The 71,747-nt window shown below is 44.1% G+C and overlaps 3 protein-coding genes and 1 non-coding gene across 5 annotated transcripts; 1 reads left to right on the top strand and 3 right to left on the bottom strand.

The window, feature by feature from the left end:
• Positions 1-20,194: 20,194 nt before the first annotated feature.
• Positions 20,195-22,597, bottom strand: LOC123416989 (cytochrome c oxidase subunit 3). The gene has a single exon (XM_045106846.1). It carries the CDS (start codon positions 22,107-22,109, stop codon positions 21,267-21,269), a length of 843 nt encoding a protein of 280 aa, XP_044962781.1. The 5' UTR covers positions 22,110-22,597; the 3' UTR covers positions 20,195-21,266.
• Positions 22,598-32,222: 9,625 nt separating this feature from the next.
• On the bottom strand, positions 32,223-34,518 carry LOC123416986 (ribosomal protein S4, mitochondrial-like). 2 transcript variants are annotated; one of them, XM_045106843.1, is made up of 2 exons: positions 32,939-34,517; positions 32,223-32,899 (listed from the first exon to the last, which is right to left on the bottom strand). In XM_045106843.1, exons 1-2 carry the CDS (start codon positions 33,513-33,515, stop codon positions 32,364-32,366), a joined length of 1,113 nt encoding a protein of 370 aa, XP_044962778.1. In that variant the 5' UTR covers positions 33,516-34,517; the 3' UTR covers positions 32,223-32,363. The 2 variants fall into 2 exon arrangements, with proteins under 2 accessions (XP_044962778.1, XP_044962777.1); XM_045106842.1 differs by having other exon boundaries at positions 32,223-34,518.
• A 1,909-nt stretch (positions 34,519-36,427) lies between these two features.
• Positions 36,428-40,364, bottom strand: LOC123416985 (ribosomal protein S3, mitochondrial). Its single transcript, XM_045106841.1, has one exon. It carries the CDS (start codon positions 38,350-38,352, stop codon positions 36,622-36,624), a length of 1,731 nt encoding a protein of 576 aa, XP_044962776.1. The 5' UTR covers positions 38,353-40,364; the 3' UTR covers positions 36,428-36,621.
• Positions 40,365-43,474: 3,110 nt separating this feature from the next.
• TRNAC-GCA lies at positions 43,475-43,545 on the top strand. The gene has a single exon. It is a non-coding gene; the product is annotated as a tRNA-Cys (tRNA).
• Positions 43,546-71,747: the final 28,202 nt, after the last annotated feature.

Genomic DNA, 71,747 nt, shown 5'->3' with positions numbered 1-71,747 from the left:
CTCTGTGAAGTTCAGTCAACCATTTGAGTCAATTTTGAGTAAATAGTAAGACTTCGGATCGCACCATTCATAATGTTGCATCTCAATACTTGGCATCTTTTTCCCACTGCTGGCTCATAAATTCGCCTTGGTTTCACCGGAATTCGTTTATTTCGTTCATTAATTCGTTCTGATAGCTACGCAGAGGTCTTTCCTTACGACTCCCGTGCTTAATACGAAAAGCGGTTCTTGTGTGAAAAGTGCCAACTGACTATCTCCTTATTTTCTGATTGTTCTTCCGATAGGAATATTCCCTTGATCAGCTAACCTGGCCCAAGCATAACAATAGTGCATTTCCCCTTGATGGTACGATTTACATATCTTCTACCTCTGCTACTTCTGTTCAGGAAGGTTAGTTTAGGCACTCCATCCCTGAGGGCTGCATCAGCTTATCTTTCTAGAAATCCCAGCTATAAGCTAGATCGGTATAAATAGGGCATTAAGCAGCAATAACAGAGATAGCATCCATGAGTTTTTTAATCCATCCTTTAGCATCGCCTGACTCGGACAAGGTGTTTCCTTCCTTCGCAATACCCGGCCAGGGCAATGTAGCTATCCCAATAAGATATGAAAGCTGGGCCACACCTGAGCAAGGAACTTATACATAGAAGTAACAGTAAATGTGCAAGATTTGGACCACTGCCATTTCCTTAAACCATCAATCAACAAATTGAAATAGAGATATCGGTATCTTCCAATCTGCCACAAGGATCTAGTCGCCAGTATCTTTGCCTTCTTCCCAACTTATCCCAGCATTCCTTGTAAGCGTTGCTATCACTATTTCTCCCTCCGGTGGCCTTGAGGCGTCTCGATCAATCGGTGTATCCGCCACAGGACACACCTCCTTCTCTCAACCATCCGAACAAGAAGATTTTAGCACTAACCCTCCTCCAGCTTTCTTTCCGACCGAAGTACCGCTTTTCTTTGCACTACTTTCGAACCGTATCAGGAACAAGAGCTTATGCGTTGCTTTCTTTTCGCAGTACCCGCCCCCAGGGGTCATTACTTGATGAAGAGTGCTTCCCCTTTGAGCACCTTATCTTGGCCATCAATATAATTAATCCATCCTGCCTGTCTAGATATTGCTGTTAATACACAGGTTGATTGTATGACTATGGCATAGTGAGTTCTGGCTCCTAGCTGACATACTGAATACAGCATCGAAGCGGGTCTATCTTATTCCGATGTAACGATTCCATTGAATATTGTGATAGCATCCTTGATTTCAGCTAGCTATTCTCAGTGATATGCTTGCTCCTCTTGGATTTCATTCCATGATAAGTATGTATTGGAAGTTGGAATGCCTAAAGTATTGGTGCATTAGGGTCCTCTTAAGCCTTGTTTCCTTCTTGATCTTACCTTTCCGTTGCTATCACTCGCTCTAGCCTCTCCTGGCCAGAGCTCCCTCTATCAACAACACCCTCACGCGATTGATTCCCTGGATAAGTATGGCTCATATAAGGTATCCTGATCATAGTAATTGTATCATATCTCCTTCTCCTATTGATCTTACCATCCCTCGAGTCCAAGTCTCGGGATGGCGCTTATTAAGGTCCTGTTTCCCCTTGACAGGATCTTCCAGTTCTGGTATCCCTGAAGAGCATTTCCTAGTATGTATTTACTAACCTTAAACGATAGGAGCCGTATTTAGATAGATATCCTATAAATCTATTTATTTTCATTAGCTTGTAAATTCCTTGTGTGAAATAACTCAGAAATTCATTGTGCTAAACTTGTATCTATGCAGTACTGTTTAATGTGGAAGAAGTGTTTTTGTTACTAACAACATAGAAACCATGATACCAGTGCATAAGCATGAAAAACTCACTTTGTGATCAGATTGATCAAGGTTGTAGTCATTCGAATTTACTACTTCGTTAAATGATGGCTGTTTAAAGGTGTCTACCATAGTTTGTTTGGACAATGTCCTTAGTAATCAGGTATGTGACCTTCTTATAACCCATGACATCGGCATGATAGGTGTTAAATACATCCAGTGATGGTGGAGCTAAATCAGCAGGTTTTATATATGGATCCCAAGGTATATACTTATACCAGACAGTACAAAATAACCCTGCATATACTAGAAAAGCAAAATAACCGTACACATACGACTTAGAATTCTCATCAGAAAATGGTATTACTACTTCAACCAACTTGTTTATGATTTCACGTTTCAAAAGGGATTTCAAACCAAGACCGCTATGTGAGAATCGCTGAATAACGTCAAAAGTATCCCTTAAGTAAATATTATCGATAAAAAACAAACCTAGCGAATCATTTATTTCTTTAAACTTATCAAATATATACATACATTTATATTGTCGCCAGCCTACCTGAGCGTGGAACAAATATTTTATATATACATATTCCATAACTAGAGTTCCATAATTGTGAAACGTGGTATATGGTCGTACGCTAACTCCTATTTGAAAGTCGTGTGGCTCTCTAACAAACATGGAAAACAAACCTATCCTCGGCATCCAACTGTTATAAAAGAATGGAAGCACAATTGTTGTTGGACCTATAAACCCTATTATTTTTGCAATAAAACCATTTAGACCTCTTTGATCTAAATTGGTAAATGTTTTTCGATTTTTCACAAATCTATCAATAGGTGAATTAAAGTAGGAAGTCCAACCACTGTTGGAACTATCTCCGCCGTTTGAACTACCACCACCCCATATAAAATGGTGGATTATACCATGATCGTCGTGCTTAGGTGCACTAGTTTTCACATTTGGATTTGTTCCATCATTAGTGGAACTAGAACCATCATTAGGGTTAGGGGAAGTAGAAGTAGATGCATCATTACTGCCACTAGATGCATCATTGTTGATAGGTTCTTTAGCTCCTTCCTCATCCGTTATATCTTTTTTCTTGGATTTCTTATTATTGTGGAGTTTTTTATCATCATCTTTTTCCCCGTCTCTATTGTATAACGAATTAAGAAGATACTTAATGGATTGAAAGAATTTATTCATGATAACAGTATTTTCTATTACTCTCTTATTGGTGGATTTCCTCCGCTTAATTTCGAAATTTACCCAGCCTTTTGAGTACTAGGATCTCCCCCTTATCCTAGCAGATCGGTACCCAGACCATATCCTTGGGCAGCTCGGATGTATCTATCTTTTCGTTCAGATCACATCATCTCGAGCGCGGAATCTTATTAGTGGATCAGAAGACTATGGTGACCCGTAGATCTTCAGATGTTGATTTGCAGAGCAGGGCCGGAATGCGGGGATTGCATTCTTCGAAAAGTATCATATCTTCTTTCCCTAGGGAGAAAGCAGAAACCAGAAACGAGTGGAGGTTCGATCTCTCACCCAAAGCAATTGGGGCTGGTGGAATCTTCCCCTATAGACTCCGAAAAATCATCGTGTACCTTTCCCCTATAGACTCCGAAAAAGCAGCGTGTACCTTTCCCTAAATCCTTCTCCCGTGCATGCTATTCTCGTGTTCCGTGATTAGAAAAGACCTGTTTCTTGTTTTCTTTGAGGTAATAAACGAGCTGTATCCCGCTTTGCCTATCTTGATGTGGAATCTATCGTTGAGCACCCATGAATGCAGGTAGAAGGTGTTTTTTCTTAACTCTTTCCAGGCCTCAGCTTGATTGGACTTCGTCAGCTCTTGTCGTTCAGCTTCCTCTCTCCTCTCTCATCTTGTCTCTCCGTAGACGGCGTTAAAAAGTAAACAGACTTAAAGCAAAGTAGGTTCGATCCTTGTGTTCTATTATATGAAGTAGAAGAAGAAAGAGCCGGGGGGATGGTCTTGGCACCCATGGGTTAATGGTGAAAGCGCTCAAGGAAATAGGGAATGGAATATTCAAATCGATCAGAAGTGCTATGCTTTATGTAATCAGGCTGAAGGCTAACATCTCGCGAGTAGGCCGAGCTAGGATAAGAATTCCAATCAAAAAAGAAGTATGAATTGGGCCCAAAATCACTACTTTACTACCTATGTCGCGTGTCGCGCCACCTAGTACGATAGACTTTTTTCGGGAAAAGAGCAGGTTTTGCCCCAACTTGGACCCAGGGAAACCAAAGAAGAGCTAGTTTCGCCCTGTTTAGTTAGCGGTGGATGAGCTGATTTCTTTTCACTCCTGTTTCAGAGATACAAAACAAAAGTAAAGTGTAGAACGCAATGTTTGAGCTCCAGGCTTTTACGATTCTTCCGATTGACTTCTCTTCTCTGCTCCTAGCTCCGAATGCCAGTATGTAGAGAAGTGATGGAAAGGGTTGTGCTCTTTCATTTGAGAAACTTCCAACCAAAATAGGAATGTTAGAACAGAATATTTAGATACAGGTCCCTTATGAATACTGTACTGAGTAAGATTCATTGAAGAAATGCTTCTCCGAAGCAATAAGTTTGTGGCACAAGCATAGTCTTCTGCTAACCTAGCCTTTCCCATCTTTCTATTAAAACGAATGTAGCTAACGTGAACTAAAAGCAAGCTCTTGTTCGAGGAAGTAGAAATTGTTAGTTGTTGCTAGCTTGAACTGAGTTGTTCCTGTTGGTGCTAGGGTTGCCAAGGGAGTTGTAGCGAGATGCTGCTAATGCAGCTATTTCTGATGTCCGGACGATGCAGCGGAAGTGAAAAGAAAAAGATATGATGCTTAGACCGTTCAGACAGGGATGATGGATTTCTAGATATAGGGTTTATTTGAATGTCTGGCCAAATGCTTACTTTCGTTATGCTTGTCCTGCAAAGCTGGATCTATGGTTCGGTTGCTTTGAATGTCTGTTCCGCCTCTGACCCGGCCCTTACCTCTTTCTTGACTCGGTTTTTCGCAGGGGCATCGAATTATTTTACAAAAGAAACGCCAGTTTCAAAAGGAATGGCACCGAAAGGTGTCAGATGATGATTGAACTGAACTATCTGAATCTGAAACCGCCGACCCGACTCGTGCTTTTTTGGACTCCGCTTTTGCAGGATCCTGTGAGGCATCGAATTCTTTGGCAAGTCTCTTCTTGCTAGTGTTGTACACGTTTTATTCCTTCGCCCGACATGCTTTCGTGATAAAAGAATCATAGCAACATAGCGTGAGGTTCCATAGGTTGATGAGCCTGATCAGTCGTGTAAGCTATTTACTACAGCCGTCTTAGATGGCCCCAGGTATCCTCTTCGGCTTGATCTTTCCTTTGCTTCGATCGCCAACTTGCACTTCCTTATTCCACTATTGCGATATCTTTGTCCTGGACAAAGACCAAGAGCTGGTGCAGGTGAAAGAATAGCTTATGGGGCTGGAGTCAAAGGAGCTTTCATAGACATAGAAATCATAATAGAAAGAGCAGGCCTGCGAGCAGCGAGTGCCCTTTGTAAGTTGCGAGCCTGCCTTACCGCCCCCCCCTTTCTTTTTTGAATTAGAAAGAAGGGGATGAATTAGAAAGAAAGAGATCAGGTTATTTATGATCGGAGAAAAGGAAGGGGCGTGGTTGATGTGTCACTGGGGAACCCGTAGGAAGGGGAGACGACCGGCCTCATTCACATCTGAAATCGCCAACATGAACACAAACGAAATCGTCTGAATTTCGTATAGAAAGAAAAGGAACCACTTCTATTCTCTTAAGTATATGAAAAATAGCTTTTTGGTCCCTTTCGTCCAGAGGTTAGGACATCGTCTTTTCATGTCGAAGACACGGGTTCGATTCCCGTAAGGGATAGGTACTTATTCCCGGCCGGCGGTATCAAGAACCCGGATAGTCAGTAGGAAACTCCAATCTGCAAGCGGAACAACGAGTTTAGAAGGCACGTTCTTGAAAGAGCAGGCTGACTATGAAACTCATATAAGGCTCGCGATCGGGTGCATTGTTGACTCGGGGGCGGTTCCATAGGCGGCTACTCTAAGACGGATCAAGTTGGGCTATATATTATGGCAAGTTGACCCTACTTTCCAATTTCGTAGATAGAACAGTTCTAGTAGAAGGTTAACCCGGCCTTCCTAAGAGTACTAGGTTAAAGGGGAGACCTCTAAAGCCCAGAAAGAACTATCCTATCCCTTTAGGAATCCAAAAGCGCCGTATCTGTGGATCACTGACGGCTATACCCAATGAGCAAAGTAGAAAGAGCCTAGGAAAATTCATCTTCTCCCTATTCAGTCAGCAGTTGTCCATCGACTAGTCTTACTTACCGCACCGCCCGGCGAAAAGGGATTTCTCAGTGATAGACCCACGAGAGCGTGTGTGCCAGTGACAAAAGAAGTGCGAGACGATCTGGGAAGTGAGGGATGCCCTTCCTGGGTATCACGAGCGGCGAGGCAGGTACGGTTGGAGGAAAAGCAAGGCAACAGGGTGCTAGGTTTAAGCAAGTATTGTCCGTCCGATCATTGGAATCGGCTTAGCTGAAAAAGGCAGATCTGGTTGAACTAGTAGGAAGAACACCCTTCTAAGGTGAAGGTATTCCATTTCTAAGAAGGAAGTTCTATATATTCGAACTAGAGAGAAGCTCTAAAATGGAAATCGAAAAGGAACCCCTTGTCCGTCCAGGTACTCACCCCGCCGGAACTCGCAATCAAACATAGGGTTGGCAAACTAGGAAGGCACAGAAAAGAAGGCAGTTGCGAAGGCGAGCAAGGTATTTTTGAATTTCCTCAAATTGATGAATCAATGAAGTAGTTGAATTGAAGTAAATGTGCCTACGAAAGAAGAGAAGGCTGATACGGATATGCGAACAGGAAGAAAGCAAGCATATATTACTATTGCATTGGCAACGAACACCGTCAAACAAAGATAGCTGTTGAGGAGGAAGACCTGGATAGGGAGCCGGTTACGAATAAACCTGGGACTAGGAAACCCCGAACTACGAATGGAAACACTTTTTCAAGCAGGGGTAAACGGATCTGGTTAGGAAGCCGGAGATGGAAGAGAGGGTGTCGTGTCGGATCTTCAATCGGGGCAAACAACGGATGCTCGGGATAAAGCTGGACTTCGATTGGTTTTTGATGGATATGAGCTTTCCCTGAATAAGGATCAAAATATGCTTCCTAAAACAGCATGCGCAATGGTGGGCCGAGTACATAGCATAGCGTATATCAAGTATCCAACGCCTTCCGAATAAGGAATGGAAGCCGACTTAATAAAACTACATCTTGCTGATGTAGGTGTAGACAGGTATTCTAAAAGGAGTGACAATATTGGGTGTAAGGATTCTTCTATGCAAACATTGACCACTCGTATGGTAGCCTCACAACCATCTACAAGGGAGACTTCCACCTCAACCTGAAGTTCACCCACGTGGAGCCTTTACTAGTCGGAGTGGTAAGACTACAACCGATCCTCTTCCCCAATGCCAGCGTTGTATGTACCACCTGCCTTCTACCCTAGCCGGCCCAATACCTTCTCCGCAGGGACCTCAACAGTCCACTACTTCTGCTGCACAGCCTAGTTCTTCTACACCAGCAGCTATTGCTCCTAATGATCCATCATCAATCTGCTCCACCTGTCAACCCGAAGCTGCCATTTCCAGAACGGTTTGTGAAGTCAACTGAAGACAAGCAGATTGCAAAGTTTCTGGATATGATGACAGATATGCAGATTACCACCCCCATCCTTGATGGTGTCTTACAGGTGCCGATGTAGACACAGTTCTTTAAGGACCAGCTCGCAAAGAAGCGAAACATTAACGAGCCAGAACTGGTTACTCTTACTAAGGAATGTAGTGCACTCGTTCAAATAAGCTACCTCTCAACTTAGATGAGCCTGCCAGTTTCAGTATTCCATGCTTGATAGGAAGTCAAACTTTCCATGCTTTATGTGGTCTTGGGTCTACTGTGATTCCCTTCACTGTCTACGAGCCACTACCATTGGGTGATGTACGGCCGACTAGCATCACTCTCCACCTTGCTGATCAGGATCCGGCAGACATTTTGGGTGATATCCCTGCGATAGTTGGTAACTTCGCATTTCCAGTTGATTTTGTTGTCTTGGAGATGTAGGATAAGAGCTTTCCTATTATTTTATTTTGGGGAGACCTTTTCTAGCTACTGCAGGGGCTGTCATCGATGTGAAAGATGCTAAGCTCACGCTTCAATTTGGTGAGGAGAAAGTCTCATTTGACATGACAATTGGAACTCCTATTGAAATAGCTTTTTATGGTGAAATAGCAATTCAAGTAGGATTGGTAAAAATTCATAAATAGCGTAATACCTTTTTCCTTCCTGAACCTTTTCGTTTTAGTAAGTTCATGAAATATTTCATACTATTGATTGATAGTTTTTTAAAGGGATTTTACCAAGAACTTCCTGCGAAAGGGAGAGTGAGCTGGAAATAGGATTTCTGATCTGGGAATTGCTGGTTTCTGAGGCAAAGGAAACTTTAGGTTAAGAAATCAAACCCAAGCAGGTACAAACATTTCCCATAGTGGTTGTGGTTGCTAATGGTCAGAACATAATCAGTAAAGCTGTGTATCGGAGGGGGTACCCGGAAGGTGCAAGGAGTGGAATTTGAAGCTAAACTGCAAAATTGCCACTGGTTGCCTATGACATGGTGCTAGGAATGGATTGGTTGAATACTCCGCTGGGGAACACGAAGGTGAATTGGAAAGAGAAATACATACATGTCTTTAGGGAAGGTTCATTGGTAGAAATCAAAGGGGTAGCAAGCTCAGTGGCAGGAGAGCAGCATGGCTTGATTCAGTTTCTTCTTTCTATTGATTTTCAGATAATATGAACTCTATCTGAAGTATTGATACTTTTTAGTATGCTTTCATTTTGCTGGGAGGGGAACAGACGGGGGTCAGAGGGCATTTTCTCAAGCTTGTGACCTGATCTTGACCCGAAACTACTGCTCTTTCCTTTCCCATCTATAAACCATAGTTAGCACTTAGCTATTTTAATGAAACCACACAAATTGGTTAGTATTTTCTGTTTTGACCAGGGAACCAACCCAATCCATTCGCCGCAGAAAAAGAGAGGCAAAATAGGGCAAATAAACTGAAGCAGATGAACGGACGACCAATCGACTACAAGAAGAAATGAGAACTGTTTTTCTATTTGGAACTCCAAAGTCAAAGAATGGTTTTTCACCGCCGCCTCTTTGAATCAAAAGGGTCTTCTTCAACACAAGCAATAGCCTCAATAGCAAGCTTTCTTCCCACCCTCTCTCTAAATGCAACAGAGTCCTACCACGTTAAGGTCAAGCGCCCTACTTGCTTGTTGACACGTGAGAGGAAATAGGAGTAAGAAGTGCCAGGATTTACCACTTTCGAAGAAGTACCGATCTCAAAGAACTGTCCGGCCCACTTTCAGGTTATGAAGGTCGTTGAGAACAAAAGATGTAGTTTCTTTCCTCTCGAGAGGAGGCGCGGCAGAGATAGACAGATCATTACATCGAACTAGCAGTCAAGATATATAACTCATCTTTCTACTACGAGAATAGTATAGTGGATCAAGAGCCGCGCCGCCAACCTCAAACTCTTCATTCCAGGCCAATAGTTTCGCTATAGTGACTACGTACCTTTAACACATTCTTATTGAGGCTAAGCTTCAGGCCAACTACGAATTGAGATTCGAGAGCGGGGTGAACTTCATCACTTCGAGGGAAGCTTTCTTCTCCGGGACAACTCCAGAAAGGAAAGATAGACTGCAGGCTTAAAATATAGACAGAGTTTGCTACTAAAGGCTCGGCTGAAAAGGCTAACTATCTTTTGATTTCGCGTTCTTGAGTATGGAGAAGAAGAAAAACGAGTCTAGCCCGGGGACTTTCAGTAACTTGATGGAAGAAGCTTTCAAAAAGAGGCTCAAAGGCTTTTTACGTCAGTCATCTCTTCAAACCTTCCTGCAACTTCTTACTTCCCTTTTGAATTGACCTTCAAAGCTGGCTTTACCTATTTATCTTGACCAGAAAGGAATTGATAAAGGGGATGTTATATCCAGACCATAGACAGCGTTTCAACTTTCACTTAGGAAGGGGGAAAGCTCTACTTAGCCTTACGTAGCCTGTCTTAGCCCACCGGCTTACCGAGCTCTACGGCACTTTGATTTCAATGTTAGGCTAGGCTTCTTCTTTCCCGAAGGACCTCTCACTCTCTGGAATGTCCGATTAACCGCTGCTTAGTGGTATCGAATGATACAAAGTTGTTCAAGGAGCTAAACGCGAACACAAGAAATTGCGTACCTTAGATGCCATAAGTGTTCCTTACCGAGGGAAAAAGCATTGGGACTACTTTACCCACCCTTATTAGCAACCTCATCATAAAGAGGACCCATAAGGACAATATGCGGATCTTCTCCTTGCCTTCCTTACAGCTACGAGAGACGAAAGGTGCTTCTGAAAGCTGAGAGAAAGACACCAGGATCTACTGCCACAGTATGATACCAATGAACATACTTGAGCCACTGCTGTTCCCTTTTACTCACAATGGAAAGAAAAGAGATGCAGAAAGATTTTTCTAAAAAAAAGAATCGAATATATAACGATTATAGCCGTGTATGTAGTAGGAAGAGGAAAGAAAGAATTTTTTCAACTATGTTGTCAACTATTTATGCTCATTGCTAGAGTGAAATAAGTTTCTTCATGCGCTTACGAATAAGCAAAAAGAATAGATTCTTACTCAAGTAGTTTGGTTTGTAGTTTAGTTTTTTTTATTGACTCTAGTAGTGTAGTTAGCATGCCTTCCGTTCCTTGCTTGCTTATGCACTTTTTAATTAAAGACGACCTTTCAATTCATTATTGACTGGATAAAGTAGTATTAGTTAATATACGCTGATTCAGACAAATCAAAAATAAGAGACAGTCTTTTTCGATACTGTATGCTGGGACAGACCTGTAGGTGAGCACAAGCACAGCCAGCCTTCCACCTCTTTATACTTATGTTTAGCAGTGTACCTGGTCTTACTTCTTTTTCAGTTTACGCTTGTGTCCCAAGCTTGCAAGTTCGAAGAAGAGTATTGTATTGACCTGAATCAAGTTGTTTGCCTACCCGCCGTTATGTCTTAGCTAGGAATGAGCTGTGAACAAAATCGAAATAGTTGTTACTTGAGTCGATAATGACTTTGTGTCGGTTTGCTATTTTCTATAAATTGGACTGGTACCATGTATTGTAACATAAGCTTTTGTATAAGAGCTGAGATGTAGTTAAGATTACACTTGATCCTCTCTCTGTTTTGTTGCTTCCTTCCATTATCTCCAACAACTGGTATCAACACTAGGAACCTTCACGGTCAGGGTTTATTTTATTAGACCACTATGAACACTTGTAATTGGTTCTTTCTACTTCAGGCATGGTTCTCTCTAGTTAGTGGAAGAGTGTACAACATAGGGATTGGTATCAGTCACACATTTAGGAAAGAAAGTGAAAGGGGAGGGCAAGAGCGGACAAGAAGGGAGAAGTGAACTACTGACTAAACCAGAACTCATACTAGCCCATTCCTTCCCAGAACTGCACCGACTACAAGATGTATGAACCTATCGATCCACTTGTAGGGCGGAGATTGTATTTCTCTTTCGAGCGTTCAAAGCTCCAAGTGCTAGAATCAATGGATGCATGCCCAGCTCCAAATACAGATGCAAAGCCTCCAGACGGTGCTGATTCGGGAAGTAGTTGCGGTCACGTTTTCTTCTGGTGGATGGTATCGATCAGCGTTTGAAGGAAGCTCTGTTTTCCTATCAGCATTAGTCAGCTTTCGAGTCCTTCAAGCGAGTGCCGCAGGGAAAGGAAGAGTATTTCATCATGGCTATTTATTAGGACTACTTGGATAAGTTAGGACAGTTTCTCTAAGGCCAGCTGTTGAGTTAGTCGGTTCATAGGTTGTCGTAAAATATGGCTTTTGGAAGCCTGGACTCTGATTACCGATTATGAAAGCGAGGACTCTTTTTCTCTCTCCCCATTAACGGAAAACTATCTTAACCTCCTTCAGCAAGTTCGTTATCTACAAGTAAGTTAGAGAATTCCTGTTGTCAAGCTAGTTATCTTATACAAGACTTTTCTATAAGGCCTGCAAGCAGGTTCAGGTGGAAGCAGGAAAGTAACACCACCTGGTTTTCTCACGGGGATGCCCCTTCCTTTCTATTCTATATTTGGCTGGGAGCCTTCTTTTACGAATAAGCCATTCTCTACCTTTCATCTCCCTGAGTCACAATTGGTGGTAAATCTACGGTTTATGGTTCACATATTTGCCATCTGGAAGACTATTTCCTTTTGATCAGCTTCTCTACATGTCGAGAGACAGAAGTCAACCATAGCCATAGCACAGAAAGAGAAATGAAAATGCCCATTGTACAGAATGCAATTCCACTCCTGAATAGTAACCCTTGTTTGTGGCTTTTGAGTCACAATGAAAAGGAAGAAAGAAGACTTTTCTAAGCGGCATCGTCCTGATTCAAGCTATTGATCAACCTTCACTTTCACTTCCCGAAGGGCGTTCGAAGCACCCAATCAAGGGTACTTCTCTCTAGCTTACAGAAACAATCACTTAGGCTGACGATGAGAAGTTTCGCCCCATGGCGAGTAAGATGTTTTCCAATCCATGGGAATGAAAGACATAGATAGCGAGCGGGCTACCCACTCTAAACCCACGCCAATCCTTACCATTGGTAACTCTAATTACAAGCCTAATTTGGAACAGAATACCGGTATTTTCTTTTGATTCAAGCACACGAGTCCGATCTCCGGTTAGTCAGATCCATGCATCGAAGATGGGAGCTAGCCAGGAACTAGATATGGTATTCTCTTTACTGCGCGCGATAGCTTAGTAAACTCTTTCCTGATCTGTTCTATTGGGCTCACTTCTGCTTATTCGCGTAGAGAGGCATATTTCATTCGATTTGGCTTTAGTTAGTACTTTTTTAGGGCAAGAGTAGGATTCAGGGAAGGAAGTGCTTGCCTTTCACCTGCTGATTGATTCTTATCTAAAACGATTATGCTTGGTCCTATGTAAATAAATGTCACATGCTATGTTTTTCTATGGCCTAGAAACGGCTTTATCCACCTGTTGTAGGGAATGCCTCAACGCATGTGTCTACCCACTCTTTTGTGTAATATGCTGGAACTCTCTCTCACCTCGAAATGCCATTTATAGATAGTTAGAATGTGCTTGCTGATATCGAAACACTCCTGGGGACGCCTGACCAACTTGAGATGCTCTTGTAGAAAGAACTCTATTTTGATCTAATCACCGGAACAGCAGCTTTAGGGCAGTATCCCACAGCTGGCTAATAAATATGCCTTTGCAGTCGTTATGAGCGATATCTTGGCGTACCATTAAAGGGAGTCAGTGGGCACCGTAAGTAGTAATCGAGAACTTGATGAACATACCAACCAGTATGTGAATCCGTAAGTGGAGGTTTTTTAGGCTATATCTAGCTTTCCCTGCCTGGTGAGCCTAGTCTTTCCATGATTTCAGTTCAGAAGGACTATCTGAATGCCATATACCAATCTCAATCCTCCAGCTAATAACCTATCACACACAGTGTGATATCTCCCTTTTCTCCATCTGCAGAAACTCCCTTCCCTATGTGACTTCAGCTTTCACCGGATGCGGAATTCTCGTTTTGTCCTTGGCTTATTCTTTCTCATGTCTCTATATAGGTATTCTTGTCTCTCTGCTCTGTTGAGCCTTGTTGCCATTTCTTATCTCCGGCTATGTGCCCAGCCCACCCGATCCTATTGACCAGTGCTGTCTGACCGAAAGGGAAAGATTGGGGAGAATACCTTGAGCTTGCCTTTTCCTTGGATACTCAATGGATTTCCCACGGCATTAAGGATTTCCTGTTTCCCCGAGTCAATCTTCCAGTTCCGGTTTCCTTTCAACCAATTCCAATCAGAGGAAGGAAGTCGGCTTTAGTTGCTCGCCCGCGCCTCCTGGGCTAATTCAAATCCTATGCTCCATGCTCTTGCGGGTTTGCTCCATTTGAACTTGTCCACACTGGCATAACCAGTATCTCCCCGGAACTAAGAGGCATGGATACCCATCTTTATCGATTCAAAGAAATGAATAAGTATCAGCGAGGCGGGGAATACGGGCCCGGTAGAGATAGGGATGATCGGCAAGCGCTACGAGCGGGGCCGATGTTTCGTGTTGTGGGTGGCCATCGGATTGTTCAGCGTGCCCATGCGGATCCCTACCAATGTCCTAGACTACAAGTTCGACAAACTTCCGGCTTGGGTCAGGATACAAAGTTACCCGGGATGGGCTTGCCCTCTGGATCACGCTGGGTCCTTGCTTGTTCCAACGTCATGCTAGGAATGTATCACGTGCCCATGCAAACCAAAGGAAAGCAGATACAACTATTACAGATCCTAGTCCTATTTCCCATCAGAACATAAGGGAGTGGGCTTCCTTTGTAACAGCTCTGTTCTGGTCGTGGCTCACCTCACTGGACCAACGCTTCTGGTCGGAAGCTGGTCGATCGCCTGGTCGGCAACCGGCACAACACCTTTGCCAGTGGGATTTCTGTTGGTTTTCGTACTATGCGCAATGAAAGTTTCCAAAAAAGGAGAGCTCTAAAAACAGCGTTCTACGGGGAGAATGTGATTTTTGTATACTTTGACCCCATACTGGCATGAAACTGATCGGAAAAAGGACCTCAAAAACACCCATTTATTAGGGGAATGTGAAAATTGATGGTTTTCGCCCATACTGGCATGAAACTTTCTCTTTTATTGAGCTCAAAAACAGGCAGAGGCAGAGCCGCGTCGGGCAACGAACAAGTAGAGAGTCGGAAGATAGTTGCAGCTAAAGCTAGCAGTAGTTGGAGCTAAAGCAAGCAATAGGTGTTCGGATAGTTGTGTTGATAGAGGTTGCTATAAGCCCTTGATTGGGGAGACCGAGGGATAGCAACGCTGAACCACACTATTCTTTTCTATTTAGATTTTGCCAGTGCCTCCCTTTGTGGCAGAGCGAGCGCCTTGACTAAGATAGATTGACTCTTTCATTCTTTTTTTTATTTTATTCTGGTTCCAATCGTTTGAGGAAAACCCCCTTTGGCATCAATGAAACTCTGTTATATAGGAGTTCAAAAACCTCATTTCGTTTGAGAGATAGTGGAATTTCTTCTTTCAACACGTACATCGACGAGGGTGTCGATGACTTGAGTGAGGAATGGTCATGTGCTAGAGGCCGTACCTTTGGAGTAAGACCTCAACAAGGGGGTGTGCAGTTTAAATGTAAATGACGAGCATGGAGAGGCCAAGGTCATTTGTAATTAGGTGTGGCTGATGCAAGAAGACTGGCGAGCTGTCCATGGTGAGAAAAGTTGTGATGCTACTGCAGGGGGCATCCTGGTGTAGTTGAGGGCGCAGAACTTCTGTGCGGGTACAACTGGCACTTAAAAGACCTTCCGTGTAGATGAGTTCTCTTGAGTGAGACTAATCGAGTTACGAAGAAACCTTTGCGATGGTGCTGTGCAGTTGGGTTCTCTATGGAGGAACTTCGTTGTGGGGACCAAGGGGTCTTCTTAAGAAGAGTTGCTTTGATGAAAAGAGTGTAGCCATGATGGCAAGTCAAGGTGGGGCCCTGTGAAGGCAAGCCTTGTGTATGTTGGCGTGATGACGAGAGAAAGGAAATGCCCTGGAACAATAGCTGTCCGTAGCACACCCTGCAATGACTTCGACCAGCGGACCAGCCTATCCAATACCCTACGCCATGACCTTAGAAGTTCGTACCCCATGATATTCAATGACACCCGTAGACATTTGATCATTCATACCTCACAGTACGCTTTCTTTCTTTTTTTTGGACTTTGAATTCCAAGCGAAGGAAGCTCAGTGAAAGATAGACTGGGATTTGACAGCAAGAAGAAAGCAATCATAGTACGCGGCACACACCGCTGACGAATGAGATTGACGTCCCAAACCAACACAGGTTCAAGACTAAGTGCAGAACCAAGAATGCCGTGGATAGAAAAGTGAGTGCTTCCTCAAGCTTCATGAAGGAAGGGTCCAAGGACCTAAGCGACAACCTCTACGAAAAAGAAAAACCTATATATAGATAGTGGTATGTGTTCGCTGACACTAAATAGACTTGGCTCGGGGCAGAACTGAGTGGCTAGGCTAAGTTCCCTAGTCTTCTATTGGCCTACCCACCCCTACGACATGGAGGCGCTTACCCTTCTCCAACAAGCGTTCCACCACGCGGCGATTGATTACCGCTTTCCGTCTCAATCCGTTCCAGACCAAGCCCCTTCTCTGATCGGGGGAAGGTCATTCTAAAACATCAGATCTCCCATTGATGCTGATCAAAAATAAGTTTATCCACCTAGAATATATTCTAGGTACCGAAAGATTGGATGTCATTTCTCAACACCAGGCGGGACGAGCAGCCCTATACCACGTGTAGCCACACTCTAGTGTCCTTTTCTACTTAGTTGGACAGATCACTTCAGAAAATCGTATAAAAATCAAGCAAGAAAACGGATGCGCTAACGCGCAACGGCTTTCGCGCTAGTTGCTCAAAAAATCGTATAAAAATCAAGCAAGAAAAAGGTTCTGGCAGGCTGCGTGGGACTGTAAATCCTCTTTCGCTGGCTGGGCCCTTTGGACTCGAAATCCAAACGGAGTGAGTGGTTCGATTCCACTCTCAGAACGAGACTGAACGAAAGAAAATGCAAGTGAAACGAGACGAGAATCAAATTGTAGGCTTCTTTCCTAAAAGCGGTGGTTCTCGCCTCCCCGTGCCCAAAGCGGGGTGGGCGACAGCGCTGCGGTTCTTTTCTTTATCGATCGGTCGTGACGCCTTTTCCTTTTGTATGAGAAAGCGCTACAAAACATCCTTCTCGCGGGTTATCTTCTACTCAAGCAAGCTCTCTCCTATTCTTCATCCACCAACTAGCAGGAACGTAGGAGCACAAGAGGGTCATCATCTTCTGAAACGATTGGCTTTCGATCTGCTTTCCAAGAGGTGGTTTCTGACATGACCAGAAAGAGTGGAATTCTTGTTAGGATTGGCATGTCAAGTTGCTTTCTCGGACCCTAACATAAACCACCTTATCCTCACTCAGATTGTTCTTTTGGACTGAGCAGAAGCACGACCTCTATCTGACGTTTTCTCTATCCCTTCTAATCTCTCAATGGCATTTCCATCTCTCGATTCAATCAATCAAGTAAGTCCGGATGACACTTGTCTTTATTTAGTGTTTCCCCGGCTATTCAGCCATTACTTGCATCTCAGGTTCTTTGTACCCTTTTTTAGTGCCATGCACACTGAGGTTTCTGGCATGACCGAATCTTTTGAGAATATCGCTTATTACGTTAATTTCTTCATCTTGATGTACTCAATCCATTCAAATTCCATAATTCCAATGCTATAGTGCCGTTTTTGAGTTCCTGTTTAACGACGATGCAAGTGTATTTCAGCAGTGGATGTTCCCTTCTTTTGTTTTTTGATTTACATGTTTTGGCTCGCTTTCGTCTTTTTCTGCGGCTAACTAGTATAGAAAATCCAAGTGGACGTTGTTCTTAAACTCCATAAGGATTAGAAGGTGGTTCTACCTCGTTGGATGGCATTCGTAAGCAGCTATGATATTTCTTATCTTTGATTAAGCGAAGCGACCTGGGATCTTTCAAGGAATGAGATCCGGGTATATAGTCATGATCTAGTGTTTAAGGATTTTATGACTGACCTCCTTATGAGTCATTTTCTTTACAATGAAATTCCGTTAGCTCTGTTTCCTCGCTTCCTCCGGCAAAAAGAGGATAATCGGTACCCCGCTGCTTGATCATTAAACCTGAAAGGGGATTTTTTCTAAGAAAAAGGTATCCATCTATAAAAGGCCAGAAGGAATATTTCCCTGGATTGACTAGTAGTGAAGATTATACATCATAGGTGCGCCCCTTGACCCGAGGAATTGATCGACAAATCATAGGCACCAACTGGACCAGGGCATCTAAATTCTTGTTAATATCTTCTTCGGCGATTGGCACCTGGTTATATCCTGAGTGGGCATCCAAGAGGCTCAATACAAGCTGCCGAATCTACCAGTAGGTCAGCTATCGGCATTGGATACTCGTCCTTTGGAGTGGCAAGATTCCTGTTTCTGAAGTCAACACATAACCGCTGACTTGCCATTCTTTTGAATCACTGGTTCAATATTTAGATATCCCCGGATGTTCAACTTCAAGGCTAGGGCTGAGATGCTCCATTAGTGAAAGACCAACAATCCAATCCAATAATCTTCTCGTTTCATCAATCCAAGTCAGAAGTGGCTTCGAATCAAGTCATTTTAGTTCATCCTTTTTCGATCGATGAGAAAGAAAAGAAATAAGGGATTCTGCGGCTCAAGTCTCTGAGCTTGATTGCACATAGGGTGAGAGAAATCTACCTTCTACTAAGGTGTACTGTGTGTAGGGCCCTGCTAAGTCTTAAAGACCAACTTGAGGACTCAAGCCAACCGCTGACTGACTTCTCGATGGCCCGATAAAAGCAATTAGAAAACAAATATAAGTAGTTCCACACACAGGGCTTTGTTTGAAAGACAGAGGTATGTTCGTAAAGGTAGGCTAGGCGCAGCGCAATCCTTAGAAAGCATACCTAGATTCAAAGCCCACTCTTTCCTTCAGCTTCCACCGCTGTCTTATGCGGCAAATAACCACCTAGGGAGTAGAAGTTTCTTATTGTTTTCGGTCTTTTTTTCGCCTAGTTGTCTCTATTTCGATTGCATTCTATGTCAACAGGTTTTTTTTAGCTTTATCGATGTCAACAGGTTTTTTTTAGCTTTATCGATAACTATAACTATCTCCTCTTGATGGAAGAACAGAAATCTCATTTGATTCGCTAGGAATAGGAAAAATTGGAATAAGCAGATGGGAGATTGGATTGGGACGACCAGTCGGTATTCGAAGATCCTTTGGGCTTAAATGAAATAGACTAATAAAGACATTCGCACAGAGCACACGATTCGCTAACTAGTCAGGATTCAGATTTGGTAGTTTGGATCAGTGATATCATGACCTGAGCAGGCATCCTTCACCTCGGAATTTCCCATATTATGAACAGTCAAAGTTCACGTGGATGCTGCTTTCTGTCTCGGATACTGGAATTGGCGCAACTGGAGCAATTATCCGAGATGCGGCGGGCATGTTCATTGCGGCCTGCAGTGTTATGCTCCCTCGGGCAATTGACGCGACATCAGCGGAAGCAAAGACAATATCTGTTGAGGGCGAGCCCCGGTCCCGAAGATACCTGATTCTAAGTATGTTATCGAAGCGTTAAAGCGAGAATTCACATCTGTAAAAGATTCCCACATTCCGTGAGATTCGTTGCCTACCAAAGAAAGGTGCAAATAAGCCATTTTATTCGATTTTGCCTCTGCTGATCCTGCTCATGCTTTTTTTTATCAATTGGTAAAGTCTCTCAGCCTTGCAAAGTGGAAAAAGAGATGGGCATCGGATCCATGTTTCGCTAATCCCGAGCTTGAAGAGAAGTGAATGCCCGTGGGGAAACGAAGAAGGCCTAGGGTTATCTATTGAAAACCATGCATGCCCAGATCTATTACGAAAGTTGGAAAAACACAATGGCCAAATGCACTTATTTTCGAAGAAGAATGAGGCAATCGATCATCCGGACGAAAGGGATATGGAAAGTGGGCTTGTTCTTCACTCTATAAGTAAATATAACAGGCATCCATGGTTAACAAGTAGAGACTTCGCCTTTCTCTAAAGAGCCCAAGATGTCCTGCTAAATAAGATGTATTGTGAGCACAAGATGGACCTGAGCTCCTCTCTTAAACCAAGGCATACTCTACTGGCTTTCCCTTTGCCAGGATTGGAAAAAGATATAGAGCATCCTTCTTGTCCTCGAAAGTAATAGTTGTATTAGATAGTTCCTCAGTCAATTTTTTTAGTTATTGTTTTGTTTTCACTTCAAACTTAAATGTTCTTTGAATCCCCTCTTTAAGGCATATAAAATTAGTACTCTTCCTGAGCTAGCTTAAGCATATCTCGAGCGAGTGAGTTTCCTTCCATCAAGTTCTAAGCGATCAAATAAGGTCCTTGCTCTCGAGCCAATGCCAATACCAATTGAGAGGGTCTAAACGATGGATTCAAAGGAGGTTAAGGGCAAATGCAATCTCTGAGCCAGTTGGAGAAAAAAGGGCATCAAAGAAAGTGTCAGTTGGACTTTCCCTGCCAACCCTACCCAAATTTCATACCCAGCAGTTTTCGTGCCTCTATTGATATTTCGTTCCTCTCCTTACGTCGAGCGACTGTCGTTCCCGGGTCTTCACTATTTGATAGAAGCCCACATACCCTCTCTTCTATCCCCCCTCTACCCTACAGGTATAGGAGGCCTCGGTATCTCGATTTGCAAAGATGGATACCTACTCCGCATCTTATCTACATCTGCGGGACAGGTTTGTGCGTCCCCTTCGTAAATGATCTCAACAGGATCCGGAGAAACCCCAGATCCCCCCGAATCATCATCTTCGGACCCCGAATCATCATCCCACCTTTTACGCTTCCGCGAAGAAGACGGGCCTGCCTCCTTAACCCCATCATTTGCTTCTGTGCCTTCAAGGGATTTCATGGAATGAGCCTCAGGCTCGACCACGGGATCCTCGGGATCTGGCGTCTCAGGCTCTCCTAGCTCCGCGTGACGATATTTTCTCGCCAGATTCGCGGCGGTTCTAACGAACTCGCTTTCCTCTCCCTCTTCCAGGTAGGCTCGAAAGATATCCTGAAGAGTATCTTCACCCTCGCCCTCTCCATCCCATAAGACCTGAGTTTGTGTGAAATCGCGCAAAGACTGCCCTTCCTCTAAAGGAACCTGGGTTCCTACTTCCTCGAAAATTGTCTCGACGCGGGAGCTTAGCTCCGACAGAATTGCTTCATGAGGGGCAGACCTGGCTATTTCCTCGCGGAGGTCAGGCAAGCCGCCAACGGGAGGTTGGTCTAGGGGAAAGTCACCCTCGTTAGGCGCTTTGGCCATGACGAGAACGTCGAGATCCGCCCTTTGCGGGATTGGATTAGTTTGCTCGTTGAAATGCCATAAAGCGCGAACCAACATCCGTGATACGAAAACCAAAATAAGAATGAGGAAGAAAAAGATATCGTGATGTAAGTCAATGATCATGGGGCATCTGTTTTTTAGGACTCACAATTTCCTGCACTGTGCCTGTAGTGATTTCAGAATTCGGCAACTTCGCCTACTAAAAGATCAGTTACAAGAGCACAATGCTTTTTGTGGCTTCCTGCTCGGCAGAGAAGCCACGCTGCCGGGGTGGTCCTGTCACCCGGAGAAGTTCTCTTTGTCTTCGAGCTTTTATTCCTCAATCCACTTATTCGTTCCCTTCTTTCATATACCTCCCCACCAATAGATAGAGACAAATGGAAATAACCGAACCACGTCTACAAAATGCCAGTACCATGCAGCTGCTTCAAAGCCAACGTGATGCTTCTTGGTCAGATGACCAAGATATTGGCGAATACCACATACGATCAAGAAAAGAGTACCTATAATCACATGAAAACCATGAAAGCCAGTTGCTAAGAAAAAGGTAGAACCATAAATACTATCCGAAATAGTGGAGGGTGCTTGGTAATATTCCATTCCTTGAAAGCCAGTGGATACTAGAGCCAGTGAAACGGTTGCTACTAAAGCGTAAACTGCTCGTTTTTCCTTCCCCGCGAGTATAGCATGATGAGCCCAAGTTACGGCAGCTCCGGATGAAGGGAGAATAGGGGTATTAAGAAGAGGGATTTCCCAAGGATCTAAAACCCCAATCCCTTTTGGGGGCCAAATACCTCCGATCTCTACCGTAGGTGCCAAAGAAGAATGAGAAGAAGCCCAAAAAAAAGCAAAAAGGAGCATAACCTCCGAGACTATGAAGAGAATAGAACCATATCGAGGTCCTAATTGTACAGCTTTTGTATGATGCCCTTCCAACGTGGATTCACGTAGAACATCCCGCCACCATACGAACATGGTATAAAGGAGAAATATTAGGCCCAAACTGAGAAGTGTTGCACCCCCTTGAAATGAGTGCATGTACATCACACCTCCTACGGTGGTTGCCAAAGCTCCGAGTGAACCCGAAATAGGCCATGGACTTGGATCTACCAAATGATAAGAATGCCTCTGAGATTCAATCATAAACCACTTTGCCCCGGTTGTATGTAAACCCCCCTTCACCCCCATCCCCTAAAGTGGTAAAGAAGGAGGCTCTTTTTTGTCTCATTAGGACAAACAAATAGGAAGGGATAGTTCTTTCATTGCATTGATAGAAGTCAAACTTCTATCAAAAGATCTCTCTATTATTTAGAGAAAAGAGTTGGCGTGGGTTCTACCAACGAAACGAATCAGTTTTGGATTGAAAAACATAACATTGCACAATGATCCGATTCCAGCCTATCAAAAGCCAATTTCTTTATTTAGAACTTCAATCCTCACTAGAGCACTGAACATTTGTTTAATCTCCTAAAGTGGTGTTGCTACCTCGATCTGTCCATGCGTGGATTCGCTGGCTCTGTTTGAAGCTTCGAACCTGTATTGAGCTTTCTTCCTTCGTATCGTATTTCAGCGGATCGGGTAGTTCCGGTTGCAGTCCCAGGGCTTTCAATTACTACTACTTACGAGGTTTTTCGTTCTATTGAAATCCTGCGTCGAGCCGATGTTTCATTGATCGATACCGGGCACATCCATCACATCAACTATTTCACTTTTAATATGCATTTTAAGAATTCCATGCCAAAAAAGAAAGAGTCCAGGTCGGTTTCGAATCAATCATTTCTAAGTCCCACGGGCGATGAGTCACTTGACAATGATAGACTGATGGATGGCTTCTATACCAAAGGCTGGCTTCTCTCTAATTGTATCGGAACTTGGCTTGCCTGCTTGTGCGATGGCTGACGACTCTAGGTCGGTATGGATAGTCTTTTCCAATGCGATCAAAACACTTTACGTTGTACCCTGTAGATCCTCTCTTCTTGGCCGGAAAGGAGTAATTTGGAATCGTGTATCCGCTTGACCCCTTTCTTTCCACGTGCAGATCTACTTCGTCGTGCAATCCCTCTTGCTCTCCTCATCCGATAGGACGGATTTAGATCCTCGGCATGATGGTTGATAGCAAGCCTCGTGGGTAGAGTTTCGGCTCGTCCTTTGCTTCTGCTGAGCTAAGCTAGAAGAACTCGTTTTAAGCCATCGATTCCAACGGACGGACGGGGCTAAGGGTGGTATTCCAAGTATCCTCTGCATGGACGTTCACCTCATGTGAACAAGGAAAACGGGCACTTGAATATCGTATGTAGTAGGAAGAAAGAAAAGCTTTTCTGCCAGGCGGTGACAATTGAGAAATGACATTTGCTTTTCTTCCTCGAGAATTCCTGTGTCCGAGCCAGTAAATAAGAAGAAAAAGGCATACCTTCTAAATCCCACTGAACCATTCTATCCTTCCCTCCAGCAGCCTTTCCTTTTCAGATTACTCACAAACTAGAATACGAGGGTGCTACTCAACTTCTCCAAAAGAGCCCTACTGAGTACAACTTCTCATAATCCTGACGGACCCAGAGCCGTTTTCAAAGCATAATCGTTATGCGGTCCCGTTGACCAAGACAAACCTAAGGGTCAATTTTCGTACTAGTTCAGTCCCGCCTGTCAAAATAGATAGTCATTTTCATTAGCTTGTGTGAGGTTTAGGTCATAAGGCATCTTTCATGGTGAATTTTACGATCTGTACGATCTAGCTCCAGTTTCCGTATACGATCATGCTTTTCTTCCTGGCGCATGTGTCCTCGGTGGCCGAAAAAGACCTACGCTTCTTGCTTCTACTATTGGTACACACTTCGACTTGAGCTTCTCCCTTTCATGGATAGAATATCGTAGATAGAAGAATACAGGCTTAATTAAGGCTTCAATGGCCTACTTACCTCTCGGCTATCAAAAAGGGCACAGATCCTTCTCCAGAGTACGAGTAAGCCAATATTAATGTTAGTTTTGAGCCACGGTCATGCAACCATGTCCTCTTGTCGATGAAGGCTTTCAGCCCTCGTATTATCCAGGAATTCTTGAGGTCGAACAGCGACTGTCTCTCTTCCAAAGTGTGATCATCTTCTACAGTGGGCTAAACGAAAGATCATGCCGAGGGGCATACTCGGTATAATCAATGTGTCAATGGTATCTATTTCATGGAAATCACCCACACACACTATGAGCTAAGAACCATGCAAAAATGTTGTTTTCAGCAGCAGCAGCAGCTCATACTTCAAACACAACTTCTGTATCCGCGGGATCGCTTCATTAATTTGACTAAAGTCATCCTTCTTCTTTCCCAGCTGCCCGAATAAGTTTATCATTCAAAAGTAACAAGTCCATCTTTTTCATGAAGACTTTCCTCCACTATTGCCCTATTAGAGCTATCTGTTATTGGGAGAGAGCACCGTAATGAATCACACTATAGAAGCACAAGTTTTAGGTAGGCCAAAGCATAACCTCAAACCGAAGGGGCGGAAAGGATTCGGGATAACCAGGCCTAGCAGAAGCTCCATCTCTTGCTTGCTGTCTACCGATTTTGGATAGTGAGTGCCCCTGCCTGCTGAGTGGCAAGTTTCTCTTTTCGATAGACTGTTTTTGGTCATTTGACGCAACTCGTGCTCTTGTTCTTTATGTAAGATATTGTTCATTCTTGCACTTGAGAAGGGCGAAGCCTTCATGGCCGGTACCGGTATCTGTTGGGGGCGGGCCCAGAGATGAAATGTGCCTTAGATGCAAGGGAGGGTTGGGTCCGCTGATATAGAATACCGATCGGCGCTACCCGCCTCACCAACCACTAGAATAAATTGATTCGATTTATTGAGTGTGGAAATCCTAGGGATCCTTGGTAGGATGGTAAGTCACTTGTGCTACATAGAAATACAGCTTTTTATAATACGAGCTAGAGGGACAAGCGGATCGGCACAGCCCTGGGTGTCGAGTCCAGGCTGACAATAATACTTCGCCTCTGCGATTGCATATATAGAACATGTCGATTGAGTTGCCATGGCTATGCATGGGTGACTTCAACGAAACAAACCCTCCATGCAAGTGAACATTTCAGTGTCACAGAGCGTGCGGAATGGCGGATGGCGGCATTTAGGGAAGCCGTTGATGATTGCTCGTTACAGGATTTGAGCTGGCATAGCCTTAGCAATTGCGGTTCGAATCTATCCGATCTTTGACTACTCTCGCTGCAAAGCTTCGCTTGGGCCTGATAGGCTCTGACTTCTTCCTCATGCCACCCGCACGCGGGCCTATTTCAGCGGATCAAGAAACGCAATAGATCCGTCTCTAAACAAAAACTAGCCGCTAGTAAACTAGCGTTAGGTACACAATACCATCAAATGAGAGGACTTACACCGAGTATGAAGCTGAACAAGCTGCCAAAGCAGAGGCGGCAGATACCGAGTCTTTACAAAAGGCAATAGTGGAGTAATTTTGTATGATATTTTATTTTATAGATTGCCTGCCTTATTTGCTTGCAGCTAGAAACTACTTATCAGTTGGCGGTAAAGCGTATTCTGAGCAAGTTGTTTTGTCAGGATCCGCTTCCCTAGAGTCCATGTAACCACAACCTTCTTTGCCTCCTTCCTTGCATTGGTGACCCGGCCAAAACACCTATTCCAGCAACTGGTTCTAATTGCGCCTGAATTTAAGGAGCCTGATCCAGTGGCGCACACCGATTGAAGGAAACACTTGTCCTTGTGAATAAAGATGCTCGCTGAAGGAATGATGGAATGTGGATTCTTTCATTTCTATGCGCTCAAGGTAAACCAAACCTACGGGACAAGGGGTCACAGGAACGAATAATGCTATATTGAAGAATTCCTATAGCCTCTCCATCCCCAACTGCAGTATCAAAGGATCTAAGCAAAGGGATACATAGCCATACCGCTTTCAGCTTATAATGGATGAATGAGGAGCAATTAACAGAGTTAATAAGCCCTGCCCTATAGGGGATGGTGCCAGCTGTGGGTTGCCTAGAGGATGGCGGATGTTGTTATCTTAATTAGGGTGAACTTGCAAGATACTATACTCACTTAAGTAAAGGTCGAGTTCGAAAGGGTTCATATTTCAGTAGTGGGGGAAGTGGGCATTCTTCTCTGAAGGCTCCTGGGTTTTCTTTTCTCATGCTTCTAGGGCTGAAGCCTCATACAACTCTCTACTTGCAGACCAAATTGGCAAGATGGAACTTATCTTTCTGCCGGGGCAGATGGAAGGTGGACGTTTCGGTGCATTGACCTAAGAATAAAGACCCCTGGCCGGGGGAGCTGCATTCACTTTTCTAAAAATGAGCCAGTCTTTCCCTGTCGTAATAGTACCCGCGGGTAGTTCCTTCTCTTTTCTGATAGCCGGATATGGGGGCAGGGAATTCTTCTTTGGTTAGGGCGGTGCAGCAATGGATCCGGATCACCCACCTGTGGGGCTTTTTACATTGACTTGGGAAGTCAAATAGATAGCAATGGCAGCAGGAATGAGTGCCTTGATCGGATAGGGTCAGTAAAAATCTTATAGTAGTATCGGCGAGATGAGCTTACATGTCACATATATAGAAATGATGCAGCAGGGAGTGAGAAAATGGCTGTGCAAATGACCTTTACTACAGGAAAAGAGTACCTAACGTCTGCCCTTGTTGACTGATGATCTTTTCCATTCACCAATCCGGCAAAGGAAGTCATTCATAATATATTCGAGGTAAAAAGGCTGGCTTGTGGTACTTGGGGCCAAGAGAAGCGAAACCTTTATCGAAGCAAGACCCTGATGAGGCAGGGAATTCTTTTGAAGAAACACTGTCTTTAGGGGAAAAGCGATAGTGACCTCTTCCTTTTTATAGAGTACTTTATAGATATATATCTAGCCAGCGTTTCCAATTCTACAGCTACAAGCTGGGCTCTTCTCTTCGCATACCGACCTGCTAATTCCGGGATTAGCTGTTCTCAATGACTGGTGGATGCCTCTTTTCTACCTTATAAATCGTTTTTTTTTATGTACCTTCTCCCTCTCTACACCTTTTTTCCGCCTCGCCGCCCAGAAAGACCTATAGAAGAAGGAAGAATTCAATCCGTATACTCCAAGCGCCGTAACTATCGCACTTTCCAAGCAACCCGTAAATGAAGAAAGTGCAATTGAAACAATCAAGAACGGAAAAATAATTAGACTCCCTCGTCAATTGTTTGGATTGGAATTAGGCTCCTCTACTCTAGTCGTCCTCTTCTATTTCGGGCAGTAGCTCAGCCCGTTCCGGGCCTTCCTTTACTGAATCTATTAGTAGTTGCACTTTTCGACATATGCCTTTATTTAGGCATTGGTTGTAGGCATCCCCTTCTCTTCAAGGAATTTCTGCGCCCGGTTCCTGATCAAGTGTTGGAAAAACCGGAATATGATGCTTTCTACTTCAGCAGTAGGGTTGGCCTGAAGCCAGCCCATAGAATAGATACGGGCGTGTTCTACACAGGAGTTCTTGTAGAACATGTTCCAATCAAACCTCTTTCCCTTCGTCTCCGGTTTTCAATACGAACAAGTGTCATCCTCTTCTCCCATCGTTTGGATGGAATACCCACGTGGAGCTGACCTTCACTTTTCAGAGACAGGGGCAAGCCGATAATTTGTAGCCTCCCCGGTTGTTTTCTGGAAATTTCAGTAGAAGTGAAGCCCTGTAGGAGCTCCCTAAGGACTCTAGCTAAGACCTTTTTGAGACCCTGGGTGACTCGCGTGGACTTATCCCCTCTCGGTAAGCCGAAGACCATATCGTCTGCGTAGCGTGCGTAATAGAAGACTACGGCCCCATCCTCTCGGACCATTACCCTTTCAAGCTTGGCATCCAATATATGGAGATAGCAGTGAATGAGGACAGGTTCAATCGGGCTTCCGAGCGGTATTCCTCGCTTCTGGCACGTGTAACTCTTACCTTTTCTATCTACGTGTGGTTTTCATGAAAACCTATTTTATCAACCTATGGACTCCTTTCAATGACAGAGTCTTTGGAGCAAATTGGTTCAGGATTCTAAGGTTAGAAAAGAGTTACTACTCAAGGGAGGAACAGGATATGTGGAAGGCTATCCTGGTGGCTCAAGACTGACCGGTATACCTGGACCAGTCTATATTGAGCCATATTCATCAATTCGTCAGGCAATTTGGCCTCACACAATGTATCCCTGTTCCACCAGACGCTTAATCAACCCTGGAACACAAGAGAACCCTTCTTATCGAAGAGAATTGCGTATTAAAGAGAGAGAGAAATCGCAAACTGAATGATCGGGCATAGGTCGACTAGCAGACAGCCAAAGGGATTCCCGAATCGAATGAGATATACCGATTGGAATCCTTAAGAAATGCTTACGGAGTGGGAAGCGCAGATTTAGACCACTTTCAGGCTGACAACAAAGGATGGATATTAGGAAGAAAATAGAATACTGGCTGGACCAATAGGGGACTTAGCCGGAATAGAAGACTCGAAGGCTAATTGAAACCATACCACAAGAAAAGCCCTTATTCGGATTGGAACCGATGACTTAAGCCCCTTTTCAAATCAAAGCTTATCGACCTATTAAGCATATAGTTGAAGTAGCATGATTTAAGCTTCTTAGCGCTTAGGCTACTACCATCAACCTCATCTTCCTTAGATGGAGGAGATAGTAAGCGTCTATGCTACGATCTTGATTGACCAGAAAAGAAGCAAGTATCTAAGGCCAACCTAACTAGTACCCTCTTTCTTGTACGGCTGGGTTATCGAATACGAAATGAGTTTGGACATAACCTTCCTTCCGCAAGAGCAAGAAGTCAACCATTCTAAGATATCTATCCTGAAGCATCTCAATCTTGACTTGGTGATCGAAGCGGGAGCATTAAGTTATGGTAAATCCTATTTTCAATTAGTCACAGGGGAGTCATCTCATCCACCAGCCTCAGCTGACCCAAACTATGTTGAAAATGCTCATCCACCTCTTAATTCACTTTTTAAATTAGTTGATCGATTAATGGGAAGAGCTGGCAGATCCGACATCGGCACTGGATAATGGATCACCTGGCGGTAGCCGAACTTCGTCCACTCATTTCAGCCAGAGCTTACTGCGGATCACCTTGTTGGCTTCGCCGCTTAACCATCCCCTTGCTTGTACTACTATGTCTCTAGATGTGGGCTCGCTTCGTCTTGCTTCTTTAGTTCACCTTGGTTCCGAAAAGGGATAGATATGGAGGAAGTCGGTGCAGAGACATCTTTTCAAGTCGGGTATACTTATCCACAGAGTTGCTCTTTTGAGTTGAGTCTTGGATAAGTTCCATTTATGTTGGTCTAGTGACAGGGCGCTCTTGAAGCTTTAGCCTTCCTCTACCGTAGACCTCGCTTCTTTTCATTAATGACATCTGGTCCGGTCTCCAGTTCTCCTTACCGGGGATGCCTGCTCTTACAACGCTGATTGCCCCTAGCTACCTCGGCTCATAATATTCCCGCTACGGACCGATCGTACCACAGACAGTATCTCCTTTGTTTCCCCCCGCCATGTTATTTCAATAGGCACAACATCATATTCAACATTGCTATCATTGATCACCTTGGCGCTCCCGGGGCACGGTCCAGACGACCAAGGTGCGAAGTATTAAGTAGAGTGAATGGGCCTAGAAAGCTCCCTTATTTAACTTAAGCGGAGTCCTTATCCGGGATACGAAGCGATGCATTGACTTCGCCGTATGTATTGTCTTATGCAGACAGCAATGGTTTCTAGAGCGAGCCCCCCTCTGGGTGGATGTTGAGGGAAACGCAGCATGAGCCTTTTATTTACGGCTTTGGATGGTCGGAAAGACACCGGTGAACATTCACTTTAGCGGATCCAGCCCTATTCCCCATCCCGACCTAAACTACTGACGGAACTTCATGCGAATCTACAGGTTTTGGATGGAGTGGGTTAACGAGAGATTTCCCCACAAGTCGGCCTATAACTCCCTCCCCGACTGACCTTTTAGCCGAGCTTGCCCTGGTGCATTTGGTCTACATTGGATAGAGCAAGAGCTCAAAAGCGGCAACTTCTTCTTTATTGAAGTGAAAGATTTCTTGGATCCGAAGGTACTCCATCTCCTGCCGATCCAGCGTACCTGAGTGCAGGCGAGTCTTCTCCTCCAGGCCGAGAACAACCCAAATCAGTCGTCTCAAACAAAAGACCCGGACAAGGCAAGAACCCTCAAACAGAAGGTCAAACCGAAGGAGTGAATCAATGCCTTGCTTGATATTTACTTGCGTTGTTTTGTGCATTCTTGCCCGCAGAAATGGTCTAAATGACTTTCTTTGGCAGAGCATTGAGCACTACCTATCCTTCGTTTGTTGGATTTTTTCCATTCTCAAAATGCTTTATGGATATGAACAAAGGTTGTGGGTCATTGAAGTTATGGATACAGAGGAGCCGCCTATTTCTGACGTTCAGAGTTGGCTGCAGGAGCGCCGTGCCATGACTGATAACCTGAAATTGCACCTCAACAGAGCTAACCAACAGATGAAAACGCAAGCTGACAAAGGCTTTCTGATCGCTCCTTCCATGTCGGCGATATGGTTTTCTTAAAGTTAAAGCCATATGCTCTCAAAGCTCGGTGGCACAGCGGGCTAACCACAACCCTTCCTTCCGATACTTTGGGCCTTACAAGATTCTAGCACGTGTTGGTGCTGTTCCATATTAACACCGGGAGCTACCTTCAACTTCTCAAGTGCACCCTGTATTTTTCACGTCTCTAAGCTTCGACGTGTTGTTCCCCCGCCCACTGTCTCAGGTATCCTCTCGTTTACCATCTGAGACTGACAATCCCTCTGTCCCTATGCAAGTTTTGGTGAGTCGTTGGTATAAGTAATAAAGGGAGATCAAGTCCTGGAACAAGGCTTGATTCGCTGGTCCGAGTCGATGGCACTGGACAATACTTGGGAGGACCTCATCGACCTGAAGACTCGTTTTCCTTATGCACCGGCTTGGGGTCAAGCGCTTTCTCAAGGAAGGGGGAATGTTTGCGCTTCTACTTCGAATACTCGTGCCCCGATTACAACACAAGACGACGTCGGCCCACGAGGCAGACCCAGGAAGAATACGAAGTCCAATTTCCTCAACCGCGCACACGGATAAGACGCGAGACAGTTTCTGAGGGATAGAAGTCTTGATCGGGCCAAGCCGGCATAACAGTTAGTAGTTCGCATTACTTTCTCTTCCGAAGCGCGCACATTCGAGTTCAGTATGGATGCACTGAGCGCTTAAGACCACTCGCTGGATGATATGGTCAATCATACTCCAGAGTGGGGACAGCATAACAATAACATTCTCTCTTTAGATTCGAGATGTATTGATCGAGACGTGCCTCACTCTAGTGAGGATTTGAGCTCCCCGATAGACGTAGGGCCCGCTCGGTACGCTGTCATTGTTTAGGGGGGTTCTTAATTATAGCATGAAAGTCCGAGTTGGAGGAATGATATTGGGCTTGAGAAGTGAGCAAGGAACCTGACATAACATTCCTATGGTTCCTCTGTCCCGGTCTTGCACCACTCTCATATCCATCAATCAATTTCATAGATAGTTACTATGGTTGTTTCTTCCTCCATTCACTAAAGCAAATGGAGCCTTTCCCTCCTCGAGTCAGCAAGCCAACTCGAGCGTTTTACCCTCGTGTCACTAGCGCAACACGAGCCATTCAAAAAAAAGTATTGGAACTGAAGAGAAATCCATCTCTATACAAACTCTTTATGTTCTTGATATTGATTGAGTTACGAGAATGAAGAAGCGTAGCACACCTTTTCTCTCAATTCAAGTTTCCATTCAAACTGACTCATTGACATGAGAGATTGGATGCGATGCGCCAGTCACTCGTACTACAGCGGACAAAGGTCACCGGCAAACGACCGTTCCACAATGGAACCTGGCACTACTGTTTGCCCTAAGGGCCAACCCACCTTTTCAGAGAAACAGACACATGACATCACTATATTACGCATTTTCGAGATAAGAAAGTGGAGAATGCACTCTTCCCTTTTTTTTACATTTTAAACTCATGTTCATGGTCTGTTTTATTCCCAATTGTTGCCCGTGTGAAAAGAAAGAAGAGAAATTGGGCCATGTTTCCCGAGAGAGACTGCCTTCTCTCAGGCCAGCAGTCTTATACTTATAGTCGACTGCTCTATGACGATCTGACCTCTTTCCTGGGCTCTGCTTGCTCGTCTACGCTCCGACCAATTCAGTCAAAATCGAAAAAACGATGTTTCCTTGAAAAAGTCTAAGAAATAGTAGTAGTAGTCAAAAAGTGCACTTTTTCCATATATTTCGATTTATAGGGATCCCTATCTTTATCTCTATCCACAGAGATACCTATCTATATAGAGAGAGATTTTTCTCCAAATTGATCTAGACTATCCTCTATCCGGATAGATATGTCCCTATGAGCGACTAGGCCGATCTTTTTTTATATGTTTTGGCCACGTCCGTTTCCGCTCCGAAGAGGAAGGTTTGGATCTTTCAATCTTATGTCGTGAGGGATGTGACCTATGTTAGGTCCATAAGATACCACAGCTTTTAGTGTTCTATGATTCACCTCCGAATAATGAGTAGGTAGTTCGATCCTTTTGATTCTTATCTTCCTAGTAAACGGGGATCCGGAGCAATAGGTCGAATTACTATATAAAGAAGACTTGTAAACAAAAGGACTTATTGTTCGAGTAGGAAGATTTCGGTTTTTCTCCTTCCCTCTTTTCAATAAGAAGAAGTATTTGAAATGAAACAAATTCCTCTTCATTCTGTTGTGCTCAGCGAAGGAACTGCCTAAGCATACTTTTGCGGATCCAAACTTCTTTGTTCTTTCAAAGTATTCTTCTTGCATATAAGAACGCAACTCTTGCAAAAACAAGGATTTGAGTAGTAAGCGGCATCCCCTCTGAGTTGTGAGTAAGCGGAACCATTCTGTTTTTGTTCTTCTCCAGATTCTGGCCAGTAGGAATTTGCCTCTTCTTTTTCCAACTGATATGGCCGGTAGGAATTTGCCTCTTCTTTTTCCAACTGATATGGCCGGTAGGAATTTGCCTCTTCTTTTTCCAACTGATATGGCCGATAGGAATTTGCCTATGATTTTTCCAACTGATATGTCGATATAGAAAGATCTCCTTATTTCAAAACCGCGGGTTCTCGCGTCATTTTCTTTAAAAGATATTAGATCACCGTGGGAAACTTTCAAATGAGTAATGGTTACCAGTCCATTATTCAAACAAACCCTTCGATGACTTATCGGCTGCCTTGCTTGAGGAAGAGTGTCACTAAAATGGAGACGAACCGGAATCACGTCCGATCTTGTTTCTTGATTGAGTAAAAAAGGGATATATGAAGTTCGTTCTCTTCCTCTGTGCATCTCCCTTATGGGTAAATCCCCATAATAAAGAGACAACTTTCGTGTAGTTTGTGATTTGATGTTACTGTTTAGATTTTCTCTCCGAGAAAGATTTCTTTTAATGGATCTCCTCTTGTTCCTCAATCTTCGGAGAATACGGCGTTGGATTAGAGAAAGTTCTCTGTTCCGAACATTTCCTGGAAGTAGACGACACGTTTTAAATCTTAATGCTGGCATGGCATATTTCGTTGAATCAGTCTTTTTCGCCACATCGCGTATAAAGGGAATCGAACCCAACTCTTCCACGAACCCCCCACGAATGGTCCTCCCTTAATTCAATGAACTATGAGAATTCCTTTTTTAGTTTTTTTCTTTTCAGTTCTCATAAGTCCTTGATATACTAGCAGAAACTCAATACTTGACCGACTGCGTCACAGTGCTCAGGTAAAGTGGCAGTGGTTGAAAGCGAGCGGAAACGTCAGTGTTTTCTGTGCGTTACGATAGTAGTGGTGAAAGAAAATCCAATTCAAATATCTCAACGTAAAAGGAAAATCGTTTCACTTTGAAAGGAAAGCTAGCTATATGAGATCGAAATCACTCTATCTACGATATTCATTGCACCATGATTTCAGGCCTACGCATCTTCTTTAAGGTATTTTTTATTGGTTGAAGGCTCGCCATCACTGAACATACGAACAATCAACCTTTCGTCATTACTCCTTCGTATCTCTCTTTTCTGTTCGCCGGAAGGGAAGAAAAGCTGATCCTTGTACTTTGTAACAGTAACAGCTCTGTTCGGAGCCTTGAAACCTCACTCAGTGCAGTGATTTGGTACATCCTAAAGAGGGTTTCGCACTTGTCAACCCAGATGCGAACATCCGTGCCATCAAATCAAGGAAAAGAAATCTTCGGCATCCACGCCCTTCAGCATTAGATTCATGAAATTCCTCAAACACAGGAGTGGGTGGGGGTGCCCTGCGGCTCTCTCCCAGTTGTAGGAAGCTGTGGTGCTGGTTGACGCGGTGGTGCACCGACGATACCGCTTGGATCTTGCGGCAGAATCTTCAGAAGCTCCAAAGACTGTTGAAAACAAAGGGAGTGGACAGACAAAGAAGAGAAAGGAACAAGAACCCAGTCGTCGAACCAGTATAAAGCCCTAAGTGATCTGCTCTACAAGAGTATATTAACTCATGTTCGGAGTATGAACAGGGAAACCCGATACCTACTACCTTAGAAGAAAGAATTCCAGAAGAAATGAAGAAGAGCTGTTCGACAGCGATCCTTACCTATCAATTCATGAAATTGGAGTTTGATGTTGTGTTGTAAACGAAATCTTCAGAGAAATGGAAGACAGGCAGAGTATAGATTAGTTCATCTCTCCACTCAATGAATTCCACATTCATATCCAATCTCATTTCATTAGCAAAAGATACCGCTACGCTCATATCTCCCTTCCCTCCCCGAGGAAAGGTTAGCTATTCGCTACGCTCTAAATTGCTCTATTGACTTCGGATAGACGTGATCGAAACCAATATGCTTGGTTAGTTCATGCTTGACTGGATCATTGGCAATCTGAATAGCGGCAGTACTATCGCAAAGAACAGATGTGGGTGCATCACACGAAACTCCAAAATCAGCCAGGAGCCATCGAAGCCATACGATCTCTGCTGTGACGTGACAGTGGCAATGGCACGAAGCTCAGCTTCAGCACTAGAACGAGAAATGTTTGTTTCTTGGAAAAACATGCAATGAGAGAAGTGCCAAGAAAGAGACAATAACCGGTGACAGAGCGACGATCAACAGGATCACTCGCCCAAGTTGAGTCAGAATAAGCATGAAGCTGAAGTTGATTAGAGCTTTCACATAGTGCAATCTGCGAGATGATGTGCCTCTCAAGTACCGAAGAACACGAAGTAAGTGATCATAATGAACTGAAGTAGGAGCACTGACAAACTGACTGACAATGTGGACTGCATGAGCAATGTCAGGCCGGGTCACAGTGAGGTACACAAGGCTGCCTACAAGATGACGATAGCGAGTGGTATCCCTCAAGAGGAGTACCATCACTAGGGCGCAATTGGAGATGGAGCTCCATGGGTGTAGCGGCAGTGTGTGTATCAGTAAGACCTGAGCGTGAGATCAAATCCTGAGTATAGCGATGCTGAGAGAGATAGTAACCATCATTAGTTTGATCAACCTCAATTCCCAGAAAATAACTGAGAGAAAATCAATCTGACATCTTGAATTGCTCACTCAACTTTTTCTTAACAAAAGCAATGTACTTCTGATCATCTCCAGTGATCAACATATCATCAACATAGAGAAGAAGCAAGGTACGACCGCGGTCAGATGTATGAGTGAAAAGTGCAGGGTCATGCTCACTAGAAGAGAAACCAGCAGCTTGAACCACAGAGCTGAACCGCTCAAACCAAGCACGAGGTGGTTGCTTTTTTCCCATAGAGGGCCTTTCGAAGGCGACAAACATGACCATCAGGGACTTCAATACCCAGAGGTGGCTGCATATAGAAAAAACTCATGTAGATCACCATGAAGGAAAGCATTTTTGACATCCATTTGAGAGATTTGCCAAGATCGAGCTGCAGCCACAGCAATCAGAGTACGAACAGAAATTGAAACAACGCAACCGTACTATCTATTTACGAGAATTTGATTGCTGACAACACGACAACATCACGCTTCTCTTTCTTATTCTTATTTATATAACTGTCACTTTACCGGGCCGGAAAAGTGACACCGTCACGTCTCAGGGTCGTATGCCTGGAACAAGAAGGGTCGTCGTACAATTTCGGCGATTACAAAAAAGAAGGAGGCGAGCTCCCTATCCCTCTTTGTCTTTCCACTTCCCTCGTTCAGGAACAAACACTTCGCCAAATTCTTTTGAGTCCCGGCCCGGTTTTTCCCCACTAACCAATTACGTTACGACCACTGAACAAACTTGGTTGACGAACATGGTTTATGCGCCGCTAATCTAGCGGCTTGTCGAGCATTTGACAAACTCACACCATCCATTTCAAATGGGATTTGTCCCGTGGACACACGAGCAATCCAACCCGTCGGATTTCCTTTTCCTCTTCCCATTCGAACTTCTGCGGGTTTCCCCGTAATAGGAAGATCTGCGAGAACTCTTACCCATATCTTACAATTTCTTCGGAATTGTCCGCTCATAGCACGATGGAATTGTCCGATTGTAGCCCGACGCGCTGCTTCAATGGCTCGATATGAAAGACGACCAGCTCTACAACTTTTGGTGCCATATCTTCCAAAACCAAGTTGTGTACCATCCGGTTCGCGACCCCTACTACATCTGCATTTAAAATATTTACTATATTTCGTACGTTTCGGATATAGCACGTCCCTTCTTATTTTTACTATATGAGATCCGCACTTTGACACCTGAAATTCCGTTACGAGTAGATACTTCCGCAGGAGCATAATCGATTTTATGGTTAAATACATTACAAGATGTTTTTCCATACTTTCCGCATTCAGTTCTAGCTATTTCCGCACCCCCTAATCGACCAGAACAACAAATACGTATCCCCTCCACCCCTTTTGGCATTATTAATGGAATATCCTTCACTATTTTACTAAAAATGGAACGAAATGAGATTGGATTGTTCCTCAGTTGAAAAGAGATGTCTTGAGCAATCAGAGAAGCACTTTGATAAACAGATTTGATCTTTACCGACTCAATTAAGGTATTAGTGTTTGTTCTATTAGACAAAAAAGATCGCATTTTTTGCACTTCGTTCAAATAAGAGTTGTACCCGTACGGAATTATCCTCTTTCTCAGTATGATCTCTATCATCATCTCTATTCCCTTTATCAATTTGCCTATCCTACCTAGGTCTATGAATTTCTCTATCAATTCCATTACCTTATCCTTACCCATGAGGTTCCTACATTTGATCCTAAATTGAGCTAGGAGTTGTTCCCGGGCATACTCAAAAAAAGGGTTATTATACACCCCAACCCCATCCCTTGGAAAAAAGAAGGTAGCACCGAAGAAAGGAAAGAGCGATATGGTGGTTTTTGTTGTTCCCGCGAAGCGAAGATCATTCGCTTGGCGAATGAAGTGGATCAACCTCTTTTTGGCTCGGGCCAAACACTTTTTCTCGCTGGTAGAGCTTTCTAAAAAAAAAGCGATGCGAGAGCGTATTCTCTTATCTAAGCTTCCTCCCTTCGCTCCCCCCATCGTAGATGGTTCAGCCACACCCGGTGCCACGAAATGATTGAGAATTAGGACGGGGTCGAAATGCATTTTATTCTTAGTATTAAAAAAGTATTGCATGACCGAATAATTCAAGGAGGGGCGCACAGCGGGGAGGGTCCTTTTTAGTAGATGACTCGTCGGGCCGTCAGAGCGGGACTTCTTTGGTAAAAATAACTTGATTCTATTCCTTTTTAGTAAGGAGGCGGCATTTCCCATAAGGAAAGGTATGTCATTTACAACCCCGGCGTATTGAGGCCGCTTGAAGGCCCCGCTCACCCGAAGTGATTTATCAAAATTCTTCTTTCTCGATGGTGATCGGTCATGGTATCCATAACGTTGCATCTTTTTCGGCCAAATCCGGATTTCGTTTTGCTTCTCCCGGTCGATCGACTCGACTCTTTTCCCTGCCCCCCGGCCTCTCACTTCGTTTCGTTCTTCCTCTGTACCCTCGCTTGAATGAAGACACCCGATCGGCCCGACTTTCCCAAATGTCGGCCACCAGCCCTTTTCCTGTAGTACGGGTCTTGATTTCTTGTCTTGTTTTCGTTTTAGTCGTGGTGATCGCCCGGGAAGAAAGAAATGAATGAATGTCCTTTTGGGAAAATGTAGAATAATACACCTACCGAGACGAAAGCCAAAGGCGAGTTTCGTAGGTGGACGTATCGAACTAAAATAAGATCTAAGATTGACATCTTGATACAATGATTTACCATAATAATAAATAGAGTCAATGGTGACAGAGCCGTGGGAAGAGCCGCTTCTTTTTTGCGGCGGGGGCTTCCATTCACCAGCGCAGACTACATACACGTGCTCTCTGAACCGTGCTAGATAGTCACCCATCACACGGCTCTCAAACCCAACCTGTGGTGGATCCCGGGGGACAAAGCAAAGTCAAAGCGCTTGATCCTTTGCCCCATACTTTGAGATCTTCCTCCCCGCCGATCAAGCAGCAACGCAGCTCGTGATAGGCTTAGCTTAAGCCGCTAACGTTCGGTTCGGATAAGTAAAGTCCCTTCGGTCGGTTCGCTCAGGTGGTCTTCCCTTATTTTCCCTAACGTTCAGAGTTGTTCTGGTTTGAGAAAGGAGCACCGCCAAGTCCACTAGGGGCGCCCTGAATGAATAAGAAATGGACAGCTGAGGTCAGGCTTGCATGAAAAAAGAAGATAATAAGTTAGATGTACACACCTGAGGTTGGTAAGAACTGAGGGACAATGCCCCCCTCACTGGGCCCATCAGCGAAAGCAACTGCTACTTAATCGTAGGTTTGCTTTCGTGCAAGGCCCCCGCTGCTGGAACAGGCGGTTGTCATTTTAAAGTAAACGCCCCGCCCCCTTTCTTTGCCCGCCGGCCGCCTAGCTCGTTATTCTTTGAGATCTGGATAGAGTCTCGCTTCGGGGCGGGGGAAGCATGGATTCGATAGATCTATCGAATCCATGCTGCAAGCAGCAAGCGTAGGCTAAAAAGGCAATAGTCTAACGTTGGGGTAGGGCGCGCCAAAACAACCGGGGGCCCCGGAGGGGTCAGTACAAAAGTACTATATTCTTTCCACTTACTTTCATTGGCTAGCTGCCTTTTGTAGCGCGCGTACTCTGATCCTCTTCTACGAATCTACAACTCTCTTTACTGAGCGAGACTTCATCTATATCCCTAAAAGTGGATTTGGATTCCCATTTTTTCTTTGAATGACAGCTTCAACTAGGCTCCACCTTAGAGAGGGTTTTCGGTTTGAATCAAGATAGGGTCAGGGGCGCGTCGGAACGGTAGCTGCTTAGTCTCATCCGAGAGTCCAATCTCTTTGTACTGTGCTTGCTTTTGTGTCTTTGAATAAAAAAGAAAGAAGGGGGTCGATTTAGGCTCCTTCCCTTCCACTGCATAGCTGCGCTATCAGGTACTACGAGCCCTCTGCCCCACGCATCTAACCAGCTCGCGTGGTTCACCGGTTCCACCGAAAACTCTCATTTGTTGAAGCGGAGCATAGTGTGGCGTCGAGCGAGAAAGGTCTCTTTTTTGGTTTATTCACTGATCTGAAATGAAACTTAGCACTTGTTTTTTTATTGATTCCTGGGGCTAGGCGTTCGCAGAATCAGTCTATCCGAACCGCAGACGCACTTTTCAGATCAGTGACGGCCTCTCCAGCAGAGCTGGGCGCCGGGGCCCTGGATGCGCTAGCGATCGGCACATTAGGGGAGTACTTGCCCGGGTTTCTCGGCCTGGTATCCTTATCCTCGCGTTCATGATATCTACATTCAACTGTGCCCCGGAGACACGGTCGAAGCACGCCCGCCCCGTGTGCGTCTTTCACGACATGCTCTGGTCCCGGGTTTCTTCCTGTGGTCTTCTAGCGTTAGAAGAAGTCGTGTCCGTCCCGGACATCTGCAACGTCCTCTCACGCCTTTTTTGGGGGGACAAACAAAGATCAGGAAAAGACGGACCGAACCCATTCGGTGACTTTCGCGGTCGCCCTCACTGAACCGACTTGGATCTGAACTACGATTCAGATCAAGTCTTACCGAAATTGGATTTCCTTTTCGTGCCATATGTCGCTTAGACTTTACTTTTTCCCCTTTCCGCCCTTTCCTCTATTTGTTCGATAGGGTCTTCGTTTTATTCTAATTCTAAACCCATTGTCGTCCACAGTTTCCTTGTCGACGCGAAGGGGCCAGCAGCCCCCAAACCAAAGTCTGAGATCAGAACTCATACCGCGGTTGTGGCTTGAAGGCCGCATGCAAGTTCTTCAATATTTAGAGAGTATGTGTTAGTACGAGATCGCGCTATCAACTTATTTAATCTTTCTCGATGATTAGGACAAAATTGTATCCCTTAGGAACCGTACATGCACCTTTGTTTGGATGCCGATCTAATATTGTTACAATACGAAATACTTGAAGGCCACACGCAATTGACTCACCTACATTTTATGCTCCCACCCTTTTGTAGAAAAAGCCTCTGCCTCTGGGGAAGTGCTCACATCAACTCCAATTTGGATGGAGCTTCTCGATGGGTTAGAGCGTTTGCGAACCAAAAAGGGGAAAAACCCATCCTCCAAAGTAGTGAAGTGAGCCAGTACAATAAGACAATAGGTCTCATGGGCCAAGCCTGCTATCAGGCAGTGAGTGGGAATCAATCCTGAAAGAGAGAAGGTCTAGTGCTCTCAGAAAATATTTGATTCGCCGAAAAATTGGCTTTATCAGACCAATCCATGTTCAGAAGCCTTCCATCAAAAGTCAGTGGTCTAGGCCGCTTTCCTTGACTTTGAGTTGGATCTCATTCTTCTTCCCGGCACAAAAAGAGGGTAGACTTCATCCGAGACACATGGGTTCTTTTGCTTCCTTCAAAGAACTCGTCTTTGAGCCTCTAAAAAGAAGGGCATAGTATCCCAGCCACCTAGACCACCTAAAAGGAAGGAATTGGTCTTTAGCTTTGAGTGATCCAATCATTGGTGAATGGGTTCAGTAAGGTAGAAGGAAAGGGCCCCTCCCGACCTGGGAAATTCACAGCAGGAAAGACTGGCGCCGATCAGCGAAAGCGAACCCTTCAGTACATCGCGTTCAGCCCTCCCTCAAAATCCCATTTGTTTTATTGAGGAATCACTCTTGATCCTCTAAAGGCTCTTCTCCGTCTATAACTCAAAGTCCATCTGTCTCTCGTGGAAGCGCTTTAGAGTGCCTAGAAGATCCAGCAAACGGGGGTGCCAATGCTGTCCCAAGACCAGATCACGGTAGGTAGCTGCTTTAAAGAGGTTGGGAGACAGACTGGTGAACAATCTTCTTCTTGTTTTCTCCGACCTAGAGCACTCTTTTTTCAATCGTACGAAGAAACTCCGTGAAAAACCCAGCTATCACTCCTATGAGACGGCTAACTCCCAACTCCCGATACATTCTTTAGAGTCGACCAAAGGACTCGTTGGTTTGGACATAGTTTCTTTGTTCCTGTGTTTCTGTTTTGCTCTCCCCCTTTTTTCACTTAGTTTAGTTGGAATGGAAAGAGAACTTCCTTCAGTTTTTCTTTTTTTTTGTTGCCTGGTTCGGTCTCTCCGAGTGGAATAAGTGGGTCCTTCTTCTTTTTCCTGACTGATGAAGGTCGAAACTGAAGATCGAATCAAGCGGAGTCTGGATTCCTATGTTCGTACCAACTCAAATGATTGATGAATTGGATCTTGAGTATGCTCACTTCGCTACTCAGCAAGGGTGAAAGAATGACAAAGAGACTGACATCACAGAGGATGGGAAGGACCCAATCGCCTGCCTCTTTCTTGGTCCACCCCCCCCTGGTGGGTACTTTATAGCTCACAACACGAGATAGGCAGATATGTGACATAGAAAAATAGCTTTCATTGACAACAAGACTCTCTTCCTGATTGGGATTGGTCTGTGCAGGATCTCCTTCCCTATGAGACTCTTGCTTCCCTTTGAAAGAGGCAGACCCCTACTTCAATTGTCATCTGACGACTCTTCCCCAGCTGTGGACTCAGACCTCTCACAACCAAAAAAAAGAAAATAAAAATCAAACGAATCCGAATATAACCAATCTATCGCCTTTGATGACTCGTTGACAGCCTCCTCAACCCAAGCTTCCATCTCCTGCTCCAGACATCGGCGCTTGCCCGCGCCAGTCCATGAAAGGTGGATGAAGGTGAGTTTGACTACGAACTCGAGGATGCTGGGAACGATCTCTTTTCGGGGAATCACTCCCGTCGAGAGGCCCTCTTCCTCCCTTTTTCTGAATCTGGGAGAGAGGCAAAAGAGAAGTCCAGAGAGACCTCGACTCTTTCAGGGAAAGGAGGGAGATCGAATGCGAGATGGAGTCCCTGCCGAATGGAATGGACATCCTTGGGGACAGCTGTGTAAGACTTAATTTACCATAAAATTGGACGGAAAAACTACTACAAAGATCACAAGAAACCCAGCTCAAAGTGAATGGAGAGAGAACCCCTGCGCCTTGGAAGGATCTGAAGCTGTTCGGACACTCATAGACAAGTGAACTCCAATCCAGGATCCCTCGAAAAGTGAAGTGAACTAGCCAGGTAGAACAGTCAGGTTAGGAAAAGAGTCTTTCATGTCAAGGTGAACATAGACAGACAAGGTTAGTTTGTTTTCCTTAATTCTCAGAGAAAAGACTCGTTGCTGGAACCGAGAGCACTGGCGATTGCTTTCTTTCTGACCTTCAGCCGAGAAATTCCATACCTTCCACCGACTTCTTTTGTGTGTGGCCAGAACGTGATGCTTTCCAATGCCGAGTACTTTTCTTAACAATGTATGAAGCCCGTAAAACCGAAATCGATCCAAATCCACGACCTTGACGATCGAGGAAAAAGGGTATGTATTATTATGGTGTGAGCCTTCTTTCTTTTTGGCCTTAGATTATCATAAGCGAGGAATGGTGCGTGCTAGCCTTCAGACTATACTTTATTGTAGGGAAAGGGAAAAAATGGAGAATATCTTTAAGAACCCTAGAAAGAATTTCACTTGGAGCAACAGGGGTCAGGTCACACTATATCAATATCATAATTCTCTTTTTTTTAATTGATACTGATTAGCCGTAAATCAATTTGATTTTGTTATGCCATTAAGGAAACACTATTTGGGATACAATACCCATTTTAGAACCGTTCACTACTAACAAATAGAAAATATCAAAATAACAAATAATAACAAATAATATAGTTAATGGTTCCAATTTTTCCTAAATTTGGCAGTCTGTGACTGGAAATCCTTTCTCTTTTCAATAGAAAGAGAAGGTATTTAAGCAATGTGTGTTTTGAGATACAATCAATCGAAGAGAATAAAACTGGGTCCAATAAAAAACAGGAATGAATTTTTTAAAAGGGATTGGAAAGGGATAAGTACAAAGGGATTCAACGATCTAAAAAAAATCAAAAAGGGTTTAATAATCCCCTCCTACGAATACTAATTAGTAAAATAATGTGGATGAATAAGATTTTGCTCGATTTTGGATCGGATTTGGCGGCATGGCCAAGCGGTAAGGCAGGGGACTGCAAATCCTTTATCCCCAGTTCAAATCTGGGTGTCGCCTGACCAAAAAAATACTTAGGATTTCTTATTGTACTGATTGAACTCGACAAATTCTTGCCCTGCATAAGCAAAGGAAAAGAACTAGGCCTGTCGATACTGGATTTTACCATAGTTCTAGTTCTAAAAAAGACTGTCAATTTCTTCTTAAAAATAGGGCTCTGGCAGGGTTCTGGGTAGTGGCCCAAACCGATACCGATACCAATAGGGATGAGGGATATATACTTATTAATTTCATAATTGATTCTATTCCGCAATTCATAACTACGAAAGTAAGAGGTCGGAAATCTTGGTATCCAAAGGTCCCTAAAGGACATTCCTTTTTTGCTCCTAGGATTGAAGAAGAGATTATACGAAAGACTATCAAGACTTCCTAATTATCTGACACTACCTACACTAAAGTAAGGTCTACTGACTCTGTCTGGAATTAGATTGGATAGGCTGATGGGAAATTTAGGAGTTGTGGAAAGAAGAGACTTTCTTTCCATACTTACGAGAGACTCCGAGTACTCAAACATTCAATCAGGATGGTCGGTTAGCTCTTATCTTTTAGAATAACTTAGTAAAAAAAAAGTCAAAGTAATAAATAAAATGAATCTCCTAACTCGGTAGCCCATGAGGTTCCAATGGTTAGTTTTGGATTTTTTAAGGCAAGAAAGCAAAGAAGAAGGGAGGATTCTCTATTACCAACTTCCCCCATTGTCCTGTCCTCATTGGTCATTCATCTTTCCCGATCTAGTGCCATCGTTCTTCAAGGTGCCGGAGGGTTTGAAGCATACCTACTACCCCTCCCCTGAGCTTAGTTCAGAGTTGCCTCAGCGCGCTCGAGTAATAACTGGGAAAATCAAGGCTGGACAGGTCTTCGAGCCAACTTCAGGAAGAAAAACCAAGTGAAAGAAGAAGTGCTAAAGTGCACAGCCACAGTATGGCAGAGAACAGCGTCTATCTCTCAAAGAAAGATCCGCAAGAGAAGAAAGGACCTGGGACAGAAGAAAGAACCGAACCCTATAGTTGTACAGAATTCCGTTTGTCCGCTTTCCATTTCGACCACTCGCTCCTATGTATGAAGAATGGCTCTTCCTTGTCTTCATCTTTTCCAATCGACTGCCTTCGGGCGGATCCACACACGGATATCGAGTCAGTCTAGTGGCTCATGCTGCTTAATAGTGGAGGCGGGTAACAACTGCTCTTTCTTCTCGATCGAGTAGCCACCGCATCAATTGGTAAGCTTCCCACGCCAAAGCTAGTCTTCCTTGCTTTACCAACAAACAATAAGACCCATAGCATGTGCACCAGGATGGTCTTTCTATCCCTATCTATTCTCACCGAACTAGACCTCTCATACCCGGCTACAGGAGAGGCCTATGATTTATTTTCTTCGTCATAAATGATTTCCGCTGACTCAAGCATAGCATCTTACCCCAAGCCATTAAGCTAATATCTCCCTTGCCATTAATTCAACAAGGCTTCCGAGAAAGAAAGGCATGTTACGAACCTAAGAACACCTACCCACCTATTAACTTTATGAATTCTGAGCTTTGGACGTTAAGGAATGAGTGGAATGAATAGACGACGTACTCTCTCTAATCGGTGCAGCCTGCTGAGTGCCCTTACTCTTGGTCATAGGCTTCGGAGAGTCAGACTGGAACTACGGCTATGGGAAAGTTCGCTATGGAAGGAAAGCATTTAACTACCTCACATCTGGTAAGTGTAGCAAGTCCAAATCCCTCATCTCATACGTTTCCCTCCACCTCCTCCGCTGGCCTCATAAGCCTCGTGGCCAGTAGGCAATGATCTGACTTGGGCGACGGAATGTGTTTTACAATAGTTCCAACGTTTGAGTAATTGAACTTGCTTCTTCACGGAGCTCCACACTTTCTTTTCTTGACTCGCAGCAACAAATAATGCAGTAATAGGTAATGTTTTAAATCCTATAAGTACTTTACTGAGTTAGGACTCTCAGCTCTTAGTTTAGTCTCGGTGCTGTTTTAGTCTAAGCCATTATACAACAATTCTGGACCCACAGCAGGAACAACTGCCTGTGGCCTCGGATGTAGATACCAGTCCCCTAGCCCCAGGAGTAGTAAGCCCGAACTTTTTCTATTAGCTCATCTTGTCCTTAGCAGCAGGTGAAATTCGAGTTTTATTATGCAAAATAACTCGTGGGTACAATTACCAAGGTTCTTTCTGGTCCATGGAGCGATCATTCCATCAACTGTTATTAGCCTTCGCGCTTCTTAAACCGTTGCACTAAAAAAGGTTTCCAGAGCTGCTTCCGAAAGATTGCTATGAGGGATACGCACAAAGCCTAAGCAAGCGTTCCTGTACGTCCCACCCGTGTGCGAAATAAAACTTATCTATCCGCCTAGTTAGGATTTGACACTTCGAAGAAGAATTATTCTGATATCGGGGAGGCTTGGAGGTAACAAAGACATATAGAGGGCTTGCTAAACAAAAGCTGGACGTAGGTCGGTGCATGGCCCAGAAAGAAACAGAAAAAGCTCCAATAATATCGTAAATGATGATGCTGTGCCTACGTTAATGAAGACGGGTTGACTTCGGCCCCCTAGTAGACACCTTGCCGGGGAAAGGACGCCATCCCAGTCCCCAAAAGGGAGAGGGACATTGATACCGTCAAATCACCAAGAATCAAAAACTTGGTGGAGGTTCTTCTTGCCTGCCCTCTTTATGTTCAAGACGAGAACCTATTGTCTGGGACCGGTTCCATTGCGGAAGCTGTTTATGAGTGAAGTCCGTTCCTTCCTTCGCACGGGTATAGCGCAGCTCACTCTTGACCAAGATCGTTTCTATTTCTTTTTTTCGAGAGAAGAGCTCTTTTTCGTTAACAAATCGAGCATATAACTGACTTTCCACACCTTTCGGGGAATCGCCCACGACCCCTTCAAACCCATGCCCTAAAATAGATATTAAGCAGTGACATATGGTCCTACAGGCCCCACTGGGCCGTTGCACGCAGCCATAGCCATTACCTCGGCTCCGCCGCTTTATCGATCGCAACTCGTAGTCACAAAATCTTCTAGGTTATATGCTATTTGTTTGTATAAGGCATGGAATCTCTATACTTTTTGCTCAACACACAAGAGCTTGTCTCTCTGCCAATAGGCCCGGCACGGCAGCCAACCAGGGTTTTGGGCCGATAGTAACGTACGATTCGGAGAACCAAGGAAAGGGTTGGAGACTTAGAAACAAGGTACGACGAATCCTGTTCGATCTCGTGCTTACGAATTGAAAGCCGCAACTGAGCTATCCTGACTGAAAATGTCAATCGTAAATGAAAACCTTTGATTTACCTTATCATCGTCGTAACTTTCTTATCTATTTGTGTATGCTATTAGAAAGGGAAATTCGATACAACCAACGCGCAAAACCTTCCATCTTTCCTATGAAAACTACTTCCGCCTGGATAGAATAGTTAGCCAACATGAATTCCTGCTTATTGTCCTTCCTACCCATAAGTGAGAGCAAGGCCGAAGTAGAGCATAGAGCTTAGAAGTAGGATCTGGTAATTGGTTCTGCTCAGCAGATGCAAAAAAAGAGGTGTTTTTGGGGTGAGTCCCTGCCAAGCGGCTTTTGATGACGGCGTCGTCAACGTACACTTCTGCATTACGACCCAACTGAGACCTGAGGATGAGGCTCATTAGGCGCTTAAATGTGGCGCCGGCATTTATCAAACCGAAGGGCATCCGCTTGTAGCAGAAGGAAGGGGCGATAAAACTAGTTTTTTCTTTGTCTTCCTCAGCCATATAGACTTGCTGATACCCAGAGTAGGCGTCGAGGAAGCTCAACATCTCGCACCCTGCGGTGGAGTCGACCAGTTTAGTCCTTGTACTTCGGTGGAACCAAATTCCAGTATATGGATTGCAAACCTTTTCTGCTTTGGGTCTTAAGTGAATGAAAGGGTGGGTTAAAAAACCATGGCCAGCCCCCCTCAAGAAATCTCGCCCGTAGGTTACTGATGGGATGCTAGCTGCCGGTATACAGGAAAAACGTGGTGCAGAGCACGAACAAGATGTGCTAACACATATCCCTTATATTTATTGGTTCTACAGAAGATGTATGATAAAGAGCTGGCATTAAGTCATGCAACGCGCTCAGGCTTTGTATTAAAAGAGGAAAGACTCTCGCCAGTATAGATTGAACGTACGGCGCTTGCTTACAAGACTGCTACTGAAAAAGGCTACCTCTTCAAACTGCTGAATGCCCTATTCCATATGATAGACTGTCTATCTTTCCCTGAAAAAGCGTATACTTTTGTTCAATAAGCAAATAAAGCATACTTCTTTTGCGGATCAAGCAGTCTTCTACCTTGGTGGGTAGCGGAGAATCAAATCAATATCGGAGTATTGCTCTAGCTGCTGCTGAATTAACCTGGATTCAATCGTGACTCTCTGAACTAGGCTGTACTTCGTCTTCCCCTCTGGACCTCGGAAATGGAAAAAAGTTACCGGTGCGTAATTGAAGATTCGGTGAAAACTAGTCGACCTTTCATCACAAATTGAAGCAGAGGCTGTTAGTTGAAAATCCATTTGCAGATCCTGTTGTTGAGGTAGAACCAGCTTCACCAATAGCATAGACTCTATCAGTCGAAGAGATCAGCAGGTACGAGGATAACAGAGACAGAGATAAAGGCTTCGTCAGCAGAGACGAGAGCGGGGCCCTTTTGAAAATCAGAAATAAAAGGGGCGATCAACGAATTGACCAGGTGTAAGCAGAGGGAACTGGAGCAGAGCAATATGTAGCATACTTTTCCGTTCGAGACCCGTATCTAGACCCTTGTGATCGATAGCCGGACCCATGCTGACGGCACCGAAATCCTGCCCCTCCCGCGGAACTAGTACCACCAATAGATAGGCCCGTCCCTTCTTGGGCAACCCTGAAAGTATCTTCTTGTACGGACTGAAACAAGACAAACTACTCGCGGGACCCACTTAAGATCTCTTTCTTTAGTTTTCTGCTTTATTCCTTTCTTAGAAAAAAGTAGCTTCCCTTATTAGTAGCGCTAGTATCTTTTCATAATGATGACTTTTTTTCAGAGCTTCCTAGATTTTGAGAAGCTGAGGCATTGCCGGCTGGGGGGAAAATTGATCGAAACGAATAACAACTAGTCACGATTAGGGACAAAGCTCAGCTAGTATACGTAATGTGTTCAAGGCGCATTTCCTCCAACAACTAGACTAAAGAAAATAAGGGCGGAAGGATTTACTTAAACGTTGTTGCATGAGCGGCTTCTAAATGAGTGGTTGATGATTCACTTTCTGATTATTACCCGCTAGCTATTGAAGCGGCAGTGTGACGTCGGCCCACTGCGGAATGGGTGCCACCTAACTATGATTCGGTGAAGGTTCAACCTTCCTTCCACAGATATAGTTATAGTAGTTCCACTCGATGTGGATCGCGCCCATGCTTGCTCAGCTCCAGGATCAGGCTCCTAAACCTATTTTCAATAAATAAGTCATCTGGTCTATGTTGTTGGAGTTCCGCATGACGCCTTAATCCCACCTCTGTGTCTAAGGAATAGCCTTTTCTTCTTTTCTTTATTGTTCGTGGGAACATGTAAGATTAGCAATGGAAATTTAGCTACGGCCGTCCCTTCCTCAAGCAAACAACGCGAGACTTAGTTAACGAAACAGGAACTCCATCCCTTGACACTAATTTCTGATACAGAAGTGGAATCGAAAAAATGCGGGAAAAATGCACATTCAATATTGAGAAAATGTTGCGTAACTGCCCTTGCCTCAAGGTCTTGAGAAACCAGAAACTAGTGTTCGATGGCCCAACAAATCCTATTGGTTTTCGCAGGGGATGTCATTTTTACAAGCTTTCGCATGCTGAGCGTGACTATGGATTTTATATAGTTATGGAATAACCTTCTTATCCGCTAGTTCTTCGGCCAAAGACTCCTGATATCGCTTGTTGGGCCCTTGATTCCGAAGTACCAGTACCGAAGGCAGACTTGAATGCATTAGGTTGGGAAGCGGCCTAGAAGGTGCTTAAAGATAGGTGACAGTTGTGAAAACCAAGTTTAGTCGACTTGTCGGCAGCAACTGACCTTTCTTTCATCAAAAGTAGGAATGAAAGCTGGCATGCAGATAAGGAAATCTCTTTTCTTCTCTTCTACTCGGCTACGGACCTTCTAAAAGGAGAAGCAATAAATACAAAAGTGCTAGGTTTGGATTTGAGTGAGATCCCGGATCGGTAGCTTCAGATATCCCCTCAGACTGGAATGAGAATTTCGATAGATTTCTTTGCTTTAAAGCATAGTTGCAGGTAGGTTATGCTCCTTTGCTTCATCCCTATAGTATAAGGATTGCCAATCAAACAGTAGCAGTAGACTAGCCATATTCATCTTCTACAGTCTCCTGTTTCCCCCTATTTAAAATGGTCAGCCTGCGCAGCAGAAAAAAAGGCGCTCTAATCGTACTCGAGCCCTTAATCCCCCAATAGGGCTTACTTACCCGAGTCAATTCTTTCCTTCCTGTGCGAAAGCAAGGCCTCTTTCTCGAAGGGTAAGAAGAAAATAAGAAGTCTCTTGAGCAGTGAGGAGCACAACGATTTGTGCTCTGAGCGATAGAGGTCAAAGGTGCTACTAAAAGGGGGCAATGAGATAACAGCTTGAAACAATAGGAGAGAAGTGGTAGCTTCATGTCGGGGCGAACTGAAACATCTTAGCCGTAAAAAACCTTCCCTTTTCAAGTCCTTGCTATCCCTCTCGCTCTACCCATCCAGAGGGCAGACCTCGCTCACAAGGATAAAGAGGTGGGCATCAATAATATATAAACCGAAATCTCTTCACCTCAAAGCATAACGATAGTGCATTTCATCTCAACTCTCAATGCCCATTGAGTCATCATATCTCGACTGAGCGGAACCAATCCAATAGGATAATCAATATGTTCTACTATTCCCTATATACCTCAGCTTGTTCGATTGAGCCGATACCGAGCCCTTATCTTTTCAGAAGATGTGCAACGAAGGATACCCTTGCTTTTGGTTGATTTTCAGGAAACCAATAGTAGATACAGGAGGAGGTGGTATTTTGCAAACAATTAGTTTATTTGCAATACCCTTTTTATTGAACTTCGAGGGATTACTTTCGTTCCAGCATTCGCTTAAGGATGAAAGGATAGGAATAGTCATATCGGTCGGGACTTCTGTTGGATAGCGTACGTTCGCCATTTCTTCCTTTTTTCAAGGATTGATAATGTTCGTAACATGCCGTAGTGTATCACTCGAACCAAAAGTAGTAGTGTATCACTCGGTGAAGAGTCACTAAAAGGTAAGAACCCAAAAATGATACTAATATTGGTTCGCTAGTTAGATTAGTAGATGCTAATTTCACTGAAAGATCTGATTTCTTCGAATTTCCTTTCCTTTAGGGTGAAAAAACTTCTCCCGTTGCTATGGGGAAGTCACTGAGAAAACTCGGATGAGGTGGAAACTTGTCTCTTTCTCCTTGGCCGGAAGGAGAAACTTCCTACCTTCTGGAAATATCCCTCGGCTAGATAGAATGGATATCCATTTGTTTTTTCTAGAAATAACCCTCCCTCCTAGAGATCCCCCACTAGAAATGATAACGTTTTTAGGAAACCTAACGCACATCTGCGCCGTAAAGAACTCTTTCTTTTATGGTCAGTAGTCATAGCATCACTGAACGATATCCTCCTTCACCACCTACATGCTCCACCGGGGGTACGCCCTAACCTGCTCTCCCATAAAGCTAGCTTTAGAATTCTCACACACCAATGCAGGGAATTACGCCCATGAGTGAAAAAAACATTTCTCAACAGAACACTTCCCCATTCCTTGAACCTGAAACGGCAAGCGGCACGGGGAATTTCTTTCTTCACTCCTATGTATCACCTGCTTATTCACAATGAGCTGGGGATACAAGGTGTTTTTTCTCAATAGGAAGGGCTGGATCTATGTTCGCGAGCAGGGTGATGTCAGAAATCACTTGATAAGAGAGATGCATAATTTCAAGAAAAGAAATCTAAAGGCACCACTCCTCTTATTATTAGTAAACGGTAGGAACCCAAGCCAACAAGGGAAGAGATGCTTTCTAAAATGCCATTTTAAGATAGCTGATGCTGGTGAATCGAAGACGGATCATAGCAGTGGTAGTTCGATGGCTGATTCCCCATATTTCTGAAGAAAAACAAGTTCTAACCGCATTCTAGGAGTTGCCAGGAGTGATTCCCTTCAACAGGTGTGGAAAGGTCATTAGAAAAAACTCTGGAGCAAATTGAGATTTACCGGCAATCCGGTTCCTTTTGTTTTTATCCAGGGTTTCGGCTCCTACCAACAATAACTATACGGCAACCAGAAAATAACCTATTCTATTGATCGAAGGAATGGTGCACTTCGGGGATGCGGCTTCCTCTACGGAAACAACGGTACGCCTCGGCAGTAGTTCCTATACGGGAAGGGTTCCTATACCGCAAGCAAAACCAGAGAATCGCTTTAGTAATGTATCCAGGCAGTGGCCCAGCTAGGTGACTTCCGGCAAGCTAGCTATTTTGCGCTAGGAAAAAACCTTGCTTTGTGAACCAGGAGAGAAAAAGATACTGACTTCGATAACTAAACATCGAAAAGCTATGGCACAAATGATAGAATCTAGATTTGATAGATCAACATATTCCTCTTTCTATCAAGCTAGTCAACTGGCACCAGAAATATACATACCCACTCTTCTTTCTCCCCCACCATCACTTGAACCGAAGAATCAACCCGTTTCTTTGACAATGGGTTTCTGACGCACAGAGAGCTAGATTAGGGATCGGATGGATGTGCACCTTTCACTAGATTAAGGTACAAAATCCCTTACTAGGTTTGCTAAGTATGTTATGAAGCCATCACAGTGAGAAGTCATCAAACTTATCGGTAGATAAATGTGATCCTCAAGGGAAATGGATTAAGGTAAATGTGCTAGCTTTCCTGCTGCTGGTTGATGAAAATAGATCCCATATCTAATATATGTACACTCCAATGGGAAGTAGAGAAAACAAGGGAAAAGGGCAAGTGCAGAAAAGATGGATACCCAAATCAGAGGGTATATAAACTTGGATTGAGGGAATTAGAGAATAGAGAGCAATGGGATAGGAAAAGCTCACGGGAATGCAGGTACCGTTTCCCAGGGAAAAGAAAAGGGAACTTAACCGAAGCCTACTAATAAGATAAGGCAATCCAATCCTGATTCAAGATCATGTTGTCTCAACATAGCAATGCGTGTTATGGCAACCTGATTGTGATAACAACATCAAAGCCAAGAAATCAAGGTCGAAGCAGTGGAATGCAAAGTGTTCTCCAAGATTTTCTCTCTGATAAAGATGCAACGAGCAGGGTTGCTTTGATTCGATGATGCCTTTCTCATGACAAGATATCGATCGATTCAGGTTCCCCTTTAAGCAACAATGAAGCCACGTTTATTGGGATGCCTTCTTTATACACAGGTTTTCAACAACGTTTAGAGTCTATGAATTCTCATTCTGAAAGAGAATAGAAAGTCCATTCGACAATAAGGGTAGTTGGCGAGCAAAGAACGCCGGGGGATGAGGTTACCAATACCAAGGAAGAAGAGCTATCACCTATCCAATGTAGTCAAAATACTGGGGTCTCCCAATGAAATAGCCTTGTTGTCTCTTGTCTTCTTACATGGCTTTGCCTCCATTCACACTCTCACCATGCAACGCAGGACAAAGGTGTATTTCACTGTTCGAAAATGCTAACTAAGGCCGAGGAACAAGGAACAAAGGTTTTCACCAGCTTTCGTAAGGATCAGACAGGAACAACTGGAACAACAGTTTCTAACATTGCATCGGGCCTCCTCACCGGGAACCTTTGGGTCCCCGTCTCGTCATCCCTTTCTTTCCTCAGCCGGACAAGGACAACTTTCAGTTAAGACCAGCCCCTCTTTTTCTTCTGTGCTTGGCATGATTCATGTAAGGTTAGCACTCGTCACTAGACGAGATAGTGATTGTCAACATCCCACACAACTCTCACTCTCACTCTGGCAAAAGGAAATGAATGTATCTACTCCTTCAAACAACAGGAAAGCAGACACGCATCCTACCCGCATCAATGCCTCTGCCCTCTTGTATCTACATATCATGATATGGATACCCTTGGTCATTAATAAAGGGAAGATGATTTTAGCCGAGGTGATCGGACTAACACTGAGTGCATTTGTCCCGGCTAGGCTTATTACGTTCTTAGTGTTCTAAAGTGGGACAGGCGCTAGCTCTAGTAACCATTCTCCATTGATTGGAAAGGGCGGGTGTCTGCACGAACTAGCTAGACATGGCACTCCCCGAGCACGAACTCGATCATCGTGCCGTCCCCTTTGAGCAGCTTTTCTTGCCTGCCTCTGCTATCATTGATCCAAATATTTCTCAATGGTGTGGAGACAGCTCACAAGAAGATCTAGGATTTCATAGCGAGTGTACTAGTAGCTGAAAAACCAAATTGACCATTCCAACTCATTTGTGGTTTGAAACAGCATTTCTTCCCGAAGTGATACCTTGGCTTTGCCCAAATAAAGAATCGCAATGCTGCTGATAGTCCGCCTGCTTTCAATGTTCTTATGCTCAGTGAGCAAGCTTGATTTCGGTTACTCCCTTCTATTGGGAGCTCCCTATCTGTAGGTTTCAGGGGGGTACGATCCACCGCGTTCCTGTGCTTTACATGAAATGGAAAGATCAGAACGAACAAGCAGAGCAACTTGACGACAGAACTACATTGGTTAGACAGGCGTGTAGGTTGCTACAATATCCAGAGACGCTTAACAATTGCTGTTTGAATCGATCCTTTCTTGTATCGGATCTGTGAAGTTCATTTTGGTCATGCCAGAAACCTATTCTCTATATGCCAATTCGTTTCGCAGAAATTCAGAGATTGGAGAAAATGAGCCTTTAACGGAGGTACGATGCATTACCTTGTATACGAAATCTAACGAAATTCTCATTCATTCCTAAAATGATTTTTGAGATAGAACAACTTGTTTATGGAATTAGCCCCCAGTGGAGAAGCAAGGCTTCCAGGCTCGCCATCAATCCTAGTTGTTGTATCAAAATATGATGAGGAAGGCTCATGTCTGCGAGAAATCCCATTCAAGAGGTACCAAATGTTGGTTAGAGATCAGATACTTGACCTTACCTCACTCTTTCTAGATCAAATAGGTATTCGATTTCTCTCAACATGTAAGTAAGGCACTACATGAATCTCATGTGATTGTCCCTTTTGCAGCACATCTCTCAGTGGGAATAGCATCCATGACTTCTGGCACTGGTACGGGTAAGCAGAAAAGGTAATATCCTCGGGTAAGGCAAAGCACATTCGAAGACTGCCTTTCGATTCGTATCCTCGGAAAATAACGAGCTATTAAAAAAGAGAAATGTGGAGACGCGGAAAGGGAAAGGATTGAGTAGGCCGGAAGCCTATTTGAAAATAGGAAAAAAAGGGTGTTTCGATCGGAAAGCATTGTTGTTTACCTAGGATTATTTTATCCTTCCCCTGGGGACCATTTGCCTAAATGCTTCGCCTGGCTAACCAGATAGATTACTTCTATCTGCTAGCTTGCCCTAAGAAAAACAACAGTTCCACAGATATCTCCAGTGCTTTTCTATTCGAAACACAAGGGCGCTAAGCAAAGAGAATTTAAATTAACGAACAGTAGGTGCTTTTTCTTCCTTGGCCCATCTCAGTGATATGTAGGCTCTCAGCCCTTACTTGAATCATCCGTCCTCCCTACAGAAAGAAAGCGATTTTATGCCCTCCCGAAGGAAAACGTTTGGGCCGGCTGGAGCTCGACACGGAGCAAAATGTAGATGATCTCCGCAAATGGGCGAGGTAGGAGGACGTGGTTGGAAGTTTTTTGACACGAGGCCTTGCGCAAAAGACGAGTACTTCAGAGCCCACCAGGAAAAGGATATTGGTTCGCATCTCTATATTGATCCGCGGCGCTTCTATGAAGTTTTCCTTGTCTCCGATTTCAAAGCTGAATGGATGACTGAATCTGTCGAAGCATCATTCGATATTTGCAGATTGACGTAATGCTATGAGGAGTTAGAGTCTTCTGCGGGAAAGACATTTCTTGTAGAGTTTTGTAGATCTTTTTGCTCTACTTTTTTTAGTATTCCTTACATAAGATCTCGGAAGAGCCGATGTTTCCTTCCGTTCCCGGTAAATAGGAATTCTATATCCTCTAGCTCTTCGTGACCTGTTGTGTCTGCCCTCGACTTAGCCGTCATAGAATAGAAAGGTTTCTAACCGTTGAAAAGGATACTTCTAAACGTTAAGGGGCGCTCAACCTTCCACTCAAATCCTTTTTACCAGAAGGGAGCTCGCCTGCCACGACATATAAGGGAAAAGGCAATGTGTGGAACTAGATCAAGTTTGATCTGCCACTTACACTGGAAGGGCAAGAACTAATGCTTATGCGTATTCTTCCACGGCAAGCTCTTATAAAGACTTCCTCCGTCTGGCCCGAATCCGAATCCGAGAAAGGGAGAGAAGATAGATGGATCTGAACATGGAACCAAAGGAATCTGCGAAAGGGATTTTACCAAGAACTTCCTGCGAAAGGTCGAGTTCGTAAATCAAGCTTGTAGAAAAAGCGAGTACCGGTATTTGATGGTGATGGTGAGGATGACTAACCTCGCTCTTGCAACCATGAATATTTTCTAGATACTACGGGCATATACCTTCTTCCGAAGGGTCCCCGTCCTATCTTTTTCGCCTTCCGCTCTGGAATCGACTATTGGTGGGTTGTAACGTGAACCTATGGATCTCAATGAACAGCTTCGATACCACAAAAGGATGGGCAAGAAAGACAGCAGGTGTTGAGCCAAAGCCCTAGTTCATACACAATCATAATGTTGGTCAACCATCCGAACCGGGATTCCTGTTATTCATACGAAGGAACAAGAAAAGAAGAAGTATGGGATAAATGGTTTTTGAGTTGGGCATGATGAAAGCGGGTACAATGGCATTACTTAGAAGCTATTATGTCCTGTCTTGGCTTTAGCAATAAGCTTGTGCGACTGATGACTCCCTCCATCCCTGGCATCGCCAAGACTAATGGATAAGGTTTTGTCGCATCTTAATCGAACCGCATGCGGAGCTCAGCTCCTAAGAAAATAATAAGAAATATCTAGTTTTGTTTCATAAGTGGCGAGCCAAGGAATAAGAATACCGCCCCCTGATCTGGATTTCAAAAGCGGATTCAGCGCTGCAAGAAATAGAATTATGCATAGATTGACTTGTAAAGAAAGACGAACCGAACAGTGCTAAGCAAAGAAAAACTCTCTTATTTCTATGCTCGATTCAATCTCTACTCATCTGCTTTTAGTTCTACTTTCTGTATACGAAGTCCGAGCTTTTCGAGCTGCTCAGTAGACTATCTCGCTATGTCATTTCTTGGTTTTTAGTGCATTCACTCAATTCTCTGTGAAGTCCATGGACATGTTGTGGTTCATTGCAGAGAACAGCCATCACATGGATCAAGCTATAAGGAATCACCCGCGAGCGAGGGCAAGTCTCAATTACGGTAGGAATGGAATACACCAATCATAACTCTGGTCTGGTCCCTAGTTCCCTAAGTAGTTAGTGAAACTTCCAGCTGGACTGACTGGATTTAGAGCTTAATGCTCCTATCTTTGAACTAGAATCTTAGCGCTTATTTCATGAAGATAGCTACTTTAATTGATACAAGAATGCCTACTTTGGACCAATAGGATCTACTCCTACTTGAATGCCAATCCAATCTCTTTCCCAATAAGAATTCCTAATCCCTAAATCCAAGCAAGGCATGATTGTTAGTCAGGATAACCAGCTTACGTACCGCATTAAGAAGTACCGACTATGCTTTTTCCGCTTCTTGGTCAATAGGACCTACTTCTCTGGTAAAGTAACCTTCAAGACGGGTTTGGAAACTTAGGCATACAGCATAAAAAAGTTCAGAAACCTCCGTCTTTTGGTCCTATTTTATTCGAGCATCATAATAGATTGGTGGTTCGTTTGGTTGACTACCTTTATATGAGTTGTACACAGGGTCCGGTCTAGATGTGACAAATCGAACTCAATGTTCTGATGGCGATCGAGGGTCAAAGTCTTGCTTTGGAGACCGTGTCAATGTCCTTTCCTGTTTGTTATTTCGTACCTAGTAGTAAGGATCCGCCCAGGAAGAGAAAGAGTAGAATCCCGCACTAACAACAAGAGATCACTACAACCCAAAAAGCTATGATTATGTTGCACTTTCGGGTCTTGTGCCTGTGGTCTTAAGCCTTCGTTTGTCATAATGATGTAAGTTTCTCCCATTTCTCACCTATTTCTCAAATACCTACTTCCAATGAGATCAGATACTTGGATCCTCGGATCAGATAGGCAAGACGTACCAGTAAGTTAGCAATCAAGGGAAGAAATCGCTGGAATTTTTCCAAAGAAGAACCGCTTAGTGGACACACGAGCGCCTACATCTGTTTCTGAAGAGGACTTGGAAAGGTAAGTAGGTGACTCCGCCTTTTCTAGAGAAAGGTACATAGCGGATACCAGATTCTAGAAAACAAACGGTATGGCACCCAATACGGAATGGATAAGCAATTGTTTTTTTCTGGTGGTTCCCACTGTAGAATGTACCAGCACTGGGTCAAAGAGGCCTGCTAGGTGAGAGCCTTTCATAGGATGTGCCGATTTTTCATATCAACTTACTTATACGGAATGGAATGAATTTCACTCCCATTCCTTGGAGTTGAGGGTGAGCACTTTTATACCGGTTTCTATACTAAGTCAGGAGCGATAGCGAAGCCGCCTATAGGAGTCGAAGGACGAAAGTCCGTTAGACCTGATGAGCCTCCAAGCCATAGCAACCTCTTGGGGAAATTACGAGCACCGCGTTGCAAATGCACGAGATCAAAGAAATCTAGCGAAGCTGTGGATTTTTTCTGGCTAATGGGACGGTCATCTTTCGAACCAAAGTAAAAGGCACTTAAGTTTCATCAGATTCAGACTTACGGTCAGTGCTGAAACCAATGGCCGAACATCCCACTTAAGATAAGAGCCCAACCCACTTCCTTTTTTAGGACTCTGTTTTGCAAGGACTGAGGCATCAAAATCTTTAGCAGATCTTCCTTCTGCTTGATCCTTTTTCTACAGGTCGGGATGTCATCAAAGCCAGGGCTTCTCGCCTTTCCTTTTGACGGCTCCTATCCCTAGACACCGGCCCCCGATACCAATACTAGAGATTTGCCTTGGCTGTAGTGTAGTTCAAAGAAGTTCTTCGGCTTTGGGAAGATGCGAACCTTATACCATTGTCCTTGGACAGATATGAACCTTACGCGGGCAGCGGATGAGCATATCCCTAGAATACCTGCCTATCCTACCTAACGCTGGATTTCACCTAACGCAAGAGCTAGTACTACGATGCGAGCTCCTTTTACGAGTGATACCTTTGTCTTTGGTGCTTGAGTTGTCCTCCCAGCGGTGTGGTCCTCGATTTCGGAAATGACATATTGAACCGGTATCTTTAGCATATAAAAAATCCGGCATACCCCTTTGACGGCATCCCTCCTCTAAAGCAGCTTCCTTCCTTCAAGCAACGCATTCGCGAACCAATACGTAGTACACGACGTAGTAAATCAATTAAATAATGCAATCCGGGTTAAAGAAATGAAATGGTTGTTGCCTTCTCGGACAAGAAGGATTTCTTTTACGAGCGCTAGAGGGACGAGCTAGATACCTTTTCTATATGACGAGCGCTAGAGAATAGAAATATCATACTTTTTGCGTTGGATCATCCGATGAAGTGGATGCATACATGTACCTCAAGTGGCATTTTCCTTGTGGTGTAATGTGTTCCCATATGGTATATGTAGGTTACAGAACCTTTTCTCTTCCAATTTGGATACTGATTTCTTCTTCAATAGAACCATCCGCTTTCTTTTGAATCTTGTATACCAATTTACATCCCATAATGTTTTTGGAGTCGGTGTAAGGAGCTAGAACCCATGTTTGATTTTGGGCTAGGGCATCTTGTTCTTTCCTAGCCAGTCCCAAGAAAAGGACTGGAGACATAGCTTACTCTCTTATTAAGCAGTAAGTAAAGAAAGCTCTTCAAGCAACCCAGTGAACCAATTCCATATGCTTGTTCTGCTTGTCCGAAAGAGACTTAACTATTCTAGTTACGTTACGAGTTTAGGAAAAAACCACAATAAGTAGCTTTCCCCCCTTCCGATGCTTGTTTTGCTTTCTACTTGTGAATGAACCCATTCCGTTTTTTGAAAGAAGCAAGCATAAAAGGCTATCGACAAAAGTGGTACGCCACAGAAAGTGCAAACAAACTTATCAAAACCCGGTGAGTGAATGCCTGTGCCTATGAGCTTTTACGAAAGCCCAGGCTTTTCTCTGATCCAGTGAGTGAAATCTTTTGAATTCAAAAGCCTATTGAAACTTTCCTTGCTTTAAGGCCTATGACCACCTATTAGGTTTACTTTACTAGGTCTCCTTCATTCCTTTATTCAATTCACTATGTAACCTTTATACAATTCACTATGTAACAAAGTTGATAAGCCTACTCAATCCTTTCCCTTTTTCTCTTTTTAATAACTCGTTATTTAGAGATAGTGGTTGAGCAGTGAGAAGTGCACCGGAAGTGTACTTCGAGCGAAGGGGAAGCTACACGGAGCATCTCTTTCTTACCCTTCGGGTGGTCACAGGGAAGCTCTCTAATAGATCACTTAAGACAAAGGGAATTAACTACAGCACAGGACTTAAACTTCATAATACTTCCCATTTTAAGGAAGAAGAGCATAATGAACCCGGCAACTCTTGGATAAGACTCGCAAGCGGATACCTTCGTTCGGTCATTTAGCACGAACTTCACTGCCGGTACAGGAATGCTTTCTATTTGGGTAATGAAGACAATGCACGCAGGGATCTTTTTAGCCAAATGATAGACCTCTATAAGGATCAAGTGGCTTCAGGAGCTCTAGTGAATTCCCAGCAAGTTATCCCAGATAAAAGAATCATTAACATTGGCTGGGCCATCTTTCCAAGTTGTAAAACTTCAGTTAGATGCTTACTCTTCGCCCTGTGCCTCTAGAGCTGCTGCCGGTGGTATAGTCTGAGATTGCCGTGGAGATCAAAGGATCTATGTATAACCTTGGTTCAAGGTCTGCCTTATGTGCTGAATTATGGGCAGGGACTGAAACAGCTTTGGGAGCTAGGCTACCAAGAAAAGAGGTGTTTCAACAGCCTTTAATACTTGATTTTGGTTTGATTGCAGCAATGCAAGACAAACAATTGCTTTGGACCTTTCTTCCATTCTTTGTATTTCCTTATTCAGTCTTACATAGAGAAGGAAAGGAAAGGGGTAGTGAGTGGTCTATAACAATAAAAGCGTCGGAAAAGGGGATGTGACCATGAAGAGGTTGGGCTGGTTTTAAGCTGCCCTTAGACCGATTCTCTCTTTCGGTAGCAGACACCGAGGCTAGGAAACCTTATTCGATACGATAGGACAGGTAAACAAAGCAAGGCCTGGGTCGAGAGCCAATTTCATATTCTCCGGTTCCATTCCTGATCGAACTCCCTTCCTGTCATCGTATCTTGTGTAAGAATCGCTTTCAGGCTTCTTATCGCTTTCCCATCAGTGGCAGTTTTGTATCCCGTCCCTACCGATAGTAACTGATCAACTTACTGTTGGAGTTCTTAAGCATATCTTTTTCCATTATTAGTTCTATCTTCCGAGTGGACTAAGGCATCAATCTGAACGATAAGCCCTATCGCTTGGTAATAAATGCTTCCCTAGCAGCTTGCCGGAGAAAAACGAAGCCTTATAAATTGTAAATGAATCCCTAAAAGCGGATAAAGGCTTAAACCTATTCATCTATCCTATCCCTCGCTTGACTCTTCTCGGAAAAGGTTCTCGTTCCCACGAATCTGGATCTGCCTCCTGGCATTGATAGCGATTGATCGAATTCCTACTCTGAGAAGCTTTTCAGTTTTCCTTTCTCTCCAAGAATTTCAATAGGAGAAGATGCTGGTCTAGCTTTTACTTCGGCGCCTACTTCCTTACTTCTCCTTGCTACTCCTTGAGTACTCTGACTCGGCGGCAGACTTTCCTATTACGTTACGTCATCTGGTTTTCTATGACAATGGGAAGTGGACTCAGGGGCTGGCTCTACGACTAACCTCCTAACCAATCTGTCACATCATAGAAGGATGCCTAGCTGAGACAACGCTTGTGCACGACTCACTCACCGAGCTTTCCATCAATCTTGCGTGGCAGCAATAAGCGGAGCGACGAGATCTTCTTCTACTGAATTTCATTTCTTTTTGCATCATAAAATCCGTAATTCGAACGAAGTCTGTGTGACCGGCTGAGTTGGATTCCTCTCGTCGAACTGGGACATTTCCCGAGATTAGAACTCCCCAGTCCTTAGATTCGGGAATAAGGAAATTCGATGATACACGACGATATAAAAAAAAATGACTACTCAACAAAAATAGATAATTTTTAAGTGCAGATTTTCAGTCCAATTAGTCTATTTCGTTTCGAGAAAAAAGCCGATGTTGATACCTTTTTGATCTTTTTTTCCAGTCTACAATACAAATCTTGTTGCGAAGCACACTTCGCGATCATATGATACGGGCAAAGCAAAGAATGCGGTGGTACAAAGACGAAGCGGAGGAGACTTTCGACCAAACAAAACCTCTTGGTTTACTAGTTGGCAGCATGGATTGCTATTCGTTCGACTACCACTAGTCTGCTTAAGTTGACGGATAAGACGGATGACTATCGGCATTGCTGTCGTCATGACACAGCCTCTTTCACTTCTCGTAGAAGAAGGATGGAATAAAAAATGGTTGAATGAACCAGCCTAAGTGGGTTCAATTCTAAAGGATAATCATAGTCTTTGTTGCCTCGGTTGTCTACCGCTCCGTGGGTTGCTAGATTGGGCAGGAAAAAAGGAGTTATCAAGGAGTATGGGTGGTCCGTTTTTGCATCAGTTACCTTGGTTCGTAAGTACCCCTATTTCTATCTATACCTCGTACCCTTTCTTGTAGTAGTCAGTCTACGTTCTAATCCCTTTTGAAAGAGCTAGAGGAAGTAATGGGATATTTTAAGCCCACGCTAAATCCTTTAACCCTTTTGCTATTGTGCTCAGTCCCTTTTGCAAACTCTGTATCCTGTCTCCACAAGCCTATAGCCCTCGTTTGAGCAAGATGCGTTCGGTTCGCGCCATTGACTACATCATATTCATATAGAAGGAGTCGAGAAAGAATCAATCACAAGCGGTCTTTACTGAAGGAAACCCCCAATCTGCGGAATTCGACTCGAATAGTTCGGTCGAGCACTGGGCTCCTTGCCCTTAATGCTTATACTTATGCTGGGGCCCACGATGAACGGCGCGTCAACGAGTCCTTCCAAACTACGCCACGGACCGGGCGTGGGGCTGTGGTGGGGCCCACTCTGAAGGGGGCCAGCCGGCCTACTACTGAAGGGGGCCAGCCGGCCTGCTGATACCCTTTGGGGGTTCACGTGCTGTTAAAAGAGCGACTGATTGATACCTTCCCTGCCTTACCTATTTCTTCTTGCCTGCTTCTACCGGGGTTCATAGAACCAAGGTGGTGCTACACTCTCGTCTTGAATGGAACTTTCTCTAACAGCATTCCCGGGTGTGATCTACCAAATAGAGCCCCTCTTCCTGCCCACGGAACAAATAAAGCAAGCCGTTGCTGGCAAAAGAGTAGGCTTTTCTCAACCGGAGGGTAAGGTTTACTAATCATGCGAGGGCTGCACCCACAGTTGACTTTACTTTTATTGCCATATCGCTTTATGCCACGATCTGTGATGTGGCCATTCTACATATGGATTTCTCCTACCTTTTCCCCTGCATCATAGGGTCTCTCTGACTCCGTTTCTCTATTTCTTCTTTGGAATTGGGGGCTCTGGTCGGGGACGAACTTCGATCTTTTCTGCCTTTTTTTAGGATAAAGCGCTTGCTGCGCCTTTAACAGCTTCTGTTGGGGGAGAGACAGAAGCATCTGCCGGCTATTCATATCAATAGATTCTTTTTGCAAAAGATGAAGGTCCTGGAGTGCCTATATTCACAAGGAAAAGAGGCGAGAAGTATTTGTGGGACTTCAGACGCCCTGTATCTACCTGACCTAGCTTTATTGCTTTAAACTACTGCAGGGAGGAGGGAACTACTAGTGCTGGTATGTATTATGAGCATTGAACGCTGCACAGAAAGTAAAGGGAAGGCGTTTTCAACATGCAGTTTAGGCAAAAGAAAAGTAGCGGAGGAAATGGATTGGATATGTGATCTACCGGAAATATGTTAATAATAAAAAGAAAAATAAAGAGGATCCTGTCTAAATCCATCCCCGATTCACTAATTTCTGGCGCATAAAAACAGAGTCAGATTCTCCGAGAAAACCACCTGCAAAAGCTCTGCCACGATTCCTTGTCTAATAATAAAGGCATTGGGATGAAGCGGTAAGTGGCACACATGACCTACCATCCGCGGGAATCTACTAACCACAAGGGCGTTAAGAGAACTCTTACTGGACTGGAAAGGGCTAGTGCACGTCGAATTTTAGAAAATGTTACCTGAGAGTGCTTATGGCTCACCTTCCTGCTTCCTATATTTTCCCGGATTCCACTAATAAGAAGCGCCCTCTTGCGGGAGAAAGTCGCCCATCATATCTATAGTATAGAAGAAGACCCCCAATCCTGCGGTGCCATCCACGTCGCGCGCTTGATTCCTTTCTGTTCAAAACCATATCCTTTCTTTGCCTATTAGACTACCAATTATATCTGTGATTTCGCTCTGGTCACTAGTATTTGTATTATCGAATATCTCCTTTTCACTACTAGTGTACGATTCTATGTGAGTTGTATGATCAATGAAGTAATTGTTTGTATTGTATTCTGATTGCATTTCTCGGATGAAATATTTCTCAAAGTCAAGAAGTTTCTAATATCATTCATATTATAGCTATCTTTAGTCCCTATGTAAAAATAAGTAGAATATTGTACTAGTAAAATGAAATTGAGAATCATTATTTCTTTTTTCTGTATCTTTTTTGTTTCGGGATTATGTCGAATGATGTCAATACCAATACCCGTGTTGTGGCGTAAGCCACCTCTAGCGTTGTTGCTGGCTAGAGAAAGACACCCCTTTATGTATATAGCCAGTATTTAACCAGACCTATAAATGATGGCCGTTGATCGGTCCCTCTTTTTCAAGCTTATCTTTATAGACGGCTGGGTGTGGGGGGCCATGTGGAGCTCTTAATAGTTTGTTTCTATGGGGTGTGTATCTGGGGTGAAATGGCTCCGAAAACAGGGAAGGGGTGGATCAACTATAAAAACTCCTGTCTCAAAACTGGTTCGTTGCAGATATGAGAGCTGAGCAGCGCGGATCACATACAGATCTGGAACCAAATCAGAAGTCGGTAATAACCTCGCCTTGCTTTTTTAATGTTTCACAAGTAAAAGTAGGTACTGGCCAGGAATCTTTAGAGCACATCCATCTTGTTTTGATGAGAAATAGGGTTATTCCCGCTCCCCTTATTAGTTAGTGCGCCTATCTATATTTACTAGGCTGGCATGTTTCTGATCCCTTTTTGTAAAGGTAGCCCTTAGGGAATGGTTTGCGGATGGGGTCACAATAAATAGAATCCTTGGCATGCAAAGAGTCTTTCTAGATTGAAGTCTATAGCCGCCCAGTGCTCGCCTTGACAGGTTTCCACTACTTGGGGAGCAGCCCATAGTGATATTGTGCTCATGGATCATAGGGATCTGGTTTTGGTGAAGAATAAGCTGAATGAAATTCATTTAGAAGGGGCCCTGAAGTGCCGGAAATCGTTTTCAACAAAGGATGGGAATTTGTCCGAGAAAGGACGATTGAGTTCCTACTTGGAAATTTCCATAATGTAGATCTTCCACATAAGGTGCCCGTCAGAAAGAAGAAAGCGGGTTTGGCTTATCCTTGATAATTTCCGTCCAGTTTCAAAAAAAGTTCTTCTAAGGATCTCTGAGTATGGATGTAGCGCGAATCGGCCGCCCCATTAGTTTTATGAGAATGGGTATTCCCACTAGAAACCCTATTACTTGACGGCACATTTACGTAGCGTAGATGAGTCCCTGAAACCAAGTAGATAGACAAGCTAAGCAAACGTAGGATAATATCTGTTCTGTACCTTCCCCTTTAAAGGAGAGAGAGCTCTAGAGAGAAGAGAGCGGTCGGCTTCACTCAATCTCTACTACTTTACTTACCAGATTGCAGAGTTCGAGTAAGCACTGGGAAAGAAAGACACATCACGAGAAGAAAGATTCGATGAAACCTTTTACAGCTGACGAAGACTAGTACTATATCTGTTTCTCTTCGGATTCCCGCTATGAACTCACTCCACCAGGAAAGGTTAGCTATGATTCAGTATTCGAATATCCACTCCACTAGATACCCATGCCAAGGTAAGAAACAGCAATGCTTCCTACTTGAATTCAAAGTCGATAGCCAAGCAAAGCTATTCCACTTGGTGAGGCTTCTGGACTTGGTATGAAATAGAGATCAATCCTGGAATGGTAACCTATGAAACAGTAGACCTTGAGCCTGGAAACATATCAATTGAAAATACATCTTCTTATTTCCAAGAAGAATAGGGGAAGCATAATCTAAAATAAGTAAGTAGTCTAAGAGTAATCCTAGATTTACCAAAGATAGGATTAATCTTCTATCTCTTCATGTTTAAGATAAGGGAAGGCTCATCTAGATTGTATAGAAATGGGATTTGACTAAAAGAAAAAAGAGAAAAAACAATCCTGAGTAAGATGATAGGGATGAGAAATCCTCTATTCCCCGAATAGAGTCTTTCTCGGAACTACAGCAATGCTATGACATATCACAGGTTAAACCGATCAAGCACAGAGAGATTACAAACTTCCCTAAGCCTAAGATCCATATTGAAATAAACCTAAGATCGAGGGATAAAGCACTCCTCGGTTTGGGATAATGCACTCGTATGTTCAGCGGAGATCGGTACTGGATACGGGCTTGGGAGAAGGAAGCTCGGGTATTGTTGGAAGCAAGCAGCTGTCTGGCCTGGATATTGGATCTGGACTGGATATCATAGCTTGGGCTTGGATCTACCCTTGAAACTATACTAGAAAGTGATGAGCAAGACTATCTTTGGGAAAGATAGTCTTACTCTGATTCAAGAATAGTTTCTTCATTTCGAATACTGATTCTTAGGGTTACTGGTGTTCCTATTGATTCAGCTGGAATGCTCCTACCTGTTACGGCGACGAAGGGTCAGAAACAGTGCCAGGTATCAGCTCGCAGTTGTCTTGGCCTATCATGGGATTCTTCTCGTTGGGTTAGCACTCCGGGTCTAGTCCTCTATATGGGTCGGGAAGTCAAGTCCTATTGGAGGGAGCCTCCTCATCATTAGGCTCGGGAAGGCCTCTTAAAGTAAAGCACCGATCATCTCTACATTCTGGAGGGGAGCTGGAACTCAAAGAGAGAATAGATACGTTCATGTCCTTTCCTGTCTATCCACTCAGGTTAGAAACTAGGGAAGCACTGGCCTATTTCCAGCAGAACGGAAGATCGAAGTCCGCGCTTCTCAACCTATAAACAGTTCAAACACATAAGCCTCTTCTTTTAGACTATGAAACGGGAGAACCAACCCTAGAGAAGAAATACTTAGATGCTTGCTTTTCCCTTGACCCGGCACTATTCTCATTTCCACTTCCCCCCATAATGATATCAAGAACGGGCCCTTGCTCGAGAGAATTCCCTTTCCCTAGCCTCCTTTCTATCTCCCGGCAAGCAAATAGGCCTTTCCACCTCAACCTATGAACCAGTCAAGCAAACTCCAATCCTAAGAAACAAGGGAAGATATTACGAGAACCCATCCTTTCCTGATGCTTATCCCATCCTAGGCAGTACCACACCACAAGTGCAAGCACAACCACAAGCACAACACAAGTGGACAATCAAAAGCAATACAAACACATGCATGCCAAGAACTATCACAAGTCTTCACACACAGGCAATGGAAATGGATCTGATCTCATGCTCATGGGGGGAGGAATCCTACTAGAATAACAAACAAGAAATAGGGATTCCAATAAGGAAGTATGACTAGTCCTATATAGATTACTAGAAAGAAGCAGGCTTTCCAATGACTATGACTATCCCTACAATCATGGATACCTCTGCTAAGCTTTACCAACACAAATCCCTACCTACTAGAATACTGTCATGACTCTACCAGCTACCTATACATTCCCTTTCACTTGCCTCAACACCTTGAGCTTGAGCTTCCTACCTTACACTTGCTACCTCTACATATACCTCCTTTGCCCGCCCTCCTTTACCATTCAGTTTCACTAGAAGCAAACCTTTCCTTGAGCTTTCGATATTTGAATTAGGGGATACATGAATTCGTAATCCTCCTTTCCCGGCTTAGGGCTATCTTTTGTAAAGGTACAGATATAGGTTCGTATCCGGTTTATGGGCTCTCCCTGAAAGAGTGAGTATAGAATGGGTGTTGGGATTTCCTTGAGTCGAAAGGTCCCTAGCAAGATAAGTCAATGTAGTAGTAGCCCCTGTAGATCACTATCTGCATATCCGGTATTGGAATCGGTAAAGCTTCCTTCGTTGAAAGACGGGGTGGGAAGGGATGTGATCTCATTTATTTGATTTTAGTTGTGGGTATATCCAAGTAAAGTGCTTTTGTTGACTACTTTCCTCAAATAACTAGTCGCTAATTCCCAATCCTGGTCGATCAATCGAGGAAAGATCGGAAAAGAATAGCAAAGAATTCCTCGGTTTTGGAGATAAGAGCTGTGTAGAGCAGCAGTATTGAGCAGTCTTAAAAGAGCCAAGAAGAGCAGAGAAGTAGTTGAGAAGTAAAGGCTACAGGTGCGGGATCCTTCGAATTCGAATATGATGATGGGAAGTGAGCTGTCTTCTTCCTAAAGAACTATAACCATATCCTCGAAAACAACAACCCGCTTTCTTCTAACAAAGGGAGATTCCTTTTCTTTTGGATGAAGGATATGAATTGAAAAGCTAAGCAATGAAAAGACATGAGCAGAACAGAGGAGATTCTCCGGTTGAAAGTCTATAGTTCGTGGTTCTCACCATGGCCCGGCCCGGACTGGTATGATTTATCCTATATGTTTTAGGAGCTGTGCCTTGAGTAGAAAGGTCCGTTCGTTGAAGGGCCTCTCCTTTCCGTTGTCTACGAGATATTTCTCATTTGGCCTAGAATTTGCACAGGAGCACTCTAGTATTGCACAGGATCGTTCCTCGCAGAGAAGAGCAGTCTTGATCCATCCACCTGGGAACCCTGAAAGCTTGCTCCGGCACTAGTCCATCCCAGCAAGAAAACAGATGCGAGTGCTTTAACGCGGCTGGCTTGATAGCTATCAAATCCCTTGCCCAACAGGAACAGGATCTCTTGCCGGCACCGGCACGAATCGAACTGCGGATCAGGCGTGTGGAAACGAATCTCTTGGATGCTCTGGGATTGGGGAAGCGAAAGCAGTTATCGAGTCAAGTCAGGAAAGCAGTCGAGCTACTACGGTACAAGAAGAATCTGTATTCGCAATGAGAAATAACATATGGAATCTGCCACCCAAAACAATAGGAATAGGCTTGCTTGTCCGCTCTTAGATCGGTTCATAGCTCAGGCTCTGGTTTCTAGCAGATGTGAATGAATTCATTTCTACTCTACTCCGGGGAATGGCCTGTCATTCGTACATTCGTATTCGTATTGGATTGTTGGAAGGAAGCAGTTGGCATTCTCGTTCGAAGGAAAGGTACTTGTTCGAGGAAAGAAAGCGTATTAGTGCTCTGGGCTAATCGGTCGGGTAGAAGCTCGTAACAAGAGCAAGCATCGGAGAAAGCGTATGTACTCGTTCTCGAGTCAGGAAAGCACTTGTTGGCATTGGCGTCGGAAAGTAAAAGCAAGCAAGTAGTTTCGGCATTGGCTACTACTTCTTCCCCATGGGCCAGGTTCTGTTCTCGAAATAGCATAAGTGATCCTGCGAAACCGGCGATGCCAGACCAATCAAGCGTATCATGTCGACTTTCGAATCCGGGACTTGACTATCCTTGAGATAGCAGTTCCCTGGTCAGGAAAGCGGAGTCACTAGAACGATATGAGATACACGCACATCTCGATAAGCCAATCCCAATCCCTTCAACCCAACCTTTACCAAAAGGGGAAACTGTAACAACAATGACCCTGACTCGGATTCCAATAGGGCTTCTGCTTCTTCTGCTTGGCAAGGTCAAGTATATACACAGTCTAAAGCCACAAGAGAAGGTATGATAGGACAAGTGCCGGGACCAGAGTCGAAACTATCTCTCTAGTCCGGAAGAAGGAAAGTCAAGGTAATCGTGCTGCTATTGTTATGCTTATTACTAGGTAGAGTGTCATTTCTTGTGCTCAGCCACAAAGGCAGATATACGGTTAAGTAGGCATCTTCCCCTTCCTTTCGTATAGCGATAACGCTTTCTCTTGCTTAGCGCTCCACCTCAAGCGAAACCTATGCTATGAACTAAGGCAATAGATCCAGAATAGGGATATTCATCAGAGAAGAGAAGGTATGTATGAATCATTAAACCATATGCACAAAGAAAGCCCGCATCTATCCATGAAGCCCCCTAGATAGGCGGTATGGGGGTGGATGTTAAGAAATGTTATCCCTTGCTTGGTTTCCGGATCTACTGCCGTATCTCCACTTCAGCCGCAAGCGAACGATGTGATGTCCATTAGCAACAAGAAATAGAAATCAATATTCTATTAAACCTACTAATCAGGTTCCTATCGGTGGGTAAAGCGAGTTCAACGATTGGGGTCTGGTCGCCAGCATCCGGTTAAGTTCTGGTTCCGAGGAAGCGAGTAGGTTCACTGGTTCGTAACAAACAAGCAACTCCTTTTGAGCAACTCAAATTCCTAGAAATCGAGCGAGTAACTATATTCGCGATTAGTAAGCGATCTGGCTTTTGGGATTCGAACCCACGTGTGAACCAATGTCTCGAGCGGTGTCGTCACCTTGAAAATGACAAGCAACGGACTTCGACCTAGTGTAGTGCGCTCAGCTCAATAGCTGAACAAAGGTGGGAATCTTCCTTCGGAGCATCTTTTGACTTCCCAACTCCTTCACTCGGAGCAGACAGAACCTGAGAGAAAGAACTTACGCTGGTGATGTATTTATAGAGCTACCTACGTCCGGCTCTTTGAACTCTATAGCACAAGGCGAAGTAACTGGTAGTGCCTTACCTTCTCTGTAACATTCCGTTTCTATGAGCTTAAGTTCCTGATCACCACCTATTTCTAGAGCGAGTAAGAGACGACGAGAGCTACGAATCTATATCGTCTATAGTTTTTTATTCACTGCCTGTGTCAGACCCGCGTAAATGATCTGATGAGGGTGTGTTGAAAAACACTGTGGATAAGATAGTCCTATTCGTCTAATTCTTTCTTATTTTGGTTTTCGTATCACTGCTTCCGTTTTCTTTCAAGTCCTAGGCTTCGCCCTTTGTTTGGCTTCGATTCCGGAAGTACCCATTGTTTAAACAAACCCACCTTGTTTGTTTTTAGCAAGGGATGCTGAGTCAAGTTAGGTGTCCTACGCTAGGCGCAATCCTCGTTTCAGTACTACACTAGTGGTATGACCTTCGAAAGGCGGAGAAAGTGGGGTTCAGGGCTTTAGGGCATACAATGGGTTATGGGGTCCATGGTACACGGATGCGCTAACCAGCGAGAAAACGCCTAGCGCTTAACTCGTCCGGTGCGGGTCTATTTCTCCCTTCGGGTCCTGTACACCTGTAAAAAGGAAAGGAGTCGTCAGGGCTTGGTTTGCTTTAATACCGCTAGGCCTTTCTCAATCTGTCTTCTTTGGAAAAAAGTGCATTTGACTAAGATCCGATGGCTTTGAATCCGCTAGACCCCAACCAAAGCATAGAGATGGATTCCTAGCATGAGGTGGATTAGAGGGCGTCCTAGCCGTAAACGATAGATACTATGGGTACTCACTGCTGCGCGAGGAAACGAAACCCTAGTCATGATGAAAGACACAAGTTATATATAACAATAATATCTATAAAGAGAAAGTATGCAATCCTTACGTCGAGCTTCCTTCGGTAATGTTGCAAAGGAAAGGAG

The sequence above is a fragment of the Hordeum vulgare genome, unplaced genomic scaffold (assembly GCF_904849725.1).
Source record: "Hordeum vulgare subsp. vulgare unplaced genomic scaffold, MorexV3_pseudomolecules_assembly, whole genome shotgun sequence".
Classification (NCBI taxonomy): domain Eukaryota; kingdom Viridiplantae; phylum Streptophyta; class Magnoliopsida; order Poales; family Poaceae; genus Hordeum; species Hordeum vulgare.
The sequence above is the reverse complement of the archived record's forward strand: the minus strand, read 5'-3'. Positions and strand labels throughout refer to the sequence as shown.

Bases quoted from the DNA above. Each gene is read 5' to 3' on its own strand.
- LOC123416985 (XM_045106841.1), bottom strand. From the start codon at position 38,352: ATGGGTGACTATCTAGCACGGTTCAGAGAGCACGTGTATGTAGTCTGC.
- LOC123416989 (XM_045106846.1), bottom strand. From the start codon at position 22,109: ATGGGGGTGAAGGGGGGTTTACATACAACCGGGGCAAAGTGGTTTATG.
- LOC123416986 (XM_045106842.1), bottom strand. From the start codon at position 33,515: ATGCCAGCATTAAGATTTAAAACGTGTCGTCTACTTCCAGGAAATGTT.